The sequence below is a fragment of the Macadamia integrifolia genome, unplaced genomic scaffold (assembly GCF_013358625.1).
Source record: "Macadamia integrifolia cultivar HAES 741 unplaced genomic scaffold, SCU_Mint_v3 scaffold289, whole genome shotgun sequence".
Taxonomy (NCBI): Eukaryota; Viridiplantae; Streptophyta; class Magnoliopsida; order Proteales; family Proteaceae; genus Macadamia; species Macadamia integrifolia.
In genome coordinates this window covers 183,265-250,551 of record NW_024869034.1, presented here as the reverse complement: position 1 = coordinate 250,551, position 67,287 = coordinate 183,265, and the positions used below count along the sequence as shown (strand labels likewise).

The following is a 67,287-nucleotide window of genomic DNA, read 5'->3' as shown; positions in this document are numbered from 1 at the left end:
GGGGGGAGAATACGTGTGAAAGGAGTTGATCCTTAGACCACAAACCTGATGCCTGTTCTACTAGCAGAAGCTATACACTGGATTAACAGCCACCCGTATGAATATATGATGTGGGTCTTTCTTTTTCATCTCACTGATCACTTAAGTAGTCTTAAGCTATGTTTCGTAACCATGAAAAGAAAAGAAAAGATAAGAAAAGCAAAGAAAATAGTGCAAGAAACATAATTAGACAAAAAAATATGATTACATAATGATTTTTTTATGTGTTTCTCTTTCCTCAAATTCAAATTTTTTTGAATTTTTTCTTTTCTTTTCTTTCTCTCTCTTGGTTACCAAACATATTCTTAGGATTCGTGTTTCATAAACTTCTATATGATTTTAGTATCTTTTCAAAACACCCTCTCAGTATCTCCACCTGCATCTCAAGCCACATTCACGTAGGTGTATGAGAAATTGGGTCCTCTTTATTTTATTTTATTTTCTAATGAATTTTTTAACAAACTTTTCAACCACATGCAATTCTAGTTTCGGGTTGAAATTTTAGTCAAAATAATCTAACCACGTGGCGAGAAAAACATATCCTGATTATTGCTTGCTTGGTATTTTAATTCTGTAATTCATTGTTTTGTTTCTCTTAGGCTTAATGCTGAGTCTCGTTATATTGCTGTTAGAGCTTCGAATTTGTCTCTCATGTATGGTGGCTTGACGGTCCCCATCTCTTCCTCTTTTTATTCCCTGCTCCACCAGATGGTAAATTCTCTCTCTCCTCTTCATTTTCCTTTTTTTTTCGCCTTCTCTTTCTTATCAACCTATAAGTAAGACCTGAATGGGCCATGTTACTGCCGATTCCAGTCTTTCCTCTTGAGTTACCTGCAGATTTTCAGGCGCATTCGTAGTAATAAATCATGGTAGTTTTTATGTTTGGAAAAAAAAAAAACAATTGTAAGTGTTGCAGCAAGAAATCGTCCTACGCTGCTCTCGGAACCTATATAGAGAAATAAGCACGAGAGCGAGCGCCAAGCTAATCCAGCGAGGACTCTCTGATGCCTAAGTCAGATCTCTCTAAATTCAGAAAATCCAATATGAATGGAAAATTCGTTCCCCCTATGAGGAGGCTGTCTATGGCAGCAATGGAAAGAGAGTTCTAATTTGACATGTTTCCTAGTGTTGGTAGGAGTTTGTATATAGTAAGAGTTGTGTTAGGAGAGAGAATTTGGGAGACGTCCCGATTAGGAGAGCTCTTCTTGTCCCACGTATCTCGTGTGATATCTTTCCTTCCAGGAGATTTGGAGTTCTCATAAGCGTCCTTCTCCAATTAGTACAGATCTGATCTTGGCTTGATGATTTCATATTGGGTTTGGATTCCCTCTTATGAGGGGCGTATTTTGTTGGGGAATCCCATAAACATCAAATGCCAAGCGTCCTGGATTTGGTGACTTTGGTTGCCAACCCACTCATCCAAAGCACTCGATGGCATGTTGTTGCTAGGCTCAAGGTGCGATTATTGGCCAACCGTACCGTCGTGGTTCAGATATTGTCCTAAGCTATTAGTGGTTCGGCTATGACATGGCCGGCCACATGTGCCGCTCCTCTTACGCTGGCATAGACTAGTCGCTCAGTAACTGGTCCAATTACAAATGTCGGTCGGTCGGGCAGGCTATATCAGACCTGGATAGCAGTTGCTGATCGAAAATGTAGCTTGGCCAGGACTAGGCCGATCCTCTAGGCTCAAACTCAAGCGATCTCTGCTTGCTCACACTGCCCTGCTCGGTCCAGGTGGTGTGCTCCAAATGGGAGGCATGCTCACACTGCCCTGCTCGGTCCAGGTGGTGTGCTCCAAATGGGAGGCATATTCTACCATAACAAAATGCCCCCCACTCCTACCGAACTAATTGTGGCCGATTGGAGTATTCAGCCCATACTTAGTTCCTGTCGTTGTAATCCGCTTGACTTATCTTCAGGATTGGCTGGTGACATCCTCTAAGGTTTAGAACTTGCCCTTTAGATTTTTGGACCTTACTTCTCTTGGTCATTAATGCTTTGCTGATTTTCTGGATGAGTGCTTTGGCGACAACAACTTTTTCATGATTGAAAGATATGGTTTTGATAGGTTGATGAATGGGGTAGCACCACATCATCATTCCCTTTGCTAGCTTGGTGCTTGAGGAGCTGAACCAGCGTACTTGGTCGGTTCGGTTCTCATGACTCTCCATGATGGATTTCTTTTCATGGGTTTAGCATTAAATGCCCCTCATTTGCTTGGGGAAGGATGCGTCTTTTTCAGCATTCCTACTATTCATCTTCTTCATTCTTCTTCTTTGAACATAAGAGCTTTCTACTTCATGCAACTTCACTCTCAACTCCGTAATCGACATCTTCAGTTGAACTTTCTTGTGCCCAAGGTCGTCCCCAGCGGTCGTAGCACTCAACTGTCCTTGCTAGACTCCGTTTGAGTCACCAATAAGCCTCCTTTCCGGTCCTTTTCAGTTTGTTTTCTTCGTTATCCAATTTTCCTCCAATTCACCATTAATGACTTCCAACAGAGATCTGGTGGCAGAAAATCAAAGCAATATTTTCCGCTAACAGGGAAAATATTAGCAGGGGCGGGAGGAGGTTTTGAGCCCACCACCTTGACTGCTCCGGAGACAATGCTCTTAGCAGGGGTGGGGCCTAGTTTAGCGGTTCCTGACGCTCCCAGGGGTATTGGTCCTGCCTTCATTCCTACGGGCCTTGGGTTCGAGGCCCTGAACTTCCACAGCCACCACTTGGATGAGAGAGGCTTAGCCAGGATTAGGTTGGCCTATCACATTTCTGACTCAGTTACCCTCCGAGTCCCAACCGTGAACGAGCTAGCCCATTTGCTGCTTGACGATGAGGTATGTTTGTATGAGGAGTTCTTTACGGCTAGACTTCAATTTCCCATCCACCCCCTCATGAGGGAGGTCTTTGCTTAATTTGGCATTAGCCCTCCACATCTCCTTCCGAACGGTTAGCCAAATCTGCGGGGTTCTATGCTCCTTTCAACGGGGTTGATCAATCAATGTCCTTATGCCTATTCCTGGCTTGTTTTCATCTGAACTTGTTGGGCGGTCTTCGAGGCTGGTACGCTCTGAGTCAGCGTTCCAAAGTTAGAGTTATGGAGGGGAACCCTTCTTTTATCAAGGGATGGAAGAACAAGTTCTTCTTTGTGTTAGGGTTTGAAGGTTTGCCAGCCAATAATGGCTAGTACATGTCTGATATTGTGTCGGTTAATGTTCACCCCGTTCTTATAGCCCCAGATAAGAAGACCCTTCAAGAGCTGCAAAACTTGGGACACGCCATCAGCACTGTTGATCTAGGTGATGAGAACTTTCTCACCCGACATGGTTTGAGCACAGGTGATTAACCTAACTCAGAGTTTGTCCTTTTTTTCTTTTTTGGCTTGTGTACTAATCTTGGATTTTGTCTTGCGGTGTCACTCAACCGTCATTCGCTATAGGCGGACTTCACCTCTCATGAAGCCTGGATTCATAATCAGGAAGAAGTGCAGAGGGAGAGGGAGGCTGAAGCTACCACTCGTCCCCTGGAGAGGAGTTGTAAAGGAAGAAAGGCTGAGGTCACAAATGCTGCACCCGCTGCTCCAGAAGCCGTGGTGGAGGAAATAGAAGGCTACTTCTTGGTGAGGCCTCGTGTCACTCGGGGAGGTTCAAGCGACCCATTTAGGAGGCAGTCTCTTAGTGGAGTTTCTCTCTAAGGAGGGTATTGACTACGGAAGAGGCTGACCTGGTGGAGGCCACCAGTGTTAGGGGCGATTTAGTGGCCCTCAACGTTTTCAAGACCGCTTAAGGATTGTGCCATTCGACAATTGATCGGTCTTTGGTGAGAACTTCATGGCCACCTCCTGGTCCCAAAATTTTTGCTATCCTTGTGATCATACTATCATGAGCAACATGTTCATACGCAAGCTTGGTTGGAATGAAAGGGCGACTCTCATGTGGGTGAGTATTGCTTCCCTTGCTCTATTTTACATTTGTATCCAAAATCTTAATTTCTTTTGCTTGTGTAGGGCAAGTCATATGCCTCAGAGGCTTACGATCGGGCGGAGAGGCTGCTCGATATGGTAAAGGAGCTCCATGCCTCTACTGTGGCTAAGGACAAGGAGATTGCCTCATTGTTCTAACAATTGAGGAAGATGACCATTGAGAACGAGACGACTCGAAATTCCCTTTTGGATGCTTAGGAGTAGATGTCGATTCTCGGGGCACAGGTCGCCACGACCATTGAAGCTTATGAGATTGATAAGTCTTGTTGGGAGGAGGAGAAGAAGGAGCTGCCCGGGTCACTTCCAAGCACTCAGGCTGATTTGAGCTCTACCCAGACCCACTTGGAAGAGGATGGCCTTTCCCTACAGCGCGAACGAACTGTAAGAGAGAAGGCTAAGTTGCAGGTGGCTCAGTTGGAGGCTCAACTTAGGTCTTCTCAAGAGCAGATATTCATCATACAGGTAGGTTGATCTCAGGTTTTCTCAAGAGCAGATATCCATCGTATGAGTTCGAGTGGTGGAGGATTACAAGATTTCGAAGGAATTCGAAGATTACGTTTTTTCCTTCCACTTGGATGCCTACATCTAAGGGGCCCACTAATGTCGGGATTATGCCTTAGTCTAGCAGCCAACTTTCAACTTCAGCCCTTTTTCACTCACCAATACTTGAACCACTAAGGAGATAGAGGCAGAGGCTTGTCGTGTGGAGGAGGTTCAAATTGTGGATGCTCGCCTTGTTGAGGAGTAGTCGAGCAAAGAGGATGAAATGGAGACGAGCGATATCTGATCACTCCCTTTTTTTTTTTTTTAATATTGGCTCCTATAAGATTGCCCTCAAGATTTTTAATGAAAAACTAATTTTCAAGGTTGAAGTGTCTTTATTTTCTTACAAGTCTTCTGAATTTATTTTCTACTGATCAGTATGGATTGCGCCTGCTTGTTAATTTGAGGTTGACTTAAACGTTTTTGCCAAACGGTAAGGATCAAGCTTTTTTGCCAACTCGGGGTTGGTCTTAATCATATTTTTTCAATCAGTATTTATTGGGCTTTATTCACCAACCGAGGGTGGCCAATCTGGGGTTGGTCTTTGAGTTTGCTAATCAGTATAGATCGGGCTTGTTTACCAACTTAGGGTTTGTCTTTGAGTTTGCCAATTAGTATAGATTGAGCTTCTCTGCCAACTCGGGGTTGGTATTAAGTAGCATAGTTGACACCAGAATGAGGCAACAGAAGTTCTGAAATTCTATTAATAATCAAAGAGAAAACAACTAGTAAACTAGAGTAACTAACTCAAACTAATGAAAAGCAAAGAATAGCTAAATATCTAGTGAAATAAATCTAAATGGTCCTTAACCTGTTTGGTCAACCCATGGTGGGATATTGGTAGTACTTCTTGAGGTTCTCTGTGATACCCCATATCAAAATTTAGTTGCATGCCTCGGGCGCTTGGTCATACCAAGCATTGAGGGCAGTTGTGCTATTCACATGGCTAGTAAAGGTGTGCATAGTGGGCATGTCTACTGCCTATGTACTTGAGCCAAACAATGAAGGAAATAGTCCAGGGTAATGGTTTGGGGGTCATACACAAGACTAACTTGTGGGACCATGGTTGGGATTGCCTGGTGGACAGATTTACTATCACCAGCATGTCACTTGCTTGACTACTAGCCAACTGGTGCCACTTGTAGGTGGTGTTGACTGTAGAAAATTACATTAATGCTCAGTGGGTCCCACAACTCTGCGGGCATGCATCGGCCATTCCTATAGGATGATAGAGCATCCAATCCTAGTTATGTAGCACCAACATGCAAAATATTAGGTGGGCCCACATGCCAGTATCAATGATTAATGCAATTTCAAGTTTTCCAAAAGCCAAATAGGCCCTAGTGGAAGGGTATCAACCACTATAAATACCTTTTTTTCCCTCATTTCTCTCATTTACAAGCTGAAATCGATCGGAGAGGGAGAGAAGAAAAGAAAAAGAAGAAAAAGAAGAAGAAGAGAAGAGGAAAGAGGTGGAGAAGAAGGCTGGAATTAGGGCTGCATGCTGCTACTCATGCTATGATTCCTATTGATCAAGTGTGTAGCTGAGGTGGTGCTATTGCTCTAGAGTGGATGGTGGTGCATGCAAGTGGAGATCAGTACCAGGTTGTTGTCCAAGCTTGAAGCAAGCAAGCTGAGGAGTGCATGAACTACTGTCCAAGTTGGGATGCTGCAACTGCTACTATACCTACTGGTGTACACACAAGAAAGTACAATAGTGTAGTTACAATTTAGAAGTGTTTCCAACCAAGTTCCCAGCATGCAGCCATCCAGAATTGGGAACCTTGCACTGTATTCCTGGGATTTGACTGAATTTAGTTACATGAACTGAATAAATTCATGTTAGTATGTTGTACTAGAGTAACTAAGGTAGGATTTATGGTTATAGTGGTCCTTGTAGCCATTTAAAGATGAATTGAGAGGTGTAAGTGAAACCACGACTAGAAATTTTGATTTTGGGTCAGAGATTTGGGCTAATCTATGTTATATTTTGCTTTTGGGTGTAATACCCGTTTTATCCATAAGTTTGGGACATTGTACACCTAAAGGATGGAAATCTTTTCTATGGCTAGATCCTCATTAACATCTTCATTCATTTTGGTATCTGCTACATTAGGAAGCCCATTGATGGACATAAGAAGTACCCATGTAGTCTGTGTACTTTTATGAAAATGAAGATCAACCCCAACGCCAACAATGACATCGAAGAAGTTCCCCAGGGTGTACCTATGGGGGTTGCAGATGGAGAGGATAATGATGTTGATGAATATGAAGAGGGTGAGGAAAGGGAGACCACCCCTCCACCTCCTTACTATTCATCTCACTATGGTGGTGGGGCTTCTACTTCTACTGGACCTGGTGGTGAAGCGGGATGGAAATGGGTGATGGGAGCTATGGATTCGGGCTTTCAGGGTTTAAACACCCCCTTGGATAGCTTAGAGGGCAGGGTCACCAACATAGAGAAGTGGACCCATCAGTGGGATATCTACTTCGGAGATTCTAACAGTAATCCAGTTACTTCGGCAACACCACCATCTGCTCCTTAGGAGTAGATTTTCCAGGACTTTTATTATTTTGTCTATGTATTTGCTTAGTCCTAAACTTTTCAATTGTTAAGTTGTGGTGAGCTATTCTTAAGTTTGTCCTCTATTTCTTTTCTTGTCATTTCTACTTCCCTAAATTGTCAAGCTTATGCTCTTAATAGAATTATCGATCTTATCTACTTTGAGACTTGTCTAGTCTCCTGAGTGTTTGCTATGAGTTGCCTTTATCTTTAGATTTTTAGTTTAAATCCTAATCACCAGCTTTTCCTAATATTTCATAAGTTTTTGACCTAAAGCAGAACATCGCACTCTGATACCACACCTGTTACACCCCACTTTCACTTACATGAAGGCTTGTGACCTGGACACACCATTGTAGCTACAATCCATCCAGGATCTCTAATGTAGTACTTTAAGATGACAGTCATAAAATAAACTAAAATCCACAAATATTTAATAATCAGTAAGATAAACACAACTGGTAAACTTCTGTTGATATATACCATATATATACAAAGAATCTTTACTCCTATCAGAACACAATTATAATATTAGCCACAAGGTTACATCCAGTATGTACACAAAAGAATCAAAAGATGAAAATGAATACTATCATCTTCACGGTGCCCCGTAAGCACATTCTTCATACAAACAACCTGTCTTGTGTGCAACCAACTCCTTGACTCATAGCTTATCTCCATATAAAGTTGGCACCTCTATAATAGCCTCTGAAGGGTTACCTAGATCACCATCTAAAAATATTGTAATAAATGAGGTGAGCTTCAACGAAGCCTAGTAGGTGGTGGATATGCAAACAAGCACAGTCACATATAATGCAACAATAACAACAATACTCAACAACATCAGATGAATGCAATATCATGATCCAAATTATTATCACACAAGCCTAGTCAACAAATTCTAAGTCCACATTAGGTCTCAATGCTACTACAACCTAGGTAGTATCCCCATCACAAAGGTCTCGTTATCGATTTTCTAGTAATACAAGCTAGTTGAGAGTTAGGAGCATACTGACCCTACATGTATACTTCAATACTTGGTAAGCCTCTATTAATAATCCTAGATAAACCATAACATGGTAACCAACCTCGGCTATGAAGGGTTTGTTATGACACCAGAATCAACCTCAGCCATGTCGGATGGGTGAGATTAGCTAATACCTTTTCTTTACTGGTAAGGGGTTATAGCACCTAGGTTGTTTTCCTAACTGTAGACACCCAATTTTGTCACCCTCCTCTGGCTAGGATGAAATATGGATCTTGGACGCGACTTCCAGCTTCCGATCAATAGAGATGATGATGGAAACATTCCCCTACCCGAAGTCTGGAAACCCCCACGCGAGAGAGAAAGGGGTCCAACTTTGACTTTTTATATATGAAAGAATTTGGTCAAGATGATCACATAGATGGATAGTGCTTAGAAATATGATTTCGACGATATATGGCATGTCAAAATCAGACCGACGGATCTTCTGCCATCATCACCGAAAAATTACACTTTCCTGTAAGTATGTCAAGCATGTTGATAGTCCTGCTGGAAACCTGAAAAAATCCCCTAACTACCCCAAACACTCTAAAATTCATCCCCTACCCACCCAGATAACCCGAAAACACTCCCTTACCTAAAACCCTAGAAACCCTCGCGAAAGAGAGAAGAGGGTCTAATTTTAACTTTTTATATACGAAGAAATCTGGTTAATATGACTGTATGGATGGATAATGCTCAAATTATGATTCTAACGGTATATGACACATCAAAATTGGACCGATGGATCTCTTGTGACCATCACCAAAAAAATCCGTAAATCGTGTAAGCTGTGTGCGCTGGCCAGTAGGCTAGCCCGCACACGTGCTTGCTACCCATGGTTGTGGGCAGCAGCACATGGTGCCAACAAGCCATGCGCCCAGCCAGCTATGCACCCAACCAGCCATGTACCCAGGAGGGGTGCACCCCCACCCAGCAGACCCGCGCCCCCACCCTGCACACCTACGTGCTAACCAGTAGGTTAGCCCATGTGCATGTGCACTAGCTGTTGCCCATACCCGCACCCCCTTTGCCAGTTGCTACCCATGCCATGCACCGCACACCCATGACATTGCCCACATTGCCTGCTCTTCAATACTAACCATGCCCCATGCACTTTGGCCCAATCTTGCGCAGCACCAGCAATGGCCGAGATTGGTTTTTCGTTGGTCCGATGGGTGAAGGGATTCCCCCTTACTTGAAACCAAAATCCCACTTTTTTGGCTAAGGATTCTCTCTCCCAAAAACCCTCTCTTACCCATTGGATAAAATCCCATTTCACCCATTTTAGTCCAAAAACCCCTTTTGTCCATTGGATAGAAGCCTGCTTCATCCACTTTTGGCAAAAAACCCTCTTTCGTTTGTTGGATAAAGATGTTCCCTCTTTCCCATTGGCCGAAAAAACCTATAAATATCCCCCCTCCTTTGGATTTTACACAACAAAAACAATCCCACCTCACTCCATAGTAGTGAAGCTTTGCTCTCTTTCCTCCCCTCCCCCTCTTAAGTTTCTTCGGGTCTTCAGAGCTATCTTCTTCAAGATCTAAAATTTTGTTCGGATCTTCAAAGTGTTCTTAGGGACTTTGAAGATCTTTAATCCAAGTTCTTAGTCCAATCCAGTTTTTTCCAAATGTGGCGTGTTCTTCAAACCCCTCCTTTGAGTGTTTTTGAGTTTTACCAGAAATAGAAACCCCCCCTTTGAGGTTCTTTGGGTCTACGAGGAGATCTTTGTCAAGATCTGGAACTCTGTTTGGATCTTCAAAGTGTTCTTAGGACTTTGGATATCTTTAGTCCATTTTTAGGTCAATCAATTTCTTTTAAAAATTAGTCGTTCCTGGCGAAAGCTCTGTCTGAGTGCCCCTGGAATCTTTTCAGAATTAGCTATTCCCAGCAGAAGCTTTGCCAAAGTGCCACCTCAACCTAGCCCTCCCCTAGCCTATCCCCAATGGAACTCTACCGAAGTGTCACCTCATCCTAAGCCTAGAAAAAGCCTTCCCTAGTCGAAGCTCTGTTCGAATTCAAATCCGGAAATACCCTTCCCTAGCTGAAGCTCTGTCCGAATCCAAATCCAAAAGAAACCATTCCTAGCTGGAACCTTGTCCGCATACCATCACAATTAAAGAAAGAAAGTTGGAGGTCAAGACCATCTTTCCCTGATCCAGGAGAATCTGAAAGACATTTCGAGCCGATTCTAATTAGGGGCCCACCCCTCTTAACCCGAAACAGGGGTTAAGTTCAGGTACAATTTCTCAACCCAATTATAATCATGTAGACTTTATATGGACCTTGTTTTAGTATATATAGTAGCTTGAATTCAATTAATGTATATATATGTGATAACTTAGCCATGCATGTGGAATAGTAATAATTGTGAAAAATGTTCGTTCTTAAGCATCTAGTAAGAAGACTGGTCGAACTGAGTAGATTGGGTTCCTAACACCTTCCCAATTCTATAACCTAACACTTACCCTAAATCTCTAGACCAGACCAAATTTTGGGCCATTTTCTCAAGAATTGGGCCTACCCCCGAGTCCTAGGCCCATAATCCTAGGTGGTGACTCCAAACCCCCATTTGTATGATCCTGATCCCCGTATTGGGCCATCATCAAACCCTTGTCTCAAATGACGAATTTTACACTCCTGTGTATCTCCGAGTGACAATACGGCTGTACGGGGCTCGCAAGAAAAGCACACATGACACGAAGCCCTCCCTTCACATGAAAGAGAAAGAGAGGAGAGAGGACGGGATGCAAGTCCATCTTCGGCCGCTACCCTCACACTAACCCAAAACATTGTAACATGAAATCATATCACATCACAATCATCAAGGTGATCATGATTGAGAATGTAATATCAGGAACTATTTCGGCCACATTGCACCCATAACCATACCCACACACTCTCTTACTCTATGGGCATGCAATACTAAAAACTACCTCAGCCACACTGCATCCCATACATCAACACCAACACTAACACAACACCTTACATCACAACCAATATGCATAATCAAATTCTCAAATAGTAATAGGGTTCATAATGCATAATTTTTATGATCATATGTAGAGATAAACATGTTATAATTCACTCCTTAAAATAATTAACACCCACTCACCTTTTATCCCTATATGTTGTGTACCTCCGATGACTTCATACCACGATTCCTCATAGCTTGATGGCTTTATTCATAAAAAACATAGGGGTTTTAGGTCAATGAACAAGGATGGAGAAGGTCTCCCCATAGGTCAACTGACCAGTCAAAAGGAATGTCAAAACAAGGTTTTAGGTAGTTCACCAGTGGATGCTCACTGGGTGATGCTGACCCACCGATGAGCTCAACAGTGGATGGATCCGAGGGGTTCACAAAACCTATAGGATGTCCATCGGTGGATGCTCACTGACTGATGGTGATCCATTGATGGGCATCAACCAATGGCGACAAATCTGGGACTTCTCTACCCAGATTTGTTCCTAAGGTCATAGGGGTCCTTCCTAGTGATTATATATGCCCCAAAATCCAATTAGGGTGATGATCCTACTCTCACTTCTCATTTTACCGATTTTAGATTTGTTTACAAGTTAGTTTGGGATCCTAGGGTTTGTTTTCATGCATGTAGCACTTACTTAGCTTAATCAACTTAGGTATAGTGAAATTAGTATCTTAGGTTACATGGATTCTAGGGTTTGATCATTTTCTCCAAATTTGAGGTCTAGGTTACCCAAAATTGGGAATTTCGGTTAGGGTTCCATGTGGTGGTCTCTAATTGCACCTATGACCATCCTAATCCCCTATTCTAGTTGTGTTATATCATTTCCCCAACATATTGTTAAGTTAGGATGGGAGATTAGCCAAATTTCCCAAATCTAGGTTTTATATTGCTAGACCTAGGGTTTTAAATTGAGGCTTTTCCTATATTGAGTCTCCCCACTCAATTGTGAGTGGTTTCATTGAATGGTTTAGGTCTAAAATCCCCAACTCAATTAGAAAATTAAGTAGGTGGGTAAAGGGGATTTCGGTTAGAGTTCCTAATTTAGCTTGGGTGGAGAATGGAGTAAGAGAGAGAGAGAGAGAGAGAGAGAGAGAGAGGGAGAGGAAGCATACAATAGAGGTAGGGGAGAGTTTTAACTCACCTTAATGTGGGGTGAGTGGAGATGATCACTCCTTTGCTTCCTTCCTTCCTTTTACTTCTTCTTGTTTCTCCCTTCTCCCTTCTCCCTTCTCTCTTCTCCCTTCTCCCTTCTCCCTTCTCCCTTTTCTCCTCTTCTTGCTTTTAATTTGGTAGGTAATGAAATGAATGAGCTAATGGATCCATTTATAGTATCTTAAGTTAGCTAAGGGTTGTTTGGAAAATAAATGGGTTTTCACTCATTACTGTGTTAATTCCCTGATTGGCACTAGCAGGACCACCTCGGGGTGACTTAACACATTAATCCATTCTTTGGTAGGTTGTATGAACTATTGGAGGTGGTCTAAGGTGTAAGGTTGTGAGGGCCCAGGCCCCACGACCAAATAACTCACTTCTAGCCAATACCCTCACCGAAGGGTGTTCACCAGGTGATGGTGATCCACTGGTGAACATCAGTCGGTGTAGGTAATTTTTTTCTCCTTTTCTTGGGGATAGTGCCACTTGTTGTGTGGATGGTTCTTTATGTATGTACATGTAGGTGGGCCATACATTGGTGTGTTTTACTACTAGGGTTCGGGTAATTCCCTTAATGGCAGAGGATTTACATTGATTACTTTGGTGGCTTGAAACCTTTCCAGTTCTTAAAGCTGAATAGCATGTGTATGTGGGATCATCCTTCCCTCTTTGGCAGAAGACTGCTACTACCCAATAGTCATTAGTACTTACATCCTCCCATGTTTCACCTGCAGTCATCCACACATGGTGAATTCAGGGCACGGGTGTAACAAGAGGGCAGGTAGTGTGATGGAGACAAAGGATGATACGAGGGAGATGAAGGGTGTGATCTTAGGTGATATGAAGGGGATGAGGGAGGTGTTAGTGTTGGTGGTCAATAAGGCGAATTGTGGTAGGAAAGAAAGCAAGTATGATGAAGTGTGGAATGTAGGGACCTCTGATTGAGGAGTAGGTTGGGGGAGGACTATCTGGTGGAGATGGAGAGTAAGTGTGTGAATGTCCCATCACTATTACCCCTAATATTCCTTCGTACACAACCTTTGTCTTGAGAGTCCCCTTGGATTCATCTTCTATTATGTGTATCCTGTCTCCCATGATCTTTTTGTATTTTTGATGTCAAAGAGACATCTCCTGGCCATACAGTATGAGTTACATTCTACCTTGTAGGCCCTTTGAAGTAGACAATTGGTATGTTTTAGTGTTTCTGAGGGAAGGCTACATTTCCAAAGAAACAATTCATTCTCTCCCCATCTGCCCATCCTACAGTGATTGAATTTCCATGTGTACTTGATGAGACTAGTTGGATAAAAGTACTAAGGGGTCAAAATTTTGAGAGTGCTCGATTAGCATATTAACCATTCCATGACTGGGAAGAGGGTTGGTGGTGAAATTAAGCTGCTGCTTGACCTTCACTTCGATGTTTCCACTGTCCACCAAGTCTTGAATGGAGTGTTGCAAATTGATGCATCGCTCCATTAAGTGGCTCTTTTGATTATGATCAGAGCAAAACCCCTATACCAAGATGGTGGGGGATTACTGAGGACTCTAGGGGAAATCGTCCCAAAAGGTCTTTCTTCTTATACTTTCCATAGGCAGTGACTAACGACATTCCCAAATCTATAAATTCTCCTTGGTGGGCGAGGAGTCCTTTGGCCAGGATGATTTGTTTATATCAGAAACAATTGAGAGTGGGATGTTCCTGCTTGTGCCGATGTTTTACTGGATCATATTCATCATGTTTGCTTCCGGGCCTTTACCTCAACCAGCCCTTGTATTCGTCTGTGAATCATGAGAGATGCCTGTACCTCTTAAAAACTTATTCTTGACATGAGTGCTTGTGGCTGTCAAACTGTCTAATGTTTGTTGATCCTGATAATAGACAACATCATAATATAGTTTGAAGAGATTTTCAATCAACATCTCTACCTGCTCTGCCTCAGATGGATAGCTTGCAATCTTTGCCACTTTGTTATGAAATCTCATCAAGAATTTAGTAAATCCGTATTTCGACTGCTATCATAGAGTTTCCAATTCCAGTCACTTAACATCAACTTCTATATTATATGAGCATTGCTTGGTGGAAGCCCTTACAACTGTTGCCCAATTTTGAGTCAGTGTGGGTTCAAATTGTGCCAATCACCTCACGCCAATCCAAATAAGGTCAACATCATGGCTTGACCCGTATGCTCGCCTGCGAGCTGCCATGATTTGAAAATACTTACAAAACCCTTCAAGTGAGCCTTAGCATCTCCAAACCCGACAAACATATCAGTTTGCCATTTGAATTTTTCAGAAATCTTTGCCTTAGAAAAGAAACTCATATTACCAGGTCCTTTGGCTTACCCTTCTTGACTTTTGTTACTTCGAATCATGTTTTTCAATTTCTCTAGGTGCTCCCTGTAGACACCTGATTTTGTCACCCTCCTTCGACTATGATGAAATGCGGTTTTTGGATGCGATTCTGACTTCTGATCAACAGAGATGATGATTGACCTGGAAAGCCCAAAAGCATTCCCCACCTATCTGAAAACCCTGAAAACCCCCACGTGGGGGAGAAGATGGTCCAAATTTGACTTTTATATATGAAGGAGTCTGATCAAGATGACCATACAGATGGATAGTGCTCAAAAATACAATTCCTACATGACACGTCAAAATCGGATTGTCAGATCTCCTGCAATCGTCCCTGAAAAATTATGTTTTCCCGTACATATGCCGTGCACACTGGCAAGCCTGTTGGAAACCTGAAAAATCCCCTGCTTACCCAAATACCCCAAATTCATCCCCTACCTAAAAACCTTGGAAACCCCTACGCAGGAGAGAAGAGGGTCCAAATTTGACTTTTTATATCTGAAGAAATCTGGTCAAGATGACTGTACGGATGGATAGTGCTTAGGAATATGATTTCGATGATATATGGCACATTAAAATCAGATCGTCGGATCTCCCGTAATCATCATCAGAAAATTCCATAATTCACTTGCGTGCTATGTGCGCTGGCTTGCCAGCCAGTAGCCCCGCATAGCATTTCACGTGTCCCTGCATGACCCAGCTCGTGTCCCCGCACACTACTGCTAGTAGGCTGGTTGGCTGCAGCCCGCACGTCCCAAGCACCCACACCCCTACCTGCTGCAGCCTATACACAGCTGTTGCCCAGCCCCGTGCACAGCTTCTGCCCACTCGTGCGTAGCTGCTTCCCACCCGTGCACTGTGCCTACCCAGCCCGTGCCCATTGCCTACCCATCTGTGCATCCGTGTCGATCATACCTTGTGCATTTTCAACCCAACCTTATGTGCCGCCATCGACGATCGGGATTTGCGTTCCACTGGCCTGATGGGTGAAGAAATTTCCTCTTCATCCATTTTCACGTATGCACTACTTCGTTGGCATACCCTATGCCGCAACCTCCTATTAGTCCAAAAACCCACTTTTTGCCCCATTGGCCAAAATTTCTCTCTTCTCCCGTTTGTCCAAAAACCCGCTTTTTAACCATTGGCTAAAATTTCTCTCTCCTCCCATTTTTTCCAAAAATTCTCTTTCATCCATTGGTTAGAAAACCATTTTCCCCCCATTTTAATCCAAAACCCCCTTTTGTCCAGTGGTTAAAGGAATTCTCTCCCCTCCCCTTAAGCCTGGAAATACTATAAATACCCCCCTCCTTTAGAGAAAACATAACATAAAATCACAACCCCACTTAGGAAGTGAAGCTCTGCCCTCTCGCCTCCTTTCCCCCCCCCCTTTGAATTTCTTTGGGTCTTCGGAGCGATCTCCGTCAAGATCCAAAATTTTGTTCGGATCTTCAAAGTGTTCTTCGGGATCTTGAAGATCTTCAATCCAAGTTTGTAGTTCAATCCACTTTTTCTAAAAATAACATGTTTTTGAGTGTTCTTGATCTTTATCAAAAGTAGAAATCCCTCCCCCCTTGAGGTTCTTTGGGTCTTCAGAACGATCTTCGTCAAGATCCAAAATTTTGTTCGGATCTTCAAAGTGATCTTTGGGATCTTGAAGATCTTGAATCCAAGTTTGTGGGTCAATCCTTTTTTTTTTTTTCCAGAAATAGCCATTTCTAGCTAAAGCTCTGTCCGAGTACCCTTGGAATCTTTTCAGAAATAGCCATTCCCAGTGGAAGCTCTGTCTGAATGCTCTTAGAATCTTTTTAAAAATAGCCATTCTTAGCGAAAGCTTTGTCGGATTGCCACCGTAGCCTAGCCCTCCCCTAGCCTATCCCTAGTTGAAGCTCTGCCAGAGTGCCACCTTAGCCTAGCCCTCCCCTAGCCTATCCCTAGCAGAAGCTCTACCGGAGTGCCACCTCAGCCTAGCCCTCCCATAACCTATCCCCAGCGGAAGCTCTATCAGAGTGCCATCTCATTCAAAGCCCAGAAATAGCTTTCCCTAGCCAAAGCTCTGTCTGAATCCAAGTCCAAAAATGGCCTTCCCTAGCCAAAGCTCTATTCGAATCCAAATCCAAAAGTAACCGTTCCTAGCCAGAACTCTGCCCGAATATCATGACAATCAAAATCTCTTGAGAAAGGAAGTTGGAGGTCAAGACCATCTTCCCCTAAGCTAGGAGAATCCGAAAGATAGTCCGAATTGGTACTAATCAGGGGCCCACTCCTCTTGACCCGAAAAAGGGGTTAAGTTCAAGTACAATTTCTCAACCGAATTATCATCTTGTAGACTTTATATAGACTTTGTTTTAGTGTACATAGTCATTTTAATTCAGTCAATGTATATATGTGTGATAACTTAGCCAGGCATGTGGAATAGAAATAATTGTGGAAAATGTTCGTTCTTAAGCATTTAGTAGAAAGACCGGTTGAACCGGGCAGACTGAGTGCCTAATACCTTCCCAATTCTGTAACTTGACACTTACCCTAAATCTCTGGACCAGGCCAAATTTTGGGCCCTTTTCTCCAGAATTGGGCCCACCCCTAGGTCCTAGGCCCATAATCCTAGGTGATGACGCCAAACCCTTTTGCATGATCCCGATCCCCGCATTGGGCCATCATCAAACCCCCGTCTAGAATGATAAACTCTACACTCTTACGAAATAGGCCTCCACGTATCTCTGAGTGGCGGTACGGTGATGTGGGGGCCACAAGTGAAGAACTCATGACACACCCCCTCCCTCATGAAAAGAGAAGAGAGAGGAGAGAGGCTAGAATGGTGACTCGTGAAGTCATCGATCCTCTGGCCCCTACCCTTACACTCCCTCATTTTAGTCACTCTCTCCACTTTTGGAGGTTCTATTTGAATATGAGAAACAAGTTCTTCCTTTTCCTCATCAATCAAAAACTTAGGGGGAGCCCTTGGTATGGTGGATGCTCCTCGAGGGGTTGCTGGCCTAGTCCATTCTAGGTTGCCAATGGTGGGAACAGAGTTGGTCCGTGGTTGATTCAGGATCACATGTTCACCTATGCTAGAAACAAAATCAGTATTTGGTTGGTTCTGGATCATATGTATTATTTTTGCCATATTCTGATTGAGTTCGGCCATTTCACCTTGCATTACTTCCATTAAATGGACCCCATGCTATATCGGGTGCATCACAGCTATTTGGGTCCCTTAGAATTGGTTCCATTCTAACTGGGTCAACTAGCCATGGGGGTGGATGGATCCATGTAGTGAGTGTTTGTGTAAGTGTTATGTGCAGAATGACATAACGTGCGTGGACCTCCCCGAGACTTCTGGCACAGTAATGGACATCCTCGCCATACGATTGCACTTTAAGAACTCTTGTATAGGAAGCAACTATCATCTAATCTTAGAGTACTTAGTATAATGTGTAAGAACCTCCACAGGGGTGCTGACACGACAGGAATATCCTCACCCTATGATTTCACTTCGAGCATAAAGCATGATGCAGTTAGTGCATACAATTACAAATATGGGTTAGCCAAACATGTTTTCAAATAAATGATTGTGAGGGAAGAACATTCTTGAATTTAATTGTAACATCTAGTGTTAGAAGTTTGACATCAATCCCAGTGCAGTCACCAATATGAGGGTAACAGCCGGGGTTTCGACCAACTCTCTCTTTCAGGTACATCTGCGGCCCCTGTATCGCCGCATCCCTACTTGGAGATGCATGGGGGCCTATTTCGTAGATAACCTCTCTCCCTTAGGGGTTTCTAAAAGGAATATTGATGATGTTCCAATATCAAGGCTTGAAAAATATAAGAATAAGATGTGGAGTCGCCACCTAGGGTTAGGGCTTAGGACCTGATGGGTGGGCTCGATCCATGTGGAAAGGGCCTGTAAATGGTCTGATCCAGAGATGAGGGTAAGTGACAGGTTGTGTAGTTGGGAAGGTGTTAGGTGCCCATTCACCTAGTTTAACCGGTCTTCTTACTAGATTCTTAAGAACGAACATTCTCCCTAAATTAATACTATTGTGCATGCATAGCTTAGTTATTGCTACAATACTATGTACACTATTGCATGTGAGTTAAGAAGGCTACATTATAGATAAGTTGAGAATTTATACTTGTGCTTGACTCCTGTTTGGGTCAAGAGTGGTGGGCCCCCTTCTGATGCAGGTACAAACTTTGGAAAATGTCCCCTGACTCAGCTGGAGGTGGATTTGACTATCTACTTTCCTTCTTCGGAGACTTCGGCCTTTTTACAACCTTTCTTAACCTCTAGGGTCTTTGGGAATTTTGACAAAATTTCAGGATCCTGGGATAATACCGATGGAACCTGAGAGAATGTAGGGAAGAAGGGTTTGCTAAAAGCTTTCTAAGACATTCCTTAAAGTTGGGAAATATTTCTAAATTTTTTGGATATATTTGGATTTGTTTTTGTTTTGGCATGCAAATAGTATTTCGGAAAAACTTCGACTAGCATAGACTAGGATGGGAAAAGACAAAAGGTCAAGCCTAAGGGAATTTTTCCAACACTTTGGGACACTTGGGAAGGTAAGTAACCCACAAGAAGAGGGGTAGGTGGAAGGGTAGACCTTGTATGTCTTAGGATGAGTAATAAGTCCCCTTTTTATAAAGCAGGTCACACGGGGCCACACAAAAGCAGGTGAATGCATCATCTGGGTTGCTCACGGGACCACAAAAAATTTGCAGGGCTATGAGATTTTCATGGGGCTGCGGGAAAGGAATATTCCTCGGATCATATAAATGTTGATCCTACCCTCCATATTATGGGTTGATTTTGGGAGATCTAGTGGTCCAATTTTCGTGCACCATAAGTCGTTGGAATCGTCTTTCTGATTTCTATCCAGTAGTATGGGTGTTGAGCCTCTTTTTGGCTTAGAATCATTAGGGACTCACAAGGAAGGGCTCTTACCCTATTGCACCCTGGGGACGTCTGGAAATCCATTTTCATGTCGTTCACGCACTGTCGAAGAATACATAGATTCGATTCACCAATGTACAATATGTTATTATCGAGTGCCACAAGATTGGGCATGCATGGTTTAGCCTTGCATAGATTAGGGTTTAGGGTTCAACTTGGATTTTGGGTTAAGCTATGGTTTTCAATTTGAGTCTAGGTTAATCGAAAGGCCGAATTCTCCGCCAATTGAAAGTGTTGACCATATTCACATTTGTAAATCATCATTGCTAGGGCTGGTGACAAAATTGGGTGTCTACAGAAGAATGAGCTCATCGTAATGTGCCAGTTGACCCTATAAGTTAGCTTTGTGGTGAAAGAGGGGAGAATCCATTTCACATTCTGTTAAATTGCTCTTTTGCCTAGGTAGTTTGGTTTGGTTGCTCCCTATCACATCGAGTAAACTCGACAAGGGATACAATATTACAAGCATGGATTAAAGGTTGGGATCACTTTACTTGTTGGGGGAAGTGAATTGGTAATGAAGTTGCTGGTCTTTGTGGCTTTATTTCATGGTATTTGTGGATGACACAAAATGATTTACATTTTTTTCCAATAAACAATGGTCTCCCTCCATGGTCAGAGTGGCATCACAAAATGCACATGTAGAATTTCTTCAATCTCAACCATTGCCAATAAATAACTATTCCCCCAATGTTCCCTGAACATCTACTATTGTGCCTGAAGTCTGGTTGCCTCCCCTGATGCAACTTCACAAGTTGAACTCTCATGCCGTATGGAAGGAGAGGAATAGGTTTTCTGATCAGGGATCATACGGTTCATGTTCTTTGTACAATGTCTAATCTTGTGAGTTTTGATTTCATTTTGCTTGGTGAAGTGATGGTGATGCGTAGTGGTTGTTTGAAGCACTCTCAGAGAATTTTGAGTAGCTTATGGTGGACACAGACTATAAAGATCTATGCTCTTATATCAGAGGAGCGAGAACCAATATCCCATTATATATTCAACATATGATTGGGGATATTATTCACATATATCAACCGAGATTCTATCTGCGTAATTTCTATCATCCTCGAGCTGTCAAGATTGATGGATAAGACTAGCCGTTCTTGAGCCCAACGTTGCCATTGTCATTGAGCCCAACGTCTCTATGACACAATGACTCTACCATTGACAATTTGTGACAACAAGACAACATTCACATAAATAAGCCTACCATTGTTGACACAAGCATTGAAGTTTCATTATGATAGTACAATGTGTCTCCTACCATTGTTAACACAAGCATTGAAGTTTCATTTAAGTTTTCATATAAAACAATGTCATTGTCCACATCTCATTAAAGACATTGAGATATTGTAATCTTTGTCTATGACAATGACAGATACTATGTTTTCTATTTAAGAAATGGTGAATATGAAGCAAAGTAGTGAATTCATTAAGTTAACAACATACCTCCTATTACTTGAATGTAATTTTTAGTGTATTCCTAAGGAGATTTTCACTGTTGTTGAATGCCTAACTAGGAAGACTTTGTCTATGACAGGTACGGCAGGTTTTTCTCATTCTAATTTTAATATGGGGAATTTCACCCAAAAAAGAAAAAAAGAGAGAACGAGAACCATTTCCACTGTTATAGGTGTCAATTTTAAACCTTTCCACATTCAATAATCGTTTGATGAAAGTGGAGAAAACATAGGTAACAGAAAACTTGGAGCAAACCTCCACTCAAGACACTCATAAAGTCATGAGATCGAGCGGAATTATTGCACAGCCTCTCACTCACTCTCTCTTGGTTTATCTCTTGAGGTTAGAATCAAGTTAGAAGTACTTCCCAAGAGGAAGGAAGGAAGAAATGCACGGGAAAATCTTCCATGAAGCGGTGGTGAGGGCGCCTGCAAATAAGGTTTGGGATATCTACTACACCCCTAAACTAGCATACCTCGCCAGTGAAACACTGCCGACCTTTGTAAAGGCACAACTTATTGAAGGCGATGATGGGGAGGGTTCTATGTTTGAGGTGACATTTCCATCAGGTAAGTACGTACCTCCACGAATCTGGATTAGGTTCATGTGCGAGAACAATCTTGTACGTCCTTGGGCCATGAATTTGAAATCTATTAAATTAATGAAGATAGAGAAAGTGAATTCCAAATCCATGGATAATGGACGTATAAATTATTCTCGTATGTGAACCTGATCCACACAAGCTATCCATTGTCAAGACAATCATCAATCGAGATGATTATTATTTGGTATCTTCAATTTTGTTTTGTTTTGTTTTTTTTTTTTTTTTTTTTTTTTTTTTTTTTTTTTTTTTTTTTTTTTTTTTTTTTTTTTTTTTTTGTTTTTTCATTAATTTTAGGAGGTCCTTGGCTTGTACAGAGAGTCTCTAAGATTGACAATGAAAAGCGCATTAAGGTGACGGAGGTGATGGAAGGATGCTTTTTTGAATTGGATTTCAATTGTATCGGGTTTCCTATGAAATAGTAGAGGAAGCATCGAATATATCCATTTTCAAAACAACCATCGAATATGAACTTGAAAAATAGTTTATCTCCAATGTTGATTTACTTTCTACCATGCCATTTGAGGCCTTCGCAACTATGGTGGATTTTCATCTTATGGAGAAACCAGATGTATGTGAATCCAGTGCATAGGGCACTGGTTGCAGCTTCTGCTTGTAGAGCAGGCACCAGGTTTGTGGTCTAGGGTTCAACTATTGTCACACGCATTTCCTTTAATCCCCCCTCCCCCTTTAGTGTGTGTGAGTAAAGTCCCTTTGGGCAGTTCCCTAATTGTAGATATAACAAAAAAAAAAAAAAAAAAAAAAAGAAGAGAAACCAGATGTATAATGCCGAAAAGTATTTATTTCTTCACAATTTCAAAGATTTACATGCACATACTGTGTATTACCTTCAGCAAGAATATCGGAAAAACCTTTTAATTTCTTGATGAATACATACTCTTAATTTACATAGAATATTACTACCAAAAAGCAAAAAAATTCATAGAATATTAATTGTTCACATGAGTAGAGAAAACTTATGCAAAAATAAATAAGGGAATGGTTCTTATTCAGTTTTTTGGTAAACAAAACTTACTGTTGAGGACGTGAATTACATGTGGATTCCGAATTACAAGCTCCAAGACGCCATAGAGTAGACAGGGGCCAGACACTTCTACATGTAGCGGAGCAGGCCTTCTTGGCAAGGGAGTCTAAATAAGATGTGTTGTTGCAAGGTCCCAAACTGCACGAACCTGCCCAACACAGGTTACAGGCTGGCCCGGAGGAGGCTCCAGGACTAGGCTCAGATGCATAAGTTAGATCCAACAGTATTCATTCTATTTCTGAATATTAACCGATTGAGAGTGTTACCTGTTATAAGGGTTAGGCCTCCCTTATATAGAAGGTGGGGATCTTTCTCCATTGGTCCAACTCACTTTCCAAATGTCCACGTGTCTTCTCCTTGTGAGCCAGACCAACCTAGTGGGTGCTGACCTGTTTTTGTGTCCTAACCTTTAACTCAACTCAAATTAACCTTTCTCAACGGCCGACCTGACCATGGTTGGATCCTTTAACGGCTAACTCAATAGGGGTGATCGTGGTTAGGTTACTTGGTAGTCAAGTAAACCTTACCTGGCTATAGTTTTATTGACCCAGAAATAAGAAATCGCCCTGGTTAGCTATCCTGAATGATTGATCAAGTGAGGAACTCCCTCAGAAGTGGGTCATCGAGTCATGAGGAATGGGAGGTCGGGAGATTCTGCTCGGATCATTTGAGTCTGAGGTACTTGAGGTACTCTTACCATATGACCATTGACTGGTCCATTAATGTATGTGGTATACCAAGATGTATTGTGAATGATGTCTTGGACTATAGGTGCCCCTAAAACTGGAGGAGAGGGGTACTCTCCATTGAGAGTAGTGACTAGTCTTTTTGTTGGACTCAATCACTAGATGATCCCAACTGTCCTCGATAGCTTGTAAGATGCTTGACCGAATCGCCATTACTTCACCAACAATAATGAAGGAAAAGAGAGATGGCTCAGAGGCAGCATGTAATGGGTTACTTCCACTATCTCGAAAGATGAATCCACCACCACCCTTAGAGCTATTAGATGGGAAAGATGAATCACGATTAAGCTTTATAAAGCCCATCGAAGGTGGCTGCCATAAAACTCTGATATCCTTGATGTTGTTGATGAGGTGGAACATTGAGAGACGGTTCAGACTTTGTCCCCTAGCCTCATGAAATTAATTAAAAGCTTATTGTGCTTGTTGAATAACATCACCTGGAGACCGAAGATGTCTATTGGGCCGGGCAAGGGTTCTCATTCAACATTCTTCAATTAATCAGTCTTTAGTCTCAGTCAACATTCTTCAATTTTGAAATATATCAAGTCTTCCCTTATCATTTATTGATCCTTAATGCCTAAAGATCACTTAGGCCACCTTTGGTTGATCTCTTGCTCATTGGGAGTCAATCTTAGGCAGATTTAATATTTCTTGATTCTATTCTTATATAATGAGAAATGGCATTTGGTAAATCTATTTCGGAAACAAGAACACAAAAAATCACAAACAAAATTTGAGAAGGCCTTTTATAGAATAAATTCGAGCTCTACATATATTAATTATTAAAATGCCATTGTGGCAGGGGGACATTATTTAATAAATAAATAGCTGATTTCTAAAGGAAAATAGGGGCAAATCCGTTCGATTTGGAACAGTACAGGCCAATCATCTATTTGATATTAATCTCTTTAACCATACAGGAGGATGTAAACTAGGGGTTTTTTTAGTGGGAAGATGGGTCTTAATTAACTGCTAAAAGAGAGGGTGGTCAATGTGGGTAACAGGAACAAAGGGTTGTGTAGGGGAGATTTGATCCTTTGCACGTATGTTCACTGGGACATGCATGCGAGGATCCAACACCATTTCCCACTTCATGCCATTTAAAGGGTGAAGAGAGTTATATATGGAAGCAAAAGGGACAGATGTTGGATCCTTATAAGTATAACCAAGTGAATGTACATGCAGAGGATCCATTCTCTACGCATGGGGGTTATAAGGACGAATTGTGTTGCAGGTAGGTTTGAGAGGCGGGGGTGTAGGGGTTGTTATACAGGGGAGTGTCATGGGTAGGCTTTTGAAGTGAAGGAGGGGAGAGGGAGTGTTTACACTAGGGCCCAAACCTAACTATCCATTTCATGGTGGCAGATGATGAGCCAGATCTAACTAGCACCAATGGCTTTTAGCTAGTAGCAATCTATTGTCGGGACGAAAAGAATGATCCCTAGTGTCACTGTTGGCCATGCTTGCAACATTGGAAGGGATTTAAACCTCCTAAGAAACTTGGGTAACCTTTCTAACCTTAGAAACCTCCTCCTTATTTTATCATGTTGGGCAAGCCCATATTGTGGCTAAGGAAATCCCACAAAATTCCTCGAGCGAGTGGGACTAAGATTGGGATAGCAGCCCCAGCAAAAAGAAGCCTTTTGGAACATCTAGATGACCTAATCAGTTGACCTGGTTTTAACCTTGGAGGCAAAAAAAGTTACCCAAATGAGGTTATTCTGAGGTGGGGCTCAAGGCTACCTACTTGTATGCTGCAGAACCCCTCTAATGGGTGTCCCTACCTACTTAGTAATTGATTAATGGACATGTGCTCTGTGGAGGTGTACGCACACCATCCAACAAGTGATTAACCCAGTTTGGCCAAAACCCATTTATTAGCCAAACAGGCTTTAGTAATAAATGAGCCTATTTAAAGCCCAACCGCTATTTAATTGCTCATTCACTAATATGCAAGTAAAGGAGGAAAGAGAAGGACTGAAGAAGAAGAGGAAGGAGAAGGCGAAGAAGGAAGAGGGAGTTGAGGAAAGACTCCTCCTCCAAGCATACTTTGCGAAGATTGCTCCCCCTGTTGCCAAGGTAGGTTCCCCCTCCTTTGTACAAGCGTTTTCTCTTCCTTTTCCTTTATATAATCATAAACCTAGCTTAAAAAGGACCCCTTTATACATTATATAGTAATGGGGGCCTTGGAAAGATGGAACCCATACCCACAACACCTAACTAGGTTCATCCTAACATATGGGTATGAGAGCCATGAAAGTGGGTGCCCTAGTTTGGGGAAAACACCATTTTGAAACCAATGAGAGGGTGAAGGTCAAATCCCTCAACATAAAAACTAGGGTTTCATGTTGTAAGAGAACCAGGATGACCACGGGAAGGAGGGACCACGGTTGGGAAGCCAAATGGAAAGAAAATCCCCATTTTCGGCCAACTGGCTGACCCAATCGATCGACCTAAAACCGTCAGCTGGTTACATCATTGGGTTGATTCTGCTCAAATCTGTACACTCTTGGATTCATCATTCAGTTGACACCAGCCGATTGGGATCATCATCTAGTCCCATCATCCGATTATAGAGACTTTGGCCTTGTCTTAAGCTCCAATTGGAGATCTTTGTAGTGTTTTGTTTAGGATTTTAAATGAATAAGATATAATATTTATGCATATTTTTCATTAGGTTAGCCTAACCTAAGTGGGAGGCGAGGTGATACAAAAGTGTTTGATTTTCTAAGTTCGAGGTCAACTTAGGTGAGTGGGTGTTTTGGCTTAATTTATGGAATGGTTATGTTTTTAATTTCATTTTTGTATATCCATAATGGTTATCATACATGTTGGGCATTGAGATCATGATTATGCATGTCTTATGTGAAATAGAGCATGTGTGTGTGAGTATGTGCAAATTGAGAATGTGATGAGGATGTGGAAATGTGCAAATGTGGATGTGGAACGTGAGGGGCATCGTGAGGCGAAGGAGGAATTCTTGTTCCTTATGCCCTTGGTGCGTGAGTATGGATTTGATGTGTTTACATTCATAGTAGTATGCATGGCTAGAGATCACATCACTGGTGCTATAGTCCCTTGCTCATAGGGGATGGGGTATTGGCTAATCAATGGGCAAGTCCGAGGTTCATTTTGGAATATCAAGTCCGATGTATGATGACTGGATATCGTACACGGGCATTGCACGTCGTGTACTATGCAGTTGTGGGGATTACTCCTAGGTGCTTACTAGGTACCCAAGTATAAATGTAGGGACCGATATGCTCCTGCTTGTAACTAGCTTGTATTGTCGAGGAATACCACCTATGTTGCGTAGCACTCAAAACATTCTATTGGACTTAGTATGATTTCCTAGGTTATTACTAAAATAAATTCATGCCGCATAACATGGCATCGATTCTGGTATGTGTGTTCAGTTCATCCGCTTGTAACTACAATATGAATTTAATTATGTTAGATTATCTTACATGTGAGTTATTAAAGTACTATACTTGTGATCTAGGAGGATGAGATGGTCACCGAATGGTGTCTAGGTTACATAGCCTTGGTTATGAAGGGTGGGTTGTAATAACAATGGTATTAGAGTGCAATGCTCTACTTTAACCTACAACACTATAAGATACTAGGGAAGCTGATGTTACAGTAAAATAAAAATTTCAAAAAAACTCATAAGTCTTAGCATACACATTAGGAAGACTAGCCTAAATGTCAAAGCCGAGTGCAAAATAAACAATTATAACAACTACATAACAACAAAAACACAATGACAACTGATCTTAAAAAAATGAAATATTATTTATATATAATATTCGATTACAAAATCCTGGGGCATTTCCCTGTTGGTAGGACATCAATTACATCATAAAAAAATGTCAGAAAATTTAGATTCCCAGATCTAACACATCATTTAACAAAAAGATAAAATAAACATAAATACATCAAACATCAAGAATTTAAGGATCTAGAAACTAGGAAAGTGACTCAGATCTTTGGACAAGTCTTCCGGGTTCACTGAAATCTTGAAGTAAGAGGGTGAAACTGTGGGGGAAGTGCCAAAGGATGGTGCTCCACACGTTTGGAATAACAACCAAAAGCTCACCAAGAAGTGATGAAAAATGAACTATAAAAATATAGTTCAGATTGTTTTAAAAACATTAACTTAAGAAGGTGGTCTATTGGTCCTGATGGTTTCGTCGACTAGTGAAATCACCTTGAGAGCCCCAGGCCTAACAGACTATGATTTGGATTCATCATCCTGTTGGCATCAACCAAAGCAGTCATCAGCCGATGACACCGACCAGTTGGGGCAAACAAAAAAAAAAAAATTCTGATATTACATGTGTTGCTTTGGAGCATCAAGCATTATCATATTTAGTAAAATTGGGACATATTTTAAAAAGCAAAATTGACTGTTATTGATGGGGGTTATATGATCTTTATGCTTGACAGAAGTCCAAATGGCACCAAAGAAAGCCCATGCACAATTAGGACGACCACCTAGTAAGCAACACCGTGTCACAAGGGCAACAACTAATAGGACTCCCCTTCCTAAACCTAAGCACGAAGAGGTACCCAGACCTATAATACCTAATGTTCCTCCTCCGACTCCTCCCATAATGAGCTCAAGATGTGGCTTCCATTCTGGAAAATTTGATACATGATTCGTATAAGCAACAACAAGAGTTTATAATAGGATTGGATAATCGAATTGAGAATGTGATCTGGACAAGGGAGACATAGCCAATCCCACCACCTGTGCAGCTAGTGCATCAAGGCACACACCCATCAACTATATCGGTACAGCAAGTGCCATATGCCATTAACTTAGTTCCTCAGCCTATCTTGGATGGAACTGTACCACATGGACCATAAACTCTACAGTCAAACTATGGTGCATGAGTGGATGAACACTTATAGGCTGATGTAAAAGTTCCAGAAATACAGACCCCCGTACTTCAACGTAATCTCTCAAAACCCACTAGATCCTGCTAATTGGATGGATGGCATGGAAAAGGCATGAGTTTATGGGTTTAGTACAAGGACCTAGATCTATGATGGAGTACCAATAGAAATTCAAAGAGCTATTCTTCTTTCCTCCAATATATTTGAAGGAAGATGAGGCCAAAGTAAGGAAGTTTGAGAAGGGACTATAGTTTGGAACTTGGTGCTATGTTGGTAGCACACCAGTTACATATCTAGGCTTAGGTTGTCCAGGCTACTAAGGCTATAGAGGATAGACAAAAAAATAACTTCCTGAGCCAACAAGGAAGGAAACCGGCAGGGCAAGGACTTGACAGAGTGGTGAGAAGGCTATTCCCTAACCCCATGCCCAACCAGCTCCGAAGACCTGATGTGGGACAAGTTTCACATCAGTCGAGGCCTATTGTGACCAATCAAACATGGGGACCATGTTATGTTAGTCAACAGATGGGCCATTTTTCTAGATATTACCCATAGAGGATTCTTGGGGATCCATAAATAGTACCTCCAAGACCAGTTCAGCTTCAATTGGCCACTTGTTCCACTAAATATAGGGAGCTAGACCACAAGGGCGAGTGTTTGGCCTCTTCTGAGGATGTTGAGTCTACATCTAGGGTCATCACAGGATCCCTATGGATCTTGATGACACTTGCATATGTATTATTTGATTCTAGTAACCCGCTAATCACAGGAAACTACAGATCTCACCAATATTCTTTGGTGACTCCCAATCAAGTATCGCCTTCACTTTTCCATGATCAGTTTCAATGCCTTTTTCTTTTTAATGTGTCATAGAAAGTTCAATTAAGTGAACTAGAATTCACATTTGCTGAATTTTGCATGCAACTGCTTTTTTCTCAATCTTTACAATGCCGAGGTCAAATCGATGGCATGTTCTTCCTTACTTTTTGAGTAGATCATGATGTCATCAATGAAGATGATAATAAACTTATCTAACATATCATGGATTACTTGAATCATTAACTTCATAAATGCAATTAGAGCATTGGCTAATCTAAATGGCATGACTAAGAACTCATAATGCCCATAATGGGTTCTGAAGGTGGTCCTTTTCATATCACAATCTCTGATCTTGAGTTAATGGTACCCCGATTTGAGATAAACTTTGGAGAATATAGTTGCACCTTGTAACTGATAAAATAAGTCATCAATTATGGGCAACGAATCCAGTTCTTGATTGTTAGCTTATTTAGCTCCTGGTAGTCTATACACATTCTCATACTCCCGTCATTTTTCTTGACAAATAGCATTGGAGCTCCCCACGGTGACACACTTGGCCTAATGAAACCCTTTTTAAGCAATTCTTGAAGTCGGTATTTTAGCTCTCTTAGTTCTGATGGTGCCATTCTGTATGGGACCTTGGACACTGGTGCTACTCTAAAAATCAAATCAATCGCGAATTCAGTCTCCTGGTCATGAGGTAGTCTAAACAAATCTTCAGGAAACACATCTAGGAATTCTTTCACCACGTCTAACTCTTCCAATAGTGTTATATTTTTGGTTGTGTCCATAATGTCTGCAGGGTAAGCTTCACACCCCTTGTCCAACAACCTCATCATTTGAAGAGTGGACAAGACCAATTTCTTAGACTTCTTCACCTTGGTTCCCTTGTACACAAACTCAACCCCATCCCGATGCTTGAACATTATTTTTCTCTTGGCACATATCACACAGGATCTGACTTCTTCACCTTGGTTCCCTTGTACACAAACTCAACCCCAATCCCTAGGCCTAAACACTATTTTCCTCTTGCACATATCTCAGAGGCTCCATAGGTAGATAATCAATCCATACCTAAGATGACATTGAAGTCACTCATGTTTAATTTGATTAGACGAGGTATCTTCTCCCATCCATAGAATTGTAATGGACATGGCTCATAAACCTCATCCTATCCTACTTCACTTCCAGTAGGTGTACTAACTACTAATTTGCTTGTTAACTTCTTTAGTTTAATTCTTATCTTAACAGCAAATGATGCGGATACAAATGAATGCGAATTACCAAAATGATGAGTATAATGTGCACATCATTATGCATGAGTACAAGAATACAGGCATAAAATAAAATAAAAGAAACACTCCATAAAGATTAGGGCACCCACTCACCTTGGTGTCCAAGGTTATAAAAATCTCCCTTCTAGATTGGGTGGGTTTCTACACAGCAAATCAGATTCCCTATTCCATAACACACTTCAATTTATATATTATATAATTAAAATCCCAATTTTTTGTTTTGATTAAATGGGGTCATCCCTGTTCCCAACCTTTCTTACTAGTTTTCAATCCAGGCACATCCCACTCATTTCTGTAATTTCCTGGAATTGAATTGAATATTAAGGCCATCATTCAGGGTCATATTATCCCCTTTACATGTGCATCACAGGTCTTCAATATGCTTGAGGAGTCAGGTCAAAACAATAGCCTTTCAGGCTTCTGAAAGTCTAACCAGCTGGAGACAGTAAGGATAACCGGTTAGCCCAAATTTTACAGAACTCAATTCTGCAGAGTCCTTACTATTCTCTGTCATGGTGATTCAGGTCCTAACCCCCTACCTGAAGTCCGAATTGGTCATAGCACACTTAAGTCCTTGATTTAGGCCTCCTACTGACCCATGTATGGGCTCCAATTTTAAGCTTCAAAATTGTGAAATCCAATTCTGCAGAATTTCAGAATATAACCTAGAATTAAGGAGTTTTGCAGAATTGAGTTTCATTTCCCCTCGTATCTTCTTAATTGAGGCTAGGTATATATCAAGAACAATAATTTCTATCAATTTTTTATTGTACACAATTCCTATGTAAATAGGTTAATAAAATCCTGTTAAAGAGACCCAATAACATCATCAATTAAAACTCTACTCTAAGGTATTTTGTAAACTTTCCCTTGGTTGGTCTTGATTCAGCCCCAATTCATATCTGGGCTATTAAAATTGCTGAAACCCTATGTTCTAGGGTTTAGTTGGGTCAAGGTTCCATCAGTTGGGTCCCTAGCAGCCCCTAGGAATTAGGGTTTTCTCTCCTAAGCAACTACACAATTCATAGAGAGTTCTTGGCTGCTCCCATTTGGCAAAAAAAAAAAAAAAAAAAAAAAAAAAAAAAAAAAAAAAAAAAAAAAACCCTAACCCTAGCTTCCCTATTCCTGTAAAATTACTCTCTAACCCTAGTACAGCAGTACGAGACTTACCTAGCTGCAAGCTTGGTCCAAAATTCCCTTAGATAGTTAAGCTCCCTCTTTATCTCTCTATCATCTTCTTCTTGTTTCTCTTTTTCTTCTTCTTCTTCTTCTTCTCCTTTCTCCTCTCTTTCTTTTACTGTTACACAAGGTAGTCCAAAATGAGTATTCGATGGGATCTCCCCCCCTTATATGACTCTCCACCGACTTGGCTAATGACCTGTTTTGGTGGAACCTTTAGTGTGTTTATATATATATATATATATTCCTAATAATTTTAAAGTCTTAATTTTCCGTTGAAATATTCTTAGTATAATTAAATATAAACCTCTTCACCCAGGGGCAGATTAGGGATTTCACATGGCTAAGATTTGCCATTGATTTATTTTGCATATAATAATAGTTACCAAACAACTATTGGTATGGCACCATTTGAATCTTTTTATGGGAAGAAATTGGGATGAAGTTGAAGAAAGAAGAATTTTGAGGCCAAAATTGATACAAACTACTTGTGAGAAGGTTGGTATGATCAGAGAAAGAATTAAGGCATCTCAGTCCAGACAAAAGAGTGATGCATACAATAGAAGAAAACCTTTGGAATTTGTTGTGGGTGATAAGGTGGTTCTGAAAAATCTCACCAGTAAGAGGTGTAAGAAGATTTGGAAAGAGAGGAAAATTGAGTCCCAGGTATGGGAGACCATTCAAAATTTTGAATCAGATTGGCCAGACAGCATACAAATTAGCATTTCACCCTAGAGTTGAAAAGGTTTTACAATGTTTTTCTTGTGTAAATGCTGAAGAAATATATTCCTGATCCTTCACATGTACTGCCTATTGTTGAATCATTGGATTTAGAAGATGATCTGAGTTATGAAGGACAACCCGAAGGAATCTATAATAGAAAAGAACATTAACTTTGAAATCGTACTATCTCTTATGTAAAGGTGAAATGGAGAAACCAAGAAGCCTCCTGGGAAAGAGAACATGAAATGAAAGAAAGATATCCAGAACTGTTTGGATAACCAGGTATGCCTCACAAATTTCGATGGCAAAATTTTTGTAAGGATGGGAGGAAATTGTAATACCCTAATCTGAATTTTATACCTCTAACTATGAACATGAAAGCGTACATCGCAGAGAAAGCTAATGCTGGCATGGTTTGCAGCTGTGGAGTGCCAAGAAGGTAGAAGTAACCCCACCTACTCCTGTTCAGCCTACGAACATAACTGGAGAGCTCACCAGGAAGTATGGGCAAATAGCTAATCTTTAAGTATATAAAGGGCTAGGCATAGAGGGAAGGATGACAAAGCAAAGGGGGCTGAAAACTACCAAACCGGCCAGCCAATTGGGTAGGCAAAATGCATTTTTCTGGGTTTTGCACTATGGGCCCCACACCTCTGCTATGCAATCCCCCTTGTACCCTTATGGTAAGAGACTTAATTAAGGCATGAAATACATATTTATGCTAAGAAATAAAATGGGCAAAATAATATATAATTTTAATTACATATTAGTTAATTTAATATATATATATATATATATATGGAATTAGATTAAGGCCAGCCAAATAGACCCTTAAGTCTATTTGGCCTGCCTTATATAAAGGAGAATTAAGCGTAGAACCTCACCTAATTGTGGGCTGCTGAATAGTAAGAAGAAAAGGAAAGAAACGAGAAGAAGAAGAAGAAAAGAGAAGGAGGAAGAGGAAGAAAGAGAAGTGAGGAGAGAGATAATTCACTTCAGGTTGCTATTGGATCGAGTTTGCACCTGGGTGAGTAAACTCACTGCCGTATTAGGGCTAGAAATGTAAATTTTGTATGAATGGGGTAGTTAGGGTTAGGGCTTTGCCAATTGGAGACAGCCAGAGAAACTCTGTGACTTTTGCAGCTGTCTAGTAGGGAAAGCCCTAATTACTATAGGCTACTGGCGACCTAATTTGTAGGAAATCTATCGATACCTAACCCTGAACCCTAGGATTTCCACCAATTTAGTAACAATACATGAAATTGGGACCGAATTGTGGATAAATGGAGTGCAACCTTGTCAAGCCCTAGAACAGGGAATAGTTTCAATTCTTATTTTTAAGAATTCAATCAATTCTTCTTTGGAAACCCTGTTATGAGCCTAACAAGGGTTGGAATGTTATTCTTATACTTGTAGGTAACTATACCTAAACCTAATTGAGAGATTGGATGCACCAACCGTTTGTTTGTAGTTGAGAAGGGCTAATGCAAAAGTATGCTAACACCTCGATCACGATCGGGTGGATCAGAAAATGGAATCTAGCCCGAAGGAACTCCTCGTACAGACATCTTGTCGTTGAGCACTACTAGCCTCACCGACCATGGAGCGAGTTCAGGTGAAGGCATGCCAAAAAAAGCAAAAAGACGTCAAGCAGTTAAGCCCGTTGACAAGGGCTCAAAACCCTAGCAAATTATGCCAACCGTTCGGTTGGAGTTGAGGAGGACTATTACAAAAGTATGCCAACACCTTGCTCACGATTGGGTGGATAAAAAAATGGAGTCCATCCCTAAGGAACTTCTCATATAGACACACCTCATCGTTGAACGACATACAAGAAAACACATCCCTTAAAGGAACCCGCGGAGTAATCAAGTCTGGTATGTGGTAGTGGGATCGAATCCTAACAAGGTCCTCTTCCACAAAGTGGCCAGGATAGTTAAGGGCCTTGAACCCGATGCCCATGGGGATGATGATAGGCCCGATGTCCCTTTGAATTCCAAGGATGTCTAAATTAGGGCCGGCCCTAAAGAAGAGGTCGTGACTGGAACTGACGCAATAGCAGGACCAGAAGTGCCTCCTTGAGGGACATTCAACAAAGTATGAGCAGCGAGCATAAATGTTACCCTATGATTTCTATTACACCCGGGCCTTAACCTGGTCTAATTTGAACTATTGTGATAGGTCTCAGATCGGGGGGAGAGATGACCCCACTTGCTCGTGTATTGCTTGCCAATCCAACTGGAGGGAATTTAGACCTTTCGATCCTAGATAGTAAGTTACCCAACACCCCACACCGAAGTCCTGGCACACACCAAAAATTTCAGAAGACCATGAACACAGCCTAGGGTAACTACTTGTGCGAGACCAACTGGTGGACAACAAACTATCTTGACCACCCAAAATATGCCACCGGAAGCAGCTTGGGCCTGTTTTCACTGACCTATTTTCGTTGGCCATTTAGGCTACTAGTAGGGTTCCGATGCCCATGGGTTCCACAATCTGCATCGTGAACAACCCCAGTTGATTTTAAATACTCTCCCACACCTTCCTTATGACAAGTGCACCCTATGGACTGAAGGAGTTGGGTCTAGTGGCCCGAATCGCATAATAACCTACTTTGACCAGATAGGGTCCAACCAAATGGACCCTAGTGAGAGACTTACTATAAGTGGGAAGTTAGTCTCATTTCCCATTTTCTCATTTGCCCAAAATGTGGAAGAGGAAAAGGAGAGAAGCAAAAGTGAGAGAAAGGAGGGGGAAGAAGAAGGAGAAAGGATTTGGGACTCACACTTGCTCCTGACTAAGCGCATCCTTGCTAGAGTTAAGTGCTACCTCTCTTACCATCTCTCTCTTCATTTTGAGCTAGGACAAGCTAGGTATAGATGGAATCTTAGTCCACATACCTTCTAGAGCTTAGGGATTATGTATTTTACCTCCCTAGTGCTATTGTCGAGCTCAAACCAAGTCCGGTGAGCTCTGTCAACAAGTTAGACCAAATGACCATCTAGGGTTTTGATCGTCCGATCGACATATCTCCCAAATGGCCTGGTGGAATCGGGATTTTAATGGCTTAAAATGATGTTAGGAACATCCCCCACAAACTCCATGGAGCAAATCCTGGCGGTTGGGACCGAGTCGGAAAGCCCCAAATCTCACAGGTAACTTCTGTACTACCAGCGGAAACACCCCAAAGGAAACATTGGGTCTACTTCCGCTGACTGTTTCCACTGATATGTTTCAGTCTTAGGAGCTCCCTATTACCTTCATCAGAAACACCTATGATGTTTACGATGAAAAGTGACTATTTCCTGTGACTGTACTGTTAATGTGGGACTTTGTCTATGCCCTTTGGGAGTAACCCCTGTGGGACCCTTTCGATTTTCCAACATATAATAACACTTGACTACGTTTGTGCCTAGGATAGAGACTTACACATACCCCAAGGTCGGTAGCGAATTGAACAACCGATGGCCATACTTGAACCCCAATCCACACAAGAATAATCAAGGTGAGGGATGTTTTTTTTTCTTTTATGGAATGTTTACAATATTAACAATTGTTCATATGTCATCGTATATTTAAATTATCATTTTATTATTGACAAGTTTATGTTGACGATCATGATTTTGATGAAGTTTAGGTTGACGATCATGATTTTGATGACTATGTCAGTTCAATTGTATTAGAAATGATAATTATGATATGAGATGTATATTGATATGTGTGGTGGGATCTGGTGTGGCCGAGGTGGTTTCGGTACTGTGATCTCCATGTGATTGTTGTATGTATGAGACAGAATTCGATGTGGTCGAGGTGGTACCGATATCATGATTGTCGTATATTTGTTGCATTCATGCATTGATTATGTGCATTAGAGTTAGTTGTAGTCGCAGATTACACTTTGTGGCTGATGTGTTATCGGTATTGTGTACTCCGGGACTACATTTGAAAATGGATACGCTTCTTGGCCGATGGGAATCTTGGTATTGCGTAGTCCAAACTCAACTGCTTTGCATGCTAGATAGGTATATAGTCATGGGTTACACCTTGTGGCCGATGTTCTCCCGGTATCGTATACATCATCACTATACTTGGAAATGGACCCGCTTTGTTGTAGATGGTGATATCAGTGTCACGTGGTCCATACTAACTGTATCATTATTAAGGCATATAGGCTATTGTGGCTAGGTGATATTCCCCATGCTATGTCCCCTTTTCAACAGGGGTAAGGTGTTGGATAACCCAATGGTGGTATGTTCAATGACTCTTCCTGGAATGCCACACCTATGGTACGATGTGATTGTTTCCAGAGGAGGAAACTTATCTGGAGTGGCCGACGGTGATATCGGTGTTGTGACTGCCAAGAGGGGCTTATCAAGGTTTACTGGGTTACTGATGTATGCATACCATGATCGACAAGCTCCTAATCACGGTTAGGGCTTGTATCACTGTGTAGTCGATGGCGGTTCCGTGACCAGGGATACTGCCTAATGTGCCATAGTAGCATTTACTAGACTTAGTTGTATTGTTAGGTGGATAATAAAGTAAATGAATTGCATCACGAGCATCATGGACTATGTGTTTAATTCTTGTAATCATGCATTATGAATTATTTATGCGACTACCTTTGCTTGGTTGTGCATGAAGCCCACCCCTCCTGCAAGTTGGAAAGCTCACCCCATGTATATGCCCTTTTTAGATGATGATGTAGGTACCATTGTACCTATGGCATGTGACCCATTAATCTCCTGGCTGGAGTATGTTGTGAGTAGCTAGTGGATACCAGATGTGGAGGAGCACGACTAGGACTGTGCTTACGTTGCACCCTGAGGAGCACGGTGCAATTTTGGTGATTTTGATACCGAATGATACTATTGGTATTTTTTTGGGCTTATGTATGTATAAGTCATGATTAATTCTAAATAGGTAAACTTGGTTATGAATATTTACATTATCACTAGATGTTCCCCATTTTACTTATGATTCCACTACTATTAGTTGGTTTGTGTTGTGAGATTGTGAATCGTTAAGGTACTGCTATCAGAGATCCTAGTAGGTTCATAAGACAGGTAAGTGTCTTACTCACACCATTGGTATTCCTATACGGTATGTTGGGTCTACTAGAAGTGGGGTCTGATAGCTTGGTATTAGAGTGCGATGCTCTGCCTTAACTCACAATTTCAGCTGAACTATGATTTGGGATTAGGTTGAAAATAAAAATTTCAAAGATAATAATTAATAGAATTGTACAACTAGGTGACAAACATAGGTGTCAAAGCCATTTCATTATATAAAATACTTGAATACTTAAGCTTACACCATTTTTCATAAAATAAAATGACAAAAAGCAGGGAAATCCTAACTAGCCTAAATACCTAAGAATTCATAAACTGACAGAAATAAAGATAAGGAAATAAATTTCAACCTAACACCTAAAACATCAGACTAGAAGCAAAAGCCAGCTGTTTCGAAAAGTATAAAATTGTAAATCCTAAAAACTAATGTGGTAACATAAGCCACTACTGCTGCTGCTGATCATACTCATGAACCTGACCTTGATTTTGGGTCTGACTCTATGCTCCTGGAGGTGGCACTAGAATGGCAAGGTGGAAGACTATTGCTTACATCTGTACCTCAAGGGAGGCCACCCTAGCCCCCATGAGATAGTAGTTCCTGTCCATGCTCTCTAGTCGATTATCCACTCTCCTCAGCAGATTTGTGGTGGTGTTCAGGCTGGCCATCATGTTATTGAGACCATAAGGCCTCGCACCCCTAGTGCTATGAGAAGATGAGGCAACAGTGGAGCCCATAGCCTATGGGTTAGGCAGTGGAGCACCACCAGCAATTCAGTAGCACCACCAGCACCATCAAAACCTCCACCAGCACCATCATCACCTCCACTAACACCTCCAACACCACCTCCCTGGTGATCCTCCACCTCCATTGGTTGTTCCCCCTTGGCCTCATCGGGTGAGACCTCACCCATGTCCACTGTCATCTTCTTCAGGGAATCCTGATTGAAGTCTATCACATCAGTTCCTAAATACTCCTCATCCTCCAAGTTCACCCCAAAGTGAAGGAACACCTCAATCAGAATCCTCCCATAGCATAGGTTTCTGGCCCTACGTGTCCCTCCCTCGAATCTTGTCACCATGGTCCACATCAGTAGGTAGGGAAGATGAATCTGCACCCCCATATACACACAGTACGTCACATAGGCATGCAGCACAGACACCTCGTCGTAGTGGCCACTAGTAGGAAGGACATTTAACTGAATTTCCTTACAGATGACCTTCAAGGTGGCTCAGTAGTTAGTAGTACGGACCCACCCAAAACCTACCTTGGTGAGCATGTTGTTCATCTCTTGCCAGAACATAGTCTAGAGTCCTGGGAGGATAGTAGGCCAGATCTGCTGCATTTGAGACCATCAAAATATTCGTTAGTTGCACCATATTGAAGGAGATTTTGACCCCCTTCACTTAGGAGGTGATCCTCATCTCTTCCGTTCCATGGTTCACACATTGGAGGTTGTAATAGAATAACCTCACCAGCCGTGAGTAGTATCTCTGGTTGGGTTTCAAGATACGATACCACCCAACAGCCTCGAAGCTTTAACTAAGATGAAATCTTAAAAAATCTCTGGTCTGCACATACTTCCCAGGGTTTACATTTTGATACTCAAATTTTTCCTAATGATCCTGTTCAGCCACGGAGCAGAACAGTTGATGGTCATACTGTTCCTCCTTAGGAATATCCAGTTGTTCTTGTGTGGTGGCACAACAAGTGCAAACAGGGTGATCAAAGATGATTGCAATGAGATTCCTATGGTTTTAGAGAATAAAACCTAAATTAGGGGGGTAAAACGAATCTCACAGAGAAGAATGCAAAACCTAGTTCAAAGAAGAAGAAAACTCACCTTTGATGAATGGGAAAGGTCGATCGGTCACAAAATTGCACGTAGAAGGTGAAGGATACTTGGGATAGACCTCCCTATACGTTTCCTCTCCTTTCCTATAGCTAAAGTTAGGGTTTTGTGAGAAATAAGTGAATCCTGAGCCTATTTATAGTGTTTTTTGGCCCACTGGAAACAAGCCATCGGAAACACTCACTGGGTTTGTTTCTACTGGCTGTTTCCACTGAACATTTTCTAGGATTTTTGGCCTCTGGCACTTCCATCAGAAATAGGTCTGATATTTCTGGTGGAATGACCTTGTTTCTGGTGGATTATGCCCCTGTTTTTCGGTGAACCTTTTTGGGGAGAAATATATATATATATATATATATTTTATTTATGGTGATTGCTTCCCTACTTGGGGTATTGCTCTCTTATTATACGTGACATCAGGAGATACATTGTAGGCCTTATATCAATCCAGCTCCAGTATATATATATATTTTATTTATGGTGATTGCTTCCCTACTTGGGGTATTGCTCTCTTATTATACGTGACATCAGGAGATACATTGTAGGCCTTATATCAATCCAGCTCCAGTGCAGTTCAGAAAGCCTGAGGCTAGTCAGACTTCTCAGTCCTCCCACTTTAGTGGCATGTCTTAGTATGTGGGGTTGAGCCTAAGGTGCTTCCATTGTGACTAGCCGGGCCACCTAGCCGGGACATACCCCCACCAGAGGCCGAGTGATGCACCTTACACTTTTTCACCTAGGCCCCAGCAGACCTATGTAGCCACCAGACCAACACAGCCCCCATAGGGCCAAAGACCATAGGGAAGGGTGTTTGCCATGACTGCCAAAGATCTAGAGGTTGCACCCGGTGTAGTGACAGCTACATTAATGATATCATTATTACCTACACATGTGTTATTTGACTCAGGAGCCTCTCATTCATTTGTGTCACCGAAATTTATAAAGGAGATGGGAATTCCACCCAAGAGTTTGACTCAGTGTTTGGCAGTGGGTACCCCCACAGGAAGTGTGGTGGGTCTGAACTATGTCTATAAGCCTTGTCCGGTGACTGTAAGTGGACATAAGTTGAATGCTCACTTGATCGAATTGGATATGACTGACTTCGATGTGATCCTACGAATGGATTAGTTTTCTGCATACAGAGCCAATGTGCTATGTGCAGAGAATGATCATTTTTAGACCTCGTGATGAGGGTGAGTTCATCTTTCAAGGGGTGTGAGGATAGTGGCCAAAAAAAGACCTTTTGTGGTCCCAACCCTCTCTCCTCTCTTTCTATTTCTCAGGGAGGGGTGTATCGTGTGTGCTTACCTATGGGCTCTGCACTGTTGTATCGCTGCTTGGAGATACATGGAGGCCTATTTCACAGGAGTGTAAAGGTCGTCTTTGAGACAGGGATTTGATGATGTTCTAATACAGGGAATCAGGATCATAAAAAAGTTTTTGGAGTGGCCACCTAGGATTATGGACCTAAGATCAAGAGGTGGGCTCGATTCCTAGGAAAAAGGCCTGAAAGTTGGTCTGGTCCAGAGATTTAGGATATGTGTCAGGTTATAGAATTGGGATCATGTTAGGCACCAAGTCTACCCGGTATAATCGGTCTTCCTACTAGATGCTTAAGAACAAACACTTTCCATAATTATTCCTATTCTATATGCATAGCTAAATGATCACATATATATACATTGGCTGAATTTAAATAATTATGTACACTAAAACTAGGTCAATATAAACTCTACATTATGTTAATTTGGTTAAGAAATTATACCTGAGCTTGACCCCTGTTTCGGGTCAAGAGGGGTTTGTGCCACCATAAACTGGCTTGCAAATTCTCCTAGCTCAGGGGAAGATAGTCATGACCTCCAACTTCCTTCCTTAAGAGATGCTGACTGTAGTAATGTTTGGACAAAGTTCCAACAAGGAACTGTTACTTTTGGTTTTTCAATAATGTGTCAATTGGCAGAGTTTCTACTAGGGATGAACTACTTTCAGATTTGGGCTGGGGTGGCACTCCGACAAAGCTTCCATTAGGGATAGGTTGTGGGAGGTTCAGGCTGAGGTGGCACTCTGGCAGAGCTTCTACTATGGATAGGCTATGGGAGGGTTAGGCTGAGATGGTACTTTGGCAGAGCTTCTGCTGGGGATAGGTTAACTCTAAGGATTGAGGAGCTTTGAAGGCCCAAAGATCCAAAGAGATCTCTCCTAAGACTTGAAGAACCTAAAAATGGGGTGGGAGACTAAGGGGAAGCTTTTCCTACACAAAATCTCACTCAAAAAAAGGAATATGATTGAAGAACCTCAAAGGCCCGAGGAACACTTCGGATCTTATGAAGATCTCTCCGAAGACTTAAAGATTCTCAAGGGGGAATGGGAGGAGAGAAGGTAGAGCTCCTCTATAAGGGATGCTCCTAGGAGGCTTTAGTGTGAAAAACCAAAGGGATGGGGGTATTTATAGGTTTTTTAAACTAATGGGGAGGAAAAAAGAATTTCCTTAGCCAATGGGGTTAAAAAGTGATTTTTCTAAATCAATGGGGTGATAACATTAATTTTTTGACCAATGGGGGGAAAGGTAAATTTCTTTGGCCAATGGGTGGAAAGTAATTTTTTTTGGGCCAATGGGGTAGAAAGATGCCTTTTTGGTCTAATGGGAAGTTACGGTATAAGGCACACTAGAGAGGTAATGTAGAGTGCATAAGCGGGTGAAGAGAAAATTTCTTCACCAATCCGGTCATTGGAAAGAATATTTTAGCCATTGATGGTGGCACACGAGGCTGGGTAGGGGGTGCATGAGGCAGGCATAGGTGCACGGGGCAGGTAGGGGTGCATGCGAGGTAGGCGAGGGCAAGCGAGGTAGGCAAGCACGTGAGGCAAGCAGGGCGCATGGGGTAGGCAAGGCACACGTGAGGTAGGCAGGACGTACAGGGCAGGCAGGGCGCACGAGGGGTAGGTGGGGTAGTCGGGGGTGTGTAGGCTAGGCAGGGGTGCAAGGGGCAGGCAGGGGCGTGTGCATAGGTAGGGGCACGCGGGGTAGGTAGGGTGTGTGCGAGGCAGGCCAGTGGTGCACAAGGTAGGCAGGCTGCATGTAAGGCAGGCAAAGATGTGCGTGGCTAGGTGTTTCAAGATGTAATTTTTTAGGAGCGATTGTGGGAGATCCGACAGTCTGATTTTGACATACTATATCGTTGGAATCGTGATTCTGAGTACTATGCATCCGAACGGTCACCTAGAATCGAATTTCTTCATATATGAAACATCATAATTAGACCCTTATTTTCTCTTGCACGGGGTTTTTAGGATTTTGGTTGAGTATGGGATGTTTTTGGATTGGATTACCTCAGTTAATTATCATCTTTGTTGATCGGAAGTGAGAAGTTGCATCCAAGATCCGTGATTCATCATAACCGGAGGAGGGTGACAAATTTGGGTGTCTATAGAATGCCCCTCTTTGGTCGAGGCCTGTGCCAACAGCCAAAGGACAAAGAAAAGAACGACCATATATTTGTCACCCGGAGTATGTACTGCCATCATCTTGCTCGTTAATGATGGAGTTGAAAATGCAACATGTAATATCTCTTAATTACTTTAAAGTTTAGGACTTACTCGGGCTGTCAATTGTAGGAAAGAAATTCGTTGCTCTTCCAATCCTACAAAAAGATGTTAGTACTTGATATTTGTCTTTTCCGAGGCTTGGCTTCCATGTGCCAATCTAGGGAATTCTAGTCTCCATGCTGGATCTTTCAAAACAATCTGGGCCACCTAGGACTGTCAATTACAAGAAAGAAATTTGTTGCTCTTCCAATCTTGCAAAAGACAAAAATATTTGATTCTTGAATTTTCCTTGACTAGGCTTCCATGTGCTAGTTTAAAGAATTTGGTCTCCAAGCTGGGTCTTTTGAACCAATCTAGGACTGCCAATTACAAAAAAGAAATTCGCTGCTCTTTCAATCTTGTAAAAGAAAAAATATTTGATTCTTGAATTTTCCTTGCCTAGGCTTCCATGGGCCAGTTTAAGGAATTTGGTCAATGAGATCAGGCCACTCAGAGCTGATTCAAAGAAGTTAGGCCACCTGGGCTGGTTCAATGAGATTGGACCACCTGGGGCTGGTTCCATGAGATTCTTTCTTTTCTTGATTTTTTTCTTTTGTCCTTTGATTGGGACTCTTGAATTTGAACCCTTCATTTGGAATCTCAAAATTTTACATGCGTTTGTTTTGAATTTTTACTTTCCTTTCAACTTTGACCTTTCATCTTTCACCTGCATGTGACTATCTACCCTTTTTAGGTGATGTAATTTTTATCTACCACCTTTATGCAATTTTTCATCTACTTTTTTTTTAAAGTCATGTAATTTTTCATCCACCATTTTCATGTGATTTTTTTTTTTTTTTTTTTTTTTTTTTTTTTTTTTTTGTATTTTGTATTTTGTATTTTGTGGTAAGGTTCCTTAAGTTGCACCTTGGAATTGGAATAAATTTTTTTTTTTAAATGAAATTTCAACCATAAAATGGTCCACCCTCTTGTTCATTTCCTATTCTGATTTTTCTAAGTTGGGAACGATTTGTGAGCGGGTGAGCCTGGGTTTTTGAATCTTCTAGAAGATTCAAATTTGTTTGCACTTTTCCGGGATTCTTCAAATTTTCTTCGAAGATCTTCAAGTTTTCCTTGAAGTTTTTCATCTTCCCCTTGAAGATCTTCATAGTTCTTGAGGAGGGGGCCATTTGGAGAATTTGAAATCTTTTCGGGATTTTTTACAAATTGTGAAACTTCTTGGGGTTCCTTGTAATTTTGGAAAATATGGCTGAAAGAACAAAGAGAAGGACTCGGGGAGGAATCCAGTTGGATGGCGCAGAGAGTTCTGGTACTTCTTCCTAGGGGGATGATAGTCCAGCAGATTGGTACACGGGGTGGACACTCCATAGGACCCGAGACCACATATGCAACTCTGCATGGGGCACATGGGTGAGTCCTACATTTCACTTTATTTATTCATTATATTTTATATATATATATATATATATATTTTATTATTATTCATTTATTATATTTTTTTTATCATTTTATTTAGAGATTCAACGAGGGAGTGCCACCTACATTGGCCAGATATGGTCATTCAAATTTGGTCCGAGTCTGGTACCATGTGCTCCCTTACAGGGTTAAGGGACTAGTAGATTCAACTTACCTGAGCCGATTGGCCAAGAAGTTTAGTTCGGCATTGGCAGGAGCCCTAATGGAGCAGTGGTGGCCAAGTACTCATTCGTTCCATCTCCCTAGCGGCAAGATTACCATCACACCCCTGTGCTTCTATGCTTTGATAAGCATACCATTTGGTGGGAGGCCCCTAACCCTTCCTGAGACTCTTAACAACACAAGAGTTTATAGACTTGACAGGCTTAACATTCAGGATGATCAGAAACATGTCTGCTTAGGTGAGATCAGTGCCGGTTGGGTGAGGATGGACCTAAGGGTGAACCCCGATAACTTCGCATAGGTAGCCCATTCTTTTCTTCTATTTATCATGGCACATTGTCTCTTAGTGATCTCCGAGGTGGAGTGGATATTCGCATGGCTACCCTCTTCCGAAATCTTTGGGAGATAGACTCTTGGGATTGAGGTGGGGCTGCCTATACTTACCTACTCTAGACCCTTGACCTTCTATCATATGGAGACCGGGGCCTCAAGGGAGCAGGCTACATTCTTCAGGTGACTTCACACTTTTCCTTCTTTTATTTTTTATTATTTGATTGATTGCACCTTCGTATTTTGATCTTTCAATTTAGCCTTGGTGTTATGAACACCAAGAGATTATGGCCCTCTTACTGAAGGATCCTCAAGGCTCATCCTTCCCTATAGCCACAAGATAGGGAAATAGTCGGGTACTGAGGGGTCGGAGCCATCCTCCAGGGACCACTACCTGCTCTCTCCTGAGTGGACTCACAGAGGTAAGTCATGTTCGGTATCAAATTTCCCTCTTGTGCTGTGCTTACTTCTTTTTGACTTTGCAGGTTACTTGGAGACCATTTCAGCACCTTAGATTTCTTAACACTGACAAAGTTGCTCGAGCCTGGTACTTAACAGAGAACCGTGTTCTATTTAGGGGTATCTAGGCCATGCTTGGTACTTGGGAGAGCATCACACCCCGGTGGTCTGATTCTGCCATGTGCTCCCCTCCCTGTCTTCCTCCATCTACTATGCATTACCCGGATCAAGTTGAGGAATTGGCTAAAGGAGTATGGGATAACTCTTGCTTAGAACAGCGCAGGGATTATGGGACCTTCCTTGAGGAGGAAACGGTCTATGCTCCTTTCGGTTCTAGAGGGCCAATGATATGTTTTCCCTCTTGAGCATCCTTTTCATATTTCAAATCCTTCTCTCTCTTTTTTTTTTATTGATGTTCTTTCAGTGGAGGACACAGCATGTGGACCCCCCTCCCACTTAGTCACAAATAGGTGCTGCTAGCCCATCCCAAGTTGTGTCTTCTACTGTTGTGAGTGGATCCCTTAGGATGGCTACCATTCCTTTTCGTGGTTTCCTGGGATGGTCTTATCCCAACGCAACCATCCTGGTATCCCTTAGCTCCTAGAGCATAGACTAGATAAAGATGCTTCTCTTGGACTACCCATTCTGTATGACTGTGTGAGTATCGAAACACCTCTCATTTGATTGGTTCTTGACTTCTTTTGACTGACATGCTCTTTCTCAGGTGTCTCTAGAGGTCTATATCGAGATCAGGAGAATGCACCATAGTTTGTGTGAGGTGGTGCTTGATAAGGTATCATCCTTTTCTTAGCCTTGTCCTTCTTCTTTATTACTCCTTTTCTTGATCATTCCCTATGTTTCTCAGGGAGGGGAGAACAACGTCTTATGGAGAGAAGTCAGTTCTTACCAACAAGAGAATGCCCGATAGCAAATGCAGATTCAGGATCTTATATAGAGATTGGCGAGCTGGGGATTAGCATCTACTAGCTCTTCGACGTTCCACAAGGATGACATCGAGTATGGTTTAGACAAGGATTTTGACTCCTAGGGGTTTGTTTCTGTAGTCCCTACAAACACAAATATATGTATATCTTTTCTTTTTCTTTTCCCTCCCCATGTTTGTTCATAGTTTTCTTTTCTTTTGCCAAACTTGGCATTTTATGAGTGGAAATCTATCTTTGGCACAAAGAAAATATCCCTTTACTTATGGTTTTGAATTTGTAGGCATAATTACTTTCACAACTCAAGTCTTCATTGGAATAATTGGGATAACACGAAAATCCAAATATCTCCTCATTTTACTACCAAGTGAGCTACATGAAAATAACTTTCCTACCATAAACAGGATAGGTAGGTAACAATATAGGGAGACAGTTCTTGGGGTGGGTAAAAGTTCACCAACTCCTCTGGGTCTTCTGCTTTCAGTCCATACTGTTGGATGATGTAAGTGGCCAAGTAAAAGGACGTGTGAGTCAATCCCATCAACCTGATGTAGTTGCATCCAGGGGTCTTCATTAGAAAATCCTCTTGTGGCTTCCCTGGGTATCTCCATGCAATATCCTATGCAGTTCTTCCTTGTAGGTACTCCTCCCAATCAACAATGAGCTTGAATTTCGTGACTTCCCTCTTATCTTGATAGCAAAGAACTCCGAGTTGGCATCCATTTAACGGCCTAGTCAACTTCAATTTTTCAAGTAGCCAAAGTTGGAAAATAGCAGGACTTCCTTGATATTGATCTAGTCAAAACCTACGACTATGGCTCATGATATCAAATCCTTTGAGTGTCTCTACAAGGATTGTAAGAATGATATCTCCTCCTTTCTTTAATTGATTTACCACTTCTATTAGAACAAGTGATGCACCACATCCAGGAGTTCAGAGAACATAACGAGCTATCATGCACAAGAGGTAAGCATCCTGTGATCTTTGCTGATCGATTCCCCCCAGTGATAGGTACCGAATGAAGATCCTAGCCATCTTCAGAATGTCAATCTTCCCATATTTACTGAACTGCTTTAGTTCCTCCTTCTCCCATCCGAAAAAGTCCTGAATCTCCTCTGAGTAGTCTTTCAAGATGGTTGAATCAACTTGCCCTTAGGTGGAGATAACATATAAACTCATAACTCTTCAAGAGCTGGACAGACCTCAACCAACCCAAACCGAAATACATGAAGATTGGCATTCCAATGCTGAGGCACCTATCGGAGCATGTTGTGATGTAGCTCATGAGCCCGATCCAATTGAGCATTGATATACTCATGGATTCTAGTAGTCCAAGTGTCACTATGTTTGTGTCCATGGTCCATTTCCTCAATGTCTCATCCAAACAAGCTATAAATTTTCCTAAAACCATCATAAGCAAAGAAGAGATGTGATGATTTGCCAAAGTATCACTCATTAGCTGTTGACACAACCAAACCTTTACCTTTATAGCATCAAACTCTTTTTTTTTTTTTTTTTTTTGACTAATCAAGGAATGAACTAACCTTGATACATCTATGTCGGGTGGCAATTTTTGAAGGATGGAATTATGGATAAGAATTTGGAGGACCATAGGTGAATGACAGATACCTAATGGTCTTATATGCCAAATGGAGATTTTTTGGGGGGACACAAGCTATGGTGATCTTTTTAGATACTTTGATTATTAATCTAGGACCAATGGGGTGGAAGGTAAATTTCTTTGGCCAATGGGGAGAAAAGTATTTTTTTTGGGCCAATAAGGTAAAAAGATACATTTTTAGACTAATGGGAGGTCGCGGTATAGGGTACACTAGTGGGGTAGTGTAGGGTGTACAAGCGGGTGAAGAAAGAATCTTTTCTCAAATCGGTCACTAGAATGGAGATTCCGATCGTAGGCTGGGGTGTCAGGGCTAAAACAGGGGTGCTGGGGATTAAACAGGGGCACTGGGACTAAAACAGGGGTGCTGGGGCTTAAACAGGGGCGTTGGGGCTTAAACAAGGTGATGGGGCTAAAACAGGGGTGCTGGGGCTTAAACAGGGGTGCTTGGGCTTAAACGGGGGCACTGGGGCACTGGGGCTTCGTTGGGTGCACTGAGCTGCTGGGCATGTGGGGTTGGTAGAGTGCGCATGTGGCATGGGTAGGGGTACGAGGTTTAGTCACTCAAGACAAGGGGCTCACATGGGCGGGGTTTGGGTGCTCAAAGTGTAATTTCTAGGAGTGATTGTGGAAGATCTGATGGTCTGATTTTGACATACCATATATCATTGGATTCATGATTTGAGTACTATGCACCTGTATGGTCATCTAGGATCGAATTCCTTCGTATATGGAACATCATAATTGGACCCTTCTTTTCTCTCGCACAGGGTTTTCTGGATTTTAGGTGAGTATGGATGCTTCCGACTTGGATTAACTCAATCAATTGTCATCTCTCTCGATCGGAAGCGAGATGTCATGTCCAAGATCCATAAGTCATCATAGTCGGAGGAGGGTGACAAAATTGTGTGTTTACAGAATGCCCCTCTTTGGCCGAGGCCTATGCCAATAGCCAAAGGGCAAAAAAAAGAACGACTACATTTTGTCACCTAAAGCATGTACTGCCGTCATCTTGCTTATGAATCATGGAGTTGAAAATGTAACAGGTAATATCTCTTAACTACTTTGAAGTTTTAGAATCTCACATGGGCTACTGATTGTAGTAAAGAAATTTGAACCCTTTCGATCCTGTTAGAAAATATTGATCCATCGTTTTACAGAGATTTGAGCCCTCCTTGTAGAAGATGTTAGTACTTGGTTTGGCAAGACTTTCTCATGTTGTTCTTGAATTTTAATTTGAAAATTTTTTCTCATGCTGATTTGGTTTTTGCAATCCTTTCTCAAGCCGTTCTTGAATTTTAGTTTGGCAATTTTTTCTCATGCTGATTTGATTTTGCAAATCTTTCTCATGCTGTTCTTGAATTTTAGTTTGGCAATCTTTTCTCACGCCGATTTGGTTTTTCATTCTTGAATTTTAGTTTGACAATCTTTTCTCATGCCAATTTTGTTTGGCAATCCTTTCTCATGCCGATTTGGTTTGGCAATCTTTTCTCATGTTGTTCTTGAATTTTATTTTTTTTGGTCTTTGATCTTTGATCTTGAGATTTGATTCTTGACTTGATTCTTGATTCTTAATTCTGGAATTTTTCTTCTTGATTTGGATTTTGATTTTTGACCTTTCACTTTTGATATTTTGGAATTTTGCTTCTTGATTCTTGATTCTGGAATTTTGCTTCTTGATTTTGAAACTTGAGATTTGATTATTGATTCTGGAGTTTTACTTCTTGATTTTTTTATTTTTTGATTCTTGGATTTTTTTTGGATTTTTGAAACTTGAGATTTTTTTTTTTTGATATGTGGATTTTGATTTCTTGATTTTTTAGAGTTTGGATCTTTAAATCTTTGATCTTTGACTCTTGTTTCTTGACTCTTGACTCCTGATTCTTGATACTTAACCTTTGATTTTTGATTTTTTTTTTTGAATTTGGATTTGAATTTTTAAATTTGATCTGAATCTTGATTGGAATTTTGGATTTGATTTTTGAAGTTTTTTTTTTTTTATTTTGGATTTTGATTTTTGCATCTTGATTTGAATTTTAGATTTTGATTCTTGAATTTATTTATTTTTTTTTAATTTTGGATTTTGATTTTGAACTTTGAACTTTGATTTTGGATTTTAATTTTTTCTTTTATTTTGTATTGAGGGTGGGGGTTTTCATCAATTTTTTTTATTACTATTATGATTTTTTTTTTTTTTTTTTTGATTCTCTTTTATTATTGCTCCTTGCTCTCACCATCTTTTGTGCTTCTCAGATGGGTGGATTTGCTTTTCTGATGGGAAACTGTAATGGACCAGCCCCTCACGCATAGCTGGCGAGATTCCGGTTAGGACTATACTATTACGTCTGTAATCTATGACTTTGTAGATATTTCCGGATATGGCCGATGAGGATGGTGTCCTTAAGTCGATGATCCCTATTGTCCTACAAAACAGAGTGTGTTTTTTTTTTTTCTATCTCCCTCCCCTATCAATTTTATTGTTTTTAAGCTTGGCATTTTATTTGGAATGAAACTTATCTTTTGCATTTTGAAATCTTTAATTTTTTTTTTATTTATTTAGTATTTTTTTTTTTTTTAGTTCTAGTTGAATTTTAAGGCATGATTAATTCCCAACTCAACAAGTCTTCATTATTACTGGATACAGAAATAACCTCGCTTGAGTCAATCCATCAAATGGGAATTCGACTTTCCTACCATGAGACCAACAGTACAGGATAAGGGGCAAACTGGGGTTGTGTTGTCAAATCCCCTGAGTGTTTTTGCAAGAACTGCAGAGACAATGTCACCTTCTTCCTTCAGTTGCTTTACTACTTCCATAAGGACCGATAATGCCCTAAGTCTGGGAGTTTGAAGAACATGCAAAACAGATATGCACCATGTGTTCTCTGCCGATGGATTCCCCCCCCCCCCCCTCTACATGACAAAGCATTTCGGTGAAGATTCTTTGGCACCTCAACTTACAATTATCTTCTTAATAGTCCTTCTTCAAAGATGATTGAACCACTATACCTTTGGGTGGGGAGACCATGCAAGCCCGTTGGAGTAAGTGATGATGTAGCTTCATGTATCCAACATGTTCATAGATTTCCACAGTCCTGGTGCCTCAATGTCCAAGATCACATCCAAAGAATCCATGATTTTCTTTTGTAACAAACAAAGGAGAGATGATTTTTTCTTTCTTTTTTTTTTTTTTTTTTTAGAGGTTACTTATCAACTACTAACACAACCAAACTTTTTACCACTATTGCATCAAGATTTCTTTTTGTTTTTTACCAATCAAGGGTGAGGAATGAACTAGCCTCGATTACTAATGCCGAACGGTGACTTTTGGGGGATGAAATTCTGGATAAGAATTTGAACACCATAGGTGGATAATAGATACCTAATGGCCTTACATGCCAAATGGCAATTCTTGGGGGACACAAGCTATGATGATCTTTTAGATACCTTGATTTTTAATCTAGGAACCAATTTATTGCCTTCAAAAATTTAAGACCGCACTTGCACATATCAAGTTGCCTACATATCCCTTGAGAGGAATCAGATCAAGCGTAGTTCGGGCTATTCACCCTATCAGACATAATATTTCTTGAGTTGATCCATGTTGACCAATCTAGGTATTTCATTGCCGTTGTGGTCTATGAGTTTTACAGCCTTGCCTGGTAGAATTTCTTTGACAGTGAATGGGCCACTCCAGTTGGGCCTGAATTGTCCTCTTAGGTCATGAATTGGGGCTCTTTGTTCTCAAATAACAAGTTCACCCTCTTTTATGTGACAGGGCCTCACATTCTTGTTGAAGGCCCTTGCCATTCTCAATTGATATTTTCTTAGATTGTACATCGCCTTCATATGCCTTTCATCCAAAAAGTTGAGCTATAACCTTCACTCATTCTCCTCTAGGTAATTGGCTATCCAAAAGTAACTTGAGAAATGGTACCAGAATCTCTTTTGGGTAGTATTACCTCAACCCCTTATACCAAGGAAACATGAGCTATCCCAGTCAAGGATCATATAGAAGTTTGATATGCCCACAAAGAAAGCAACAACTTTTCAGTCATCTTCTTTCTTTTCTTTTTTTCCTATTTTTTTGTTTTTTGTTTTTTATTTTTTTTGTTGAAAGGTGGCTTTGACATTCTTGTTGACTACTTCCACTGCCCCACTCAGTTAGTGGCCTGTAGGTGATGGACCGGTCCCTCTTGATGCTTTGCCCTAGAAATGGGATCCTTAATCCAAGATCGGTTCATATAGCTGATAAGTTGCCCCGACATTTTTCAATCTAGAGGGCATCACTCAGTAGCAATAAGGTCCCTGATAAGTGGTGAAGGTTGTCTTCTTATGACCTTTCGAGTGCGTGTTCATTTGATTGTATCCTGATAATACATGATAACAAGGCATGCCCCATTGTATCATCATCTAGAAATCAACACACATGCGTACCCTTCCATCTTTCTTCGAAACTAGTACTATGTTTGCCAACCATTGGGAGTACTTCACGACTTGTGGAAACCTTGCATTCCACTGTTTAATAACTTCTTCTCTAATCTTTGCATTCTATTCTGGATGCATTCTTCAAAGTTTCTGTTTGACGGGCTTTGCCCCGGGGTAGGTTGGCAAACGATGTTCCACAATTTTGGGGTCTATCCCAGGCATATCTTCATAAGACTAAGGAATGACTTCAGCAAACTCTTTCAGAAGAGTGACCATCTACTCTGCTTCTTCATCATCCAGGGTAGTACCAATTTTTACCTCTTAAGGGCATTGGTCGGTTCTTAAATTAACAACCCGAGTATCCTTACAAATGGGTTGGGCTTTTATTTGGTTTGCATTGTTTTATTAAATCATGATACTTATTAAGATTATCATCGGAAAAAGGAGGCAAGTCATACTTGGAATCAGAAATTTCATTCATGAAAGAAGGAGTAACATACTCAACATACATGGACTCTGGACTTTCCTCGAGAGGGAAGGCCGACTCATAATCATAAACAGAAGACTTAACAATTGACTTGACTATGGACTCAATGACTGATTTGATGCTTTTATCAATGGTATTCAGGCTGGTTGACTCGGTAGCATGAGTAAACTTAAAGTTCTCTCCATTTCTTGTCCAGTTCAAAAGCGGCTTAACGAATTGATGGATAAGCATATGTGGCAATGGACCATTTTCTTCTTCTTGGATGGTGACGGCTATCTCCTCTGTAGTCCTACACTTTTTCCCTTCTTCTTTTAACTGCTTGCTTATAAATTGGTCGGTCTCTCCCTCACTGGGTTCTCCTTATTGCCATCCAATTCTCCTGTATTAGATGTTCTCATAGACTCATCATCCTCGATATTGCTCCCTATGAGGTTAATGTAAACATGCCCCTTGATCTGCTTGCCTACTGCTAATGCCATTACTGCTCTCAGAAGATCATCTATGACTCCTTCAACCTCTTTTGGATCCTCCTCTAGAGGTGGGGTTGCCTGAATCAATGGTGTAGGGTTAGTCTCTTGATCCTCCCTCAAAACATTCACTAAATCTGTTGATGAAGTTATCTTTGGAGATTCTGGCAATACAAGCATATCCTTCCAATTGTACCCGCCAATCCATTCTTCTTTTGAATTTAATGGTTTGTATATCAGCCCTTGGGAATGATGTAAGGGTGATGAAGGATATAGGGTGGGATGATATGAAAGGGATGTGATGTAGGAAATAAGGTATTCTGATGAAGGTGGTGGATGATAGGATGATAATGGCGACAACGGATGATATGAGGTGGTGAGTTCTTCTTCTGGGGTCTGTGATGGAGGAGGGAAGGCAAGTATCTAATAATCATCTTCTGACTCTTCTTCTGATGGCTCTACTTTCTCAGGGGTTTTCTTGACCCTGGCCCTACCTCCCATGACATTTAAGCAATCTCTTCAAGTCCGTGGCTTGATGAGTTGAGTGGGGTCACTTTCTGTTGATTCTTCCTCCAATACACTGACTGTTGTATAATCAGGGAGTGGGTTGGTAATGACATTGGGAGTATGTTTGGCTCGACTTCAATGGTCCTATTGTCTATTAGATCTTGGACTGTATACTGAAGGCACAAGCACCTTTCAGTGGTGTGTCCTTTCTGAGTGTGATAAGCACAATATTCATAGTCCTTGTAACAAGGTGGGGGAGGATTACGGATTACTCTTGGAGCTATAGTTCCCATAAGGCCTTGTTTCTTCAATTTCTCATATGCTGCTGCCAAAGGCATTCCCAATTCTATGAACTATCTTCTTGGGTGAGGAGCCTTTTGAGTTGTTGCATTTGACTGTAACACGAACGACTGTGACAGTTGGGTTGGTCTTACCATATTGGTTTCGGGTTTCTTACCATACCCGACCTTATCTTTTCCCAGATCTTGAGAAGTCCCTTGATATTGTGTATCCCTTAGAATCTTGTTCTCAACACGCATTCCTGTGGTGATCAATGCCTCAAACGTTTGCAAGTGTTGATAGTAGAAAACATCATAGTAAAGGTTGGAAAGATTCTCAATCAACGTTTCTATTGTTCTGCTTCTGAAGGCTAACATGAAGCCTTATCCCATCTGGTTGTCAGCAAGCTGCCATGATTTGGCGATGCTGAGAAAGACTTTGAGATGACCCTTGGGGCCCCCTGACCCATCAAATCTGTCAATCCACCATTTGAACTTCTCGTAAATCCTTGCCCCTGAAAAGAATCTCATCTCATCTCATCAGAATCCACAACATGACCTTCTGAACTCTTTCCTACTCAAATCATATTTTCTAATTTTTCTAATTGCTCTCTGAGTTTTCTTTCTTTCTTTGCCTCTGGAGGTTCCATTTGGACATGTGCCACAAATTTCTCTTTACCTTGGGCAGAGGAACTTGGGAATAAGTTCCACGTTGGCCATTCAGATAGGTAGCTGAAACTCCTCGTTAAACGATTGGCCTGGCTTGCTCTGGTTCTCCTAAGTAAACTCGAGAAGAAGTCCCACGATGACCAGTAGGTCCATTCAATTCTCCTATAACTTGTGCTGGTTCAGCCCTGAGAGGGCTTTAGAGCATGTGCAATATATGAGCTAACCTACTATTGACCTCAGCCATCTCTATCTACAAGGTCTCCACGGGATGGAGCCAAGCTTGCTCGGGGGATTCCGAGTTGTGTGGGTCCATGTGAGCTGAGTTATAATCACTCGGTGGTAGACAATCTCAAAGAGACGATGGAGGTGGCACTGGACTTAATCGAGTCAACTGGTTACCTTGTTGTGTCCAAACAGACTACTGAGAATACTTGAGATGTGGAATTGTGCCTGAACCAAAAGTGGCTTATTTTAGGATTCTTGTATACCCTACCCTTTATTTATTCATCTATTAGATTAACAACCAATGATCCATCCAAAGTTAGTCCACTTAATAATTGGGAGTTGGTAGGGATTGATGCCCCTAGTCCACTCAATGTCATAAGCGGGAGATTCACACAAATGGCTTGACCAGAATTCTCCTATTAAGACATTCTCTGTCGATAAAGTCATGCTTTCATTGATCTCACCCCACTAGGTGACCTTCCTCCTAGTTTCCTCAGGTCTTTTAGATAATTCAGCATTTTACGGGACTTTGACTGAAATCATCCCGAATCGGGTATGCCATATGATCCATATTTCATTTCTAAGGAGGAAGAACACTTTTTATCCGAAACCCACTTAGGAAAGAATTTCTTTATGACTAGAATGTATCATAGGAAAATTCTTTTTCAAGACCACAAACAAATTCTACACATTAGCTTGTGACGTTCCTAGCATTCTCGATCTATTTCCTACATGATGCGAGTATGAAGTGGATGCAATAGGACCAACAAGGCTTCCTTGACAGGATCTATATATACAAGGTACATGATCCTTTTGGTATACCTAGAGGTACGAGATCAAGGGGGTGAGTTCCTTGCCCATTACTTGTGACTACACACGAGGTTAAGCAACTGGCCATGGGGTGGTAGAACCATGAGTGATTGTATACAAAAGTGTAATATAGGAATATCATTATTCGTTCTCAGAATGTCATAAAGAACATGGACCTCTCCGAGGATACTGGCACAATTATGAACATCCTCGCAGTTTAACAATACCCCATACCCTTGTACTGGAAGCGGCTACCATTTGCTCTTAGAGTACTCTCCATGACATGCACTGATCTCCCCGATGATGCGGGCATGACAAGGAGTCCCTCTCCAAATGATTTCACTTCGAGCATGATGTATGATGTGGTTAGCAAATACAATTACTAACATTGGGTTGGCCAAACATGTTTTCAAACAAATGTGGTGGAAAATGTTCTTGCGTTTAATGATAGCATCTAATGTCAAAAACTTGACAAGTCCCCAGTGGAGTCGTCACTGTAAGAGTAGCGGCCAAAGATTCTCTTCCCCCAAGGGTTAAGACTTATGTTTGGTCCTCTCTCCTCTCCTTCTCTTTCTTAGGGAGGGTCGTATCATGTCCACTTATCTGCAGGCCCGCACCATCGTATCACCGCTAGGAGATACGTGGAGGCCTATTTTGCAAGAATGTAAATGTCATCACTGAGATGGGAGTTTGGTAATGGTCCAATACAGGGGATTGGGATCATACGAAAAGGGTTGGAGTCGTCACCTAGGATTATGGGCCTAGGACTAAAGGGTGGGCCCGATTCCTAAGGAAAGGGCCCGAAAGTTGGTCTAATCCAAAGATTTAGGGTATTTGTTAGGTTACAGAATTGGGAAGGTGTTAGAAACCCAATCTACCCGGTTCAGTTGGTCTTCCTACTAGATGCTTAAGAACGAACATTTTCTACGATTATCCCTACTCCGCATGTATGGCTAAATTATCACACATATGTACATTAACTGAATTTAAATAACTATGTACACTATAACAAGGTCAATATAAAGTCTACATTATGCTAATTTGGGTGAGAAATTATACCTGAGCTTGACCCCTATTTTGGCTCAAGACGGGTGTGACCCTAATTAGTGCTAGCACGAACTGTCTTTTGGATTCTCCTGGCTCAGGGGAAGATGGTCTTGACCTCCAGCTTCCTTTCTTGAGAGATGTTGATTGGATAGAGTTCCAACTAGGAATGGTTACTTTTGGATTTTGACTACGGTATTGATTCAGCAGAGCTTTCGCGAGGGATGGGCTACTTTTGGATTTTGGCTAAGGTGGCACTTCGACAGAGCTTCCACTGGGGATAGCTATGGGAGGGCTAGGCTTAGGTGGCACTCTGGTAGTGCTTCTTCTGGGGATAGGCTATGGGAGGGCAAGGATGAGGAGGCACTCTGGCAGAGTTTCCGCTAGGGATAGGCTATGGGAGGGCTAGGCTGAGGTGGCACTCCAGCAGAGCTTCTGCTAGGGATGGGCTGAGACCTATATGGTTGAAGAACTTTGAAGGCCCGAGAACACTTCAAAGATTCAAAGGAATCTTACAAAGAACTCTTCGAAAATTTGAAGAACCTCAAGAGAGGGTGGGAGACTAAAGGGACACTTTTCCTACAAAAAATCTCACTCAAAGAAGGCAAAGGATTAAAGAATTTCGAAGGCCTGAAGAACACTTAGAAGATCCGAAGAACACTTCGGATCTTATGAAGATCTCTCCAAAGACTTGAAAAACCTTAAAGGGGGAGAGGAGGAGAGAGAGAAGAGCTTCTCTACTATGGGATGCTCACTAGGTGGCTTGAGTTGTTGTGGTGTCCAAAACCAAAGGGAGGGGAGGTATTTATAGAATTTTTCAACCAATGGGATAAAAAAGTGATTTTTCCTCAACCAATGGGATAAAAAAGTGATTTTTCTAAATCAATGGGGTGCAAGTATGAAATTTTGGACCAATGGGTTGGAAAGTAAATTTCTTTGGCCAATGGGGGGAAAAGTAATTTTTTTGGGCCAGTAAGGTAAAATGATGCCATTTTGGACCAATGGGAGGCCACGGTGTAGGGTGCACCAGTAGGTGAAGAAGGAATCTCTTCTCAAATCAATCATTAGAATGGGGATTTAGATTGTCGACGGGGGAGCCGAGGCTAAAATAGGGGTACTGGAGCTAAAATAGGGGTGCTGGGGCTTAAACAGGGGTGTTGGATCTTAAACAGGGGCACTGGGGTTAAAACAGAGGCGCTGGTGCTAAAACAGGGGCACTGGAGCTAAGCAAGGGCGCTGGGGCTTAAACAGGGGCGTTGGGGCTTAAACAGGGACGCTGGAGCTAAAATAGGGGCACTAGGGCATAAACAGGGGTGCTAGGGCTTAAACAGGGGCACTAGGACCAGGGCAAGGGCATTGGGGCTTGGTCGGGTGCACTGGGGTGCGGGGCTGGCAAAGTGCTTGGGGCGCGGGTAGGGGTGCAGGGTTTGGTCACTCAAGGGAAGGCATGGGGGCTTGCGTGGGCAGGGTTTGGGTGCTCAAGGTATAATTTTGGGGAGTGATTATGGAAGATCCGATGGTATGATTTTGACGTACTATATATTGTTGGAATCGTGATTTTGAGTACTATGCATCTGTATGGTCACCTAGGACCGAATTAATTCGTATAAGGAACATCATAATTGGACCCTTCTTTTCTCTCACATAGGGTTTTTGGGATTTTTGGTGAGTATGGAATGCTTCAGGGTTGGGTTACCTCAGTCAATTGTCATCTCTATCGATCGGAAGCGAGAGGTCACGTCCAAGATCCGTAAGTCATCATAACAAAGGAGGGTGACAAAATTAGGTGTATACAATCAGCACTTGCACTTTAGTGAGGGACTTTAAGACTACTTCACAGTGTGAAGGGGAGGCCATCAATAATCCTCAAATTGAGATATTGGCCTGGGCCTTCTTAAGCTGAGCCAAGACTAGATTCTCTGATTCTTTCTTCAAACCACTTAATCTTGCCTCATTAGTCCTTGACTGTTCTATGGCTAGGGCCTTGCCCTTATGTCTCTTCTGCTTCAAGTCTCCATTATGCTGACATGTTTCTTTACAATAATCTCTGTGGGATAGTAATCTTCATCATCGCTATTTGTTATGGTAATTATCCCTACCATAGGATCATCTTCTTCTTCGGATTCTCCTTCCTTGCTTGGGGTGGGAAGTCGAGGTCCTTCACAAACATCTAGAGCCTTGGCTTGCACTTTCTTGACTGCATTAGAAAGTCGTGTAATTGCTGTGTCTATCATTTCTATAAGTGTGTCATGTCCACCTACTTTTTCAAGGTTTCTCAATTGCTCGGTGTAGTAGTGTTCACTGATGTCCACTTTATGGATCATTTGATCAATTTCATCGGCCTCGAGTTTTAGCTCAACCAAATGACTATAGACACTACTCATATGCTCTGCTATAGGATCTACTTCACCCTCAAAAGTGATCTCATACACTTCAGGATCTCTGGGTGAATAATATCCAAACTTATCATCTTTATTATTGTCCCAAGGTCCCTGGTAATCACTGTCATCACAGTCCTGGTACTCATCATGACCTTGAGAATTGGAGTCATCCCCATCATTCTCATCTTCACTCTCGTCCTCATCGTCGTCATCATCATCCTCTTCTTCATTGATTTCTCCCTCACTTGAAAGTATGGACCAGAAGATTTTCATAGGGCCAGACTTGACCTCATTGGCTCGAAGTAGGATTAGACCATACTCATCATCTTCTGTATCACTCCCAATATGGATTAGAGAGGTGTGCTCTATAATTTGTTCCCCTATTGCCAATGCCATTATTGCTCTGAGAAGGTCACTCGTGACTCCTTCAATTGCCTCTAGATTTTTCTCCTAAGGTAAGGTTGTCTGAAGTAGAGAAGTGGGATCAACAGCTTGATTTTCTCCTAAGACATTCACCGAACCTGTTGATGAGTTATTTTTGGAGAATCCGAAAGAGCAAGCATGTCTTTCCAGCTGTATCTGCCTATCCATTCTTCTCTCGGGTTATCCACTGAACCTTGGGAATGGGATTGGTATGAAGGTGATGAGGGATATGAGGCGGGGTCATATAAAGGTGATGTGATATTAGAGATAGGGTATTGTGATGAAGATAGCGGGTGATAAGATTAGGAAGTTCCTTCTCTTTGATAGTATGGTGAAGGTTTGTGATATGGAGGAGGTTGGTGGTATAGCAAATGTTGATAGTGTGGTAAAGGTTGGTAGTATGGTGGAGGTTGAAGCTATGGTACAGTGGATCCCTTTGTTGATGATGGAGGGATAGTAAATATCTGATCTTCTGGTTCTTCTTCTGAGGATTCTTCTCTTTTGGGAGTCTTCATGGCCTTGGTCCTTTGCCTCATGATTTTCTTGTAGGCGTGGGCATTCATGTGATTCTTCTGAGTTTTGGGTACAATGAGTTGAGTGGGGTCACTCTCTGTTGCTTCTTCTTCTAGGTTGTTCACATGACTAGATTGAGGAACCCCGAAATCATAGAACATAGGATGACAAAAATGTCTATCTACACAGTACATGTAGATGGCCCTTCGAAAAGAGTTGCACTCCTTTCTACAACTCCTTAATAAAGCTGGTGATATGCCCCACCAATTCCGGAGGAAGAGGCTGTTTTTGCACAAGTAGCAACTTCTCTTTCCACTCATCATGCCTCTCAACACGATACTTCTTGGAGTCTCTATTAAGAAGCGTTGGATTGAAGAAATGAAGATCCCAATCTGAAAGTTGATTGGTGTTGACATTGGGAGGCTGCTTAACTTTGACCTCAATAGACCCATTGTCTACCAAATCCTAGATCGCATGTTGAAGACCTAAACATCTTTTAGTGTTGTGCCCCATCTAAGTGTGATAAGCACAATATTCATGGTCCCTATGCCATGCTGGGGGAGGATTACTGATTACTATTGGAGCCAATATCCCTAGCAATTCTTATTTTTTAACTTCTCATACATTGCTGTCACGGGCATTCCCAAATTAGTGAACTATCTCCAACTATCTCCTTAGGCAGGGAGCCTTCTGAATAGGAGCATCCGCTTGTATCATAAATGGTTGTGAAGAGATGACGGGTGAGACTGACTGTTGGACCGCTCCTACCATATTGGTTTCGGGACCCTTTCCGCATCCAACCCTGGTGTTCTTTCCTACATCTTGGGAGGATCCTTGATATTAGGCATCTCTTAGGATTCAGTTTTTCACACGTGTGTTGGTGGCTATCAGGGCATCAAAAGTTTGCAGATGTTGGTAGTAAAGAACATCATAATAAGGCTTAGACAAGTTTTCAATCAACATTAGACAAATTTTCAATCAACATTTCTACTTGCTCTGCTTCTGAAGGCCGATCTACCATCTTGGCGGCCTTATCCCTAAAACTCATCAAGAAGGCGGTAAATCCTTCTTTGGGCTGCTATCTCAATGTTTCAAGCTCCCGATGCTTCATATCTACTTTGGTGTTATATGAATACTGGTTGGTGAAGGCTTTTACCACTGTTGTCCAATTTTGGGTTTAGGATGGCTCCAACTATGTGGGCCACCTTAGTGTTGGTCTTGATAGGGTCAACATGAGGGCTTGCCTCATCTGGTTGTTTGCAAACTGCCATGATTTGGCGATCCTGAAAAAGACTTTGAGATGAGCCTTGGGGTCGCTTGACCATCAAATCTGTCAGTCTACCATTAAAATTTCTTGGGATATCTTGCCCAGAGAAGAAACTCATCTCATCAGATTCCATCACTTGACTTTCCGAACTCTTTCCTATTCGGATCAGATTTTTAAACTTTTCCAACTATTCTCTAATTCTTCTTTCTCTCTCCCTCTCTAGAGGATCCATTTAGATGTGTGCTGCAAACTCCTCTTCCTCATTTTCAATCACTACTCTGGGAGGAGGAACTCGAGAATAGGTTCCTCGTTGACCATTCGGACAAGTAGGTGAAACTCCTCATTGATCGGTTGGCCTAAATTGCTCTGGTTCTCCTGAGTCAACTCGAGAAGAAGTACCCCGATGACCCATAGGTCTGTTCTGATCCAACTCTCCTATAGCTTGTGCTAGTTCAGCCCTAGGAGGGTTTCAGAGCATATGCAATATCTGAGCTAAACCACTCTTGACCTCAACCATCTCTATCTGCAAGGTCTCTAGGACCCATGCTTGCTCGGGTGATTTAGGGTTATGTAGATCCATGGGAATTGGGTTGTAATCACTTAGCGGTAGAAGACTCGGAGAGACAATGGAGGAGATACTGGACTTAAGGGAGTCAATTGATTAACTGACGTGTCCAAATAGACTGCGGGGAATAGTTGAGGTGTGGAATTGTGCCTAAACCAAAAGTGGCTTATTTTAGGATTCTTGTAATCCCAACCTTTATTCATTCATCCACACAATTATCAACCAATGATCCATCAAAATTTAGTCCACTTAATGATAGGGAGTAGGTAGGGGTCGATGCCTCTAGTCCACTCAATGTCATCAGAGAGAGATTCACACAAATGGCTTGACCAGAATATTCCTATTATGACATTCTCTGTTGATAAAGTCATGTTTTCCTTTATTTTACCCCACTAAGTGACCTTCCTTCTGGTTTCTTTGGGTCTTTTTAAATAATTTGGCATTTTATAGGACTTTGATGGGCATCACCCCAGAGTCGCGCATACCAAATTATCCAAAACCCACTTAGGAGAGCATTTCTTTATGACTAGAATGTATTATAGGAAGATTCATTTTCAAGGTCTCAAACAAGTTCTACAAATCAGCTTGTGGCATCCCTGGCATTCTCCATCTATTTCCTACATGATGCGAGTATGAAGTGGATGCAATAGGACCGATAAAGCTTCCTTGACAGGATCTATATACACGAGGTACGTGGTCTTTTTGATATACCCAGAGGTACAAGATCAAGAGGGTGACTTCCTTGCCCATTACTCGTGACTACACACGAGGCTAAGCAACTGGCCACGGGGTGGTGGAACCGTGAGTGATTGTGTGCAAAAGTGTAATACGAGAATATCATTATTCTATCTCAGAATGTCACAAAGTGCAAGGAACTCCCCGAGGGTGCTGGCACAATTATAAAATTATAAACATCCTCATTGTTTAACAATACCCCCACACCCTTGTATCGGAAGTAGCTACCATTTGCTCTCAGAGCACTCTCCATGACATACACTAACCTCCTCAAGGGTTCGGGCATGGCAGGGAGTCCCTCGCCAAATGATTTCACTTCGAGCATGATGTATGATGCGGTTAGCAAGTACAATTACAAACATTGGGTTAGCTAACATGTTTTCAAATAGATGTGGTGGAAAATGTTCTTGCATTTAATGGTAACATCTAGTGTTGGAAGCTTGACAGTTCCCCATTGGAGTCACCACTATGAGGGTAGCGGCCAGAAAAAGACCTTTTGGGGTCTCCACCCTCTCTCCTCTCTTTCTCTTTCTTGGGGAAAGGTGTGTCGTGTGTGCTTACCTGCGGGCCTCGGACTGTAGTATCGCCACTCAGAGATACGTGGAGGCCTATTTCACAGGAGTGTAAAGGTGATCTTTGAAACAGGGATTTAATGATGGTCCAATATAGGGAACCAGGATCATACAAAAGGGTTTGGAGTCGCCACCTATGATCCAGGGTGGGCCCGATTCCTGGGAAAAGGCCCCGAAAGTTGGTTTGGTTCAGAGATTTAGGATACGTGCTAGGTTGTAGAATTGGGAAGGTGTTAGGCACACAATCTACCCGGTATAACCAGTCTTCTTACTAGATGCTTAAGAATGAACACTTTCAACAATTATTCCTATTCCGGATGCATAGCTAAGTTATCACACATATATACATTGGATGAATTTAAATAATTATGTACACTAAACAAGGTCAATATAAAGTCTACATTATGTTAATTCAGGTAAAAAATTATACCTGAGCTTGACCCCTGTTTCGGGTCAAGAGGGGTGGAACCCCGATTAGTGCCAGCACGAACTAGCTTGCAAATTCTCTTGGCTTAAGGGAAGATGGTCTTGACCCCCAACTTCCGTTCTTGACAGATACTAACTGTAGTAATGTTTGGATAGAGTTCCGACTAGGAATAGTTACTTTTGGATTTTAACTGATGTGTCAATTCGATAGAGTTTTAGCTAGGGATGAACTACTTCCAAATTTGGGCTGGGGTGGCACTCCGACAGAGCTTTCGTTGGGGATAGGCTGTGGGAGGTTTAGGCTGAGGTTGCACTCTGTCAAAGCTTCCACTAGGGATAGGCTATAGGAGGGTTAGGCTGAGGTGGCACTTCGGCAGAGCTTCTGCTGGGGATAGGCTAACTCTACAGATTGAGGAGCTTCGAAGGCCTAAGGAACACTTCGGATCTTATGAAGATCTCTCCGAAGGCTTGACGAACCTCAAAAAGAGTGAGAGACTAATGGGAAACTTTTCCTACACAAAATCTCACTCAAAAAAAGGAAGATGATTGAAGAACCTCGAAGGCCCAAAGAACACTTTAGATCTTATGAAGATCTCTCCGAAGACTTGAAGATCCTCAAAGGTGGAAGGGGAGGAGAGAGGATAGAGCCTCTCTACAAGTGATGCTCCTAATAGGCTTGAGTATGTGAAAAACCAAAGGGAGCGGGTATTTATTGGTTTTCTTAACCAATGGGGAGGAAAAAAGAATTTCCTTTGCCAATGGGGTTAAAAAGTGATTTTTCTAAACCAATGGGTTGATAACATGAATTTTTGGAGCAATGGGGGTAAAGGTAAATTTCTTTGGCCAATGGGTGGAAAGTAATTTTTTTTAGGAATTGGGGTAAAAAGATGCCTTTTTGGGCCAATAGGAGATTACGGTGTAGGGTACGCTAGTGGGGCAGTGTAGAGTGCACAAGCGGGTGAAGAGAAAATTTCTTCACCAATCATATCATTGGAAAGAGTATTCCGACCATTGACGATGACACACAAGTCTAGGCAAGTGGTGCACGAGACATGCAAGGCAGGCGAGGGATTGCGAGGCAGGCAAGGCGTGCGCGAGGCAGACAAGGCGCGCACGAGGCAGGCAAGGCACATGGGGCAAGTAGGGCAAGTGCGAGGTAGGCAAGACGCACGGGGTAGGCAGAGCACACAAGGGGCAGGTGGGGGCCCACAGGGCAGGCAAGGCCGTACAGGGCAAGCAAGGGTCAGCGGGGCAAGAAAGTGCCAGTCGGGGAAGCAGGGGCGCGTGGGGCAGGCAGGGGCACACGGGGCAAGCGAGGTGCATGCGAGGTAGGCCAGGGGCACACAGGGCAGGCAGGGTGCATACAAGGTAGGCGGGGTGTGTGCGAGGTAAGCAAGGATGTGCACGGCTAGGTGTAATTTTCCAAGAGCAATTGCGGGAGATCCGATGGTCCGATTTTGACGTACCATATATTGTTGGAATCATGATTCTGATTAATATGCATTCATACAGTCACCTAGGACCAAATTCCTTCATATATAAAACATCATAATTGGACCCTTCTTTTCTCTCACACTTGCTTTTCAGGATTTTGGGTGAGTATAGAATGTTTTTGGGTCGGATTACCTTAGTTAATTATCATCTTTATAGATCGGAAGCAAGAAGTTGCGTCCAAGATCCGTGATTCATCATAGCTGGAGGAGGGTGACAAAATTGGGTGTCTACAAGGGGATAAGCCCAAGAAACCCAAGAATGTTATCATATCAGCCCTTCAAATAAAGAAGCTACTAGATAAGGGATGTCAAGGCTACCTAGCAATGGGGACGAATACTGAGATAGAGGTTAGACCATTGACCGAGCTAGATCTGGTGAAGAATTTCTAAATGTATTTTTGGATGACTTGACAGGTTTGCCCCTGGATAGAGAGATAGAGTTTGTTATAGATCTACTCCCCAACTTGGCACCAATGTCAAAAGCCCTTTATCATATGCCCCCCATAGAATTAAAGGAATTACAGGTGCAACTTCAGGATCTTCTAAAGAAGAGATTGATAAGAACTAGTATGTCTCCATGGGAAGCACTATGAGGGTAGTGGCCAAAAGACGAGATCTCTCTTCCCCCTATCCAGTGGGGAATGGGAAAAAATGGCCTACCTACAATCCATCCTCTCTCCTCTCTATCTCTTTCATGAGGGGAGGGGTGTGTAATATGTTCTTACTCGTGGGCCCCACACCACTATATTTCCACTTGGAGATACGTGGGGGCCTATTTTACAGAAGTGTAAAATTCATCATTCAAGATAGGAATTTGATGATGGTTTAATAAGGAGACGGGACCATGCAAAAGGGTTTGGAGTCACCACCTAGTATTATGGGCTTGAACTCGGGGTGGGCCCAATTTCTAAAAAAATGGCCCGAGAATTGGTCTGGTCTAGAGATTTAGGGTAAGTGTCAGGTTATAGAGTTGGGAAGGTGTTAGGTACCCAATCTATCCGGTTCAACCGGTCTTCCACTATATACTTCAGAACGAACATTTTCCACAATTATTCCTATTCCGTATGTATGGCTAAGTTATCACACATGTATATTAACTAAATTTAAATGATTATATACACTAAAACAAGGTCAATATAAATTCTACATTATGCTAATTTGGGTAAGAAATTATACTTGTGTTTGACCCATATTTCGGGTCAAGAGGGATGGGACCCCGATTAGTGTTGACACGAGCTATTTTTTGGATTTTCCTGGCTTAGGGGAAGATGGTCTTGACCTCCAACTTCTTTCCTCAAGAGACGTTCACTGTGGTGATATTTGGATAGAGTACCAGCTAGGAACAGTTACTTTCAGGTTTTAGGCTAAGGTATTGGTTCGGCAAAGCTTCTACTAGGGAGGGGCTACTTCTGGATTTTTGTTGAGGTGTCGATTCGGTAGAGCTTCAACTAGGAATAGGCTATGGGAGGGCTAGGCTAAGGTGGCACTCCAATAGAGCTTCTGCTAGGGATAGGCTAATCCTAAGGATTGAGGAACTTCGAAGGCTCGAAGAACACTTCAAAGATCCTAAGAACACTTCGGATCTTACGAAGATCTCCACGAAGACTGGAAGAACCTCAAGAGGGGATGGGAGACTAAGGGGAAATTTCTTCTATGCAAAATCTCACTCAAAGAAGGCAAAGGGTTGAAGAGTTTCGAAGGCCCAAAGAACACTTCGGATCTTATGAAGATCTCTCCGAAGACTTGAAAAACCTTAAGGGGGAAAAGGAGAGGAGAGAGGGCAGAGCTTCTCTACCAAGGATGCTCTCTTGGAGGCTTGGATATTGTGGTGTTGTGGTGTGTAAAACCAAAGGAAGGGGAGGGTATTTATAGGATTCTTGAACCAATGGGGAGGGAAAGGGAAATCCCTTAGCCAATGGGGGAAAAATGGTTTTTCTAAACCAATGGGTTGAAAATATAAAAATTTGGACCAATGGGATGGAAGATGATTTTCTTAGACAAATAGGGAAAAAATAAAATTTTTTGGGCCAATAAGGTAAAAGGATTCTTTTTTGGGCCAATGGAAGGTTATGGCGTAGTGTACGCTAGTGGGGTAATGTAAAATGCACAAGCAGGTGAAGAGAAAATCTCTTCAACCATTTGGTTAGTGGAACACAAATTTTG

The 67,287-nt window shown here is 41.8% G+C and overlaps 1 long non-coding RNA gene across 1 annotated transcript; it reads right to left on the bottom strand.

Moving 5' to 3' along the window:
* Positions 1–27,229: 27,229 nt before the first annotated feature.
* Positions 27,230–31,780, bottom strand: LOC122067396. Its single transcript, XR_006136684.1, has 2 exons — positions 31,645–31,780; positions 27,230–27,713 (listed from the first exon to the last, which is right to left on the bottom strand). It is a non-coding gene; the product is annotated as an uncharacterized LOC122067396 (long non-coding RNA).
* Positions 31,781–67,287: the final 35,507 nt, after the last annotated feature.